This window comes from Macrosteles quadrilineatus, unplaced genomic scaffold (assembly GCF_028750875.1).
Source record: "Macrosteles quadrilineatus isolate MER2022 unplaced genomic scaffold, UCM_ALF_1.0 Scaffold_6__1_contigs__length_79288215, whole genome shotgun sequence".
In the NCBI taxonomy this organism is placed as follows: Eukaryota; Metazoa; Arthropoda; class Insecta; order Hemiptera; family Cicadellidae; genus Macrosteles; species Macrosteles quadrilineatus.
In genome coordinates, this window is record NW_026542599.1 from 17,685,293 (window position 1) to 17,751,415 (window position 66,123).

At 30.6% G+C, this 66,123-nt stretch overlaps 2 protein-coding genes and 1 long non-coding RNA gene across 4 annotated transcripts; all 3 read right to left on the reverse strand.

Annotated features, from left to right (window-relative positions):
- Positions 1 to 6,884: 6,884 nt before the first annotated feature.
- On the reverse strand, positions 6,885 to 20,985 carry LOC128997362 (death-associated inhibitor of apoptosis 1-like). The gene is made up of 2 exons (XM_054422999.1): positions 20,982 to 20,985; positions 6,885 to 7,768 (listed from the first exon to the last, which is right to left on the reverse strand). The coding sequence occupies exons 1-2, from the start codon at positions 20,983 to 20,985 to the stop codon at positions 6,885 to 6,887; spliced, it is 888 nt and encodes a 295-aa protein (XP_054278974.1).
- A 6,744-nt stretch (positions 20,986 to 27,729) lies between these two features.
- Positions 27,730 to 39,318, reverse strand: LOC128997324 (uncharacterized). The gene is made up of 2 exons (XR_008491120.1): positions 39,180 to 39,318; positions 27,730 to 27,891 (listed from the first exon to the last, which is right to left on the reverse strand). It is a non-coding gene; the product is annotated as an uncharacterized LOC128997324 (long non-coding RNA).
- Positions 39,319 to 39,883: 565 nt separating this feature from the next.
- On the reverse strand, positions 39,884 to 60,363 carry LOC128997323 (uncharacterized). 2 transcript variants are annotated; one of them, XM_054422957.1, is made up of 7 exons: positions 60,238 to 60,363; positions 56,204 to 56,369; positions 47,558 to 47,626; positions 45,933 to 46,003; positions 44,756 to 44,891; positions 43,222 to 43,386; positions 39,884 to 40,283 (listed from the first exon to the last, which is right to left on the reverse strand). In XM_054422957.1, the coding sequence occupies exons 1-5, from the start codon at positions 60,266 to 60,268 to the stop codon at positions 44,794 to 44,796; spliced, it is 435 nt and encodes a 144-aa protein (XP_054278932.1). In that variant the 5' UTR covers positions 60,269 to 60,363; the 3' UTR covers positions 39,884 to 40,283; positions 43,222 to 43,386; positions 44,756 to 44,793. The 2 variants fall into 2 exon arrangements, 1 of the variants encoding a protein (XP_054278932.1); XR_008491119.1 differs by lacking the exons at positions 39,884 to 40,283; positions 43,222 to 43,386; positions 47,558 to 47,626 and adding exons at positions 57,811 to 57,894; positions 58,188 to 58,318 and having other exon boundaries at positions 44,765 to 44,898.
- Positions 60,364 to 66,123: the final 5,760 nt, after the last annotated feature.

A 66,123-nucleotide genomic window follows, 5' to 3' on the forward strand; every position in this document is an offset into this window, starting at 1 on the left:
GGGTGATTTACCTGCTCATCGGGTCAATCCTACTCGTCCATTCTCATCTACAGGCGTAGATTACGCCGGACCATTTAGTGTTCGCGTTTGCAGTCTCAAAGCTCTTAGACAGATTAAGGTCTATTTGTGTATTTTTATCTGCATGGCTACCAAAGCTATTCATATAGAGGTAGTCACCGATCTTACCACCTCAGGCTTCATTGCCGCTCTCACACGTTTTGTGTCGAGACGCGGACTCTGTTCCGATCTGTATTCTGACTGCGGAACCAACTTTGTTGGTGCAAACTCGGAATTACGCAAGGTAATCCGTGAAACCATCCTTACACCTGATTCGCAGGACAAAATTGTTCATTTCACCACCCCCAAAGGAATTAACTTCCATTTCAACCCCCCCTCTGCACCTCATCAAGGTGGCTTATGGGAAAGTGCCGTTAAAAGTGCAAAATACCATCTGAAACGGGTAATTGGTGAAACCATTTTAACTTTAACCCAATTTCAAACTTTGTCCATTCAAGTAGAGGCAATGCTAAACTCGCGCCCTCTTACAGCTCTTAGTTCAGACCCTTCCGAAATTTCTGTGCTGACCCCTGGACATTTCCTCATCGGAGCTCCATTAGTTGCCCTGCCGGAACCTCACCTGTCTGAAGTGCCCTTCAATCGTCTTCGTCAGTGGCAGCTTGTCCAGGCTTTTCACCAGCGTATCTGGAGGCGTTGGCAGCTTGAATATCTCCACTCCCTCCAGCAGCGATCCAAGTGGACCACCCCTCATGAGAATTTGAAGACCGGAGACTTGGTGCTCATTCACTCCAATTCACCTCCACTCACCTGGCCTCTTGGCCGCATCGTCTCCACTCACCCTGGCGCTGATGGAACAGTTCGAGTCGTCACAGTGAAGACAGCTTCTGGGACTTTCACACGGCCTGTTCACAAGGTCTTCCCTCTGCCATGCAATGAAGACTAAGTCCAAGAAACCTACTCTATGTACATATTAGATTTAAGTGTGGTTTACGTTTGCTCTTGTGTTTTTTAATTAATTGTCTGTTGAAGCTGTAATGCTTCAAGGGGGCCGGAATGTTCGGTATTCATATTTTTAGAGTATTTAGAAATTAATCATTATGTTAATTAAGTCACTGGTTAATTAATCATGCTAATGTGTATATAAATCACCACATTTATTGTAATATTATTTAGTCTCAGTAACAATTTATTGTAAATAGACTCCCGCTTTCAATATTCAAATGAGATTGCTAAGCCTGCTCGAATTTCCCGCCACAGTAAGGCCTATTTTCCTGTACTACATACCCATGAATCACCTGACGCCGCGTTTGCTTCAATCGCATTTCCTATTGGCCATCGAATTCCTAGACCCCTCTAAACCGCAATTGCATTTTTCAAAGTGTGAAGCCGGCGATCGGCGTCTGTCTGTCCACGGTCGGCGTCCATAACTCACGGTGTATTCCGTTTCTCGTATCTCGGGACATTGATTGCCCATTTTACCTCTCTTAAGCGTATTTTTAGGCTATAGATTAATTATATCTGGCCTCCCTCTCCTCTATAGTACATTTAACTATATATACATTTTAATTTCCCCCTTTTGTTTGTGATTAAATTACTTAAATTGTGATCTAGTGATTTCAGACTCTTCAAACCTCAAGACAGTGTGTGCGCGTCCGTGTATTACTTCTAGACTTTCCGTACGTTTTCACCGCGACTTCCGCGTATTAGTGAGCTCTTTGTGATTATGAACTTGGGTGCGTTGCGTTCTCCAAAATTCTACAAAACAGAAGCACTCGGTCTAAGGACTCCGCCATCCGCCATCGCTCCACCATAGACGACGCCGCTGCCATACTCTCCACCTTTGGATAATTGGACTCAAGGTACAACTTTAAAGTTTTGTGTGTGTTTTAATTAGACTCTAAAACTAATCTCATTTGCCCCTCACAAGACATTTTATTCCATCTCGGGACCTCAGTGCCCTTCAAATTGCAGATTCGCCATTTTCTTTAAAATAATTATTTTTCTCTTGAACTATTAATTAGTTCTGGTCCTTCGAGTTATTAATTATTTTCATTTTCACCCATTACGCCCCCAACAGTTACCATTTTGTCTCCTAATTTATTAAAACTTAAAATTAAATATTCAAGTAAATAATCTTTAATTTAAATGATTGAACATTGTATGGTTATAACTATATTTTTAATTAATAAGATTACAGAATACATCAAATATTTGTAAAAAATAATCTTCTCTATAGAGTTTTTTCCTTAGTAGTTGTAGCTTTTCCCTTTTACAATTTGTTAAATTTATTTTTATGTCCAATTCTTTTAAATTGTTAGGGTGAACACTACTTAAAATTATAAACTTGAGTCTATGAAGTTGTTTTAAACAGTTTGAAACACAATCATAGGAGTTTCATCCAAGGCACAAAATAGGAATTGGAGATTCAAAATTATTTGAATTACTTTGAAGAATAATTTTCAGAATATGAAGTAAAACTGGATTGAATGCACTAATTAAAGATCTTCTTTGAGTTTGATTATGCTTGGTAAAAATCATCGGTGTTCTAAAAAATAAAATATTCTCATTGCTCTGGAGTGATGTAACTTTATCAATCATCTCAAGTTTGCTTATAGATCTATCATTTTTTCCTCTATTTCCTGTAGAAAGGAGTAGATTTTTTGTAATTATTGTAGAATTTCTTATTATACCAATAACAATCCCTCATACATTCCTTGGAGATGTTTTGAAGATTTCATATTCAAATTCTCTTCTTACATCTTCATAGAAATTGTTACATTGGATTCCAGTTATTTCTTTAACTCGTTCAAGATATTTGTTAAACGCTTCCATTATTATAGTCACAATGTTATCTACACACTGTTTTGTAGTAAACTAACCTCTTGTAAAAACTAATCCTACTTTTATAGCACATTTTAATTAATAAATTTAATCTTTTCAAGAAAATATTTCATCCTAATATTTTAACAATTAATTGTTCTACTATTTAATTTTAATTATTTAATTATTATTTTACTCATTCAGATTAAACATAAAGTAGAATCTATTTTGATCATTTTAATTCAATATAAAAAAATAAGAAGAAAAATTGCTTAAACCATATCAATAAAAAATATTTTCTATGTCAAATTTAATTCAAATATCTTAATTTATTTTTAATAAATAATTTAAATGATTGGACATGTGATTTGACATAATAAAGATAAATAGTCTAAATATATCTAAAAGTAAAATTATTAGATGTAATCAAATTTACCAATACTAACCAAAATCCAAATAGTAAGGATAGTCCAAAAAACACTGACTGGTCCCCTAGTAAGATGTTGATTTTATATTCAAGGTAACTAAGGTATATAGAATTATAAGGGGAACATTGTTTCTATAGAGTGGCTAAAAAAGGGGGGGTTTACAAAATTATTGGAAATAGAATATTATTTCTACAGAGGGGGCATGTACTATGGACTTCTAACCATTCTTTTATACATATTTTACAGAATATGTGGTAACATTGTAAGACCACATTTTTATCAGTTACTGTCAAACAAATTGGACAATCCATAGATATATTTGATTCTGTATATGACTTAGGGATATTTTGCTTGACAAATTCACTTATTAGAATTCCCCTTTTAAGATGTATTTTAAAATCAATCAATTTATAAAATTTAATCACATCAAGGTCAATTATGTTTTGATATAATGAAATTGTTGGCCAATGTAATCTATTTTTAAATTTGTCCAAAAGAAAAGAGTCCAACTGTTGATATCTGCTTATAAGATGTCCAAATTGATTTTTATAATACTCTTCTCCTGAATCTAATCTTGAGTATATCAATATCATTTGCTCTTTTGATAATTCCTGGAATTGTAATAAATTTTGCCATATTTGTTGTTGGTTTGTTTTATCATTTATTAAAATCCAAGTTATAAAATCTTTGGATAACTTTTTGTTTCTAAACAATAAATTGAGATTTATTTTGTAATAATGTTTCCATAAATAGCATTCAGGCACATCTTGATACCAAATTAGAATATTCCAATCAATTTTATCTTTGAGATGTGTTAGAATTACATTAGATAGGTTTTGGTGTTTTACCAAAAGACGAAATTCAAACTTATTAAAAAATTCAATAATACTACCAGTATTTAAAGTTTGATGTTTTACAACTTCATTGAAGTTAATTTTGTTTATAAATGTTTTCATAAACTTTTTAGAAAAACATTCATTTTTGTATAGTTTTTTCCAATCATTTTCAGACATTTCTAATAACCTCTGTTTGACAATGTTGAATTTTTGTTGTAATAGTTTTTGAAATTTCTTATCACACATTTCCCTTTCTAAGGTATTATACAAATCATATATATCTTTTGGACTTTTTAAATGACTAACAAAACTAATTACACCCTCCACTGTTATTAAATTATTTATAATTTTCCAAATAATTAATCTTCTACTAATCTGTGGAGTAAATTCTAATCCTAAATTTGTTGCATATTTTTTTAAATTGTTTAAAGTAAATCTTTCCATATTAACAATAAAATAGACAAGAGATTAAAAAACAATAACCGTCACTTGTTTAATTTTATAAAGTACACTGCTACAATTAATTTGTTCAAAACTTCTTCCAGCTGACAAATATTTAAACTTATTTGGACTGATGATGTCTAATCTACACTGCTATTTTTTCCTTCCTCCAACTGAATAAGGTCAGGTTGTTTATTCAGACTAATATGTTTGTGAAGAATCTGCTTTATTATATTTCTTTAAGGTTAAGATTTTTTTGAAATGGATAGGAATTTACAAACCTTTCCTCAGGGACCACCACCTTCTAAACATCACATCACAATCAGAAATCACTATTCACTTGCATTCATAGATATCATAAATATTAGTTTAAACAATTTTTATAATTAAATATGATAAAAGATAAATATTAAAATATATAGAAAGAGTATTAGGTATGTTGTTTATATTCACCTGAGACTGTCTTCTTATTTTGTGTGTATTGTATTTTTTTTATTTTCTTATTAATTTCATCTTTTTATTTGCTTTTTCATCTTTAAGTAGTGTAATAAAATTTCTTTTGGGATATTATACCTTTGTCTGATAATGTAAAAATCTAATAAGTGTACAAATTTCTTTAAAAATGTGTTTTTAATGTGGTGGTGTTTTGAAACTAGCTTCCAGTTCATCTTATAGGAAAAATCTTCTAAAAATACATCAGATGTGTATTTTAGTTTACTTATTAAGGTCCAAATATTAATTTTATATTTTAACAACTGTTCCTTTAGATGTGCCTTTGGATATTGGGATTTAATTTTTATGTAAATATAAAGAACTTGAAACCATTTAAGATTTTTTATCATATCCCTCTGAATGAAATTCAATTGTGGAGACTCAAAAAATAAAAGGATATTTGTTATGTTATCCATATTTGAATCTCCAGTAGAACTCTTAAAGGTTATTTTCTACTAAAGAGGTAATAACTAAAAGTTTGATAAGCTAATACATCTTGGAGAATACTCACAAAACACTGAAGTGGGATCTTAAATGGGGTGGTTGATATCCCAGATCAAAGCCCCCTTACTGTATTCTTGAAATCTTAAAAGTAAATGTAATTAGTGATAAATTTTGACTTAATTTAAGAAGGATTGTGAGGAGGTTTAGTAACTTAAACACAGTATAGTTATAAATATATTTTTAATTAATAAGTTATAAATACATTTTTAATTAATAATAAGTTATTAATACATTTTTAATTAATAAGATTACAGAATACATCAAATATTTGTAAAAAATAATCTTCTCTATAGAGTTTCTTCCTTAGTAGTTGTAGCTTTTCCCTTTTACAATTTGTCAGATTTATTTTAATGTCCAATTCTTTTAAATTATTAGGGTGAACACTGCTTAAAATTATAAACTTGGGTCTATGAAGTTGTTTTAAACAGTTTGAAACACAATCATAGGAATTTCGTCCAAGACACAAAATAGGAATCGGAGATTCAAAATTATTTGAATTACTTCGAAGAATAATTTTTAGAATATGAAGTAAAACTGGATTGAATGCACTAATTAAAGATCTTCTTTGAGTTTGATTATGCTTGGTAAAAATCATTGGTGTTCTAAAAAATAAAATATTCTCATTGCTCTGGAGTGATGTAACTTTATCAATCATCTCAAGTTTGCTTATAGATCTATCATTTTTTTCTCTATTTCCTGTAGAAAGGAGTAGATTTTTTGTAATTATTGAAGAATTTCTTATTATACCAATAACAATCCCTCGTACATTCCTTGGAGATGTTTTAAAGATTTCATATTCAAATTCTCTTCTTACATCTTCATAGAAATTGTTACATTGGATTCCAGTTATTTCTTTAACTTGTTCAAGATATTTGTCAAATGCTTCCATTATTATAGTCACAATGTTATCCACACACTGTTTTGTAGTAAAGTAACCTCTTGTAAAAACTAACCCTACTTTTATAGCACATTTTTTATTAATAAATAGAATCTATTCAAGAAAGTATTTTAACAATTATTCTCCTTCTTTAATATTTAATAGTTTTATTATTTATACAAGAATAATATGATCTTTTATAGAAACTTGTATAGTTATAGATTTTTTAAATTGTACTTTTTATAACAACTGAGTTTTATATTATTAAATTACCACATTCAATGTTCAAAGAATAATTTTGTTTGTTCACTAAAATTAAAATCTTATTCAACAATAGCATCAAATATTTTCATATGAGATATCATAAGTTTATTCATCTGATATATTATAACAAACATCAAATAATGTTAGAATATTAAAACTTGTATAATCCTTAATAATATTTATAAATATAATATATTTATATTTTTATGAAAAAAACACACGGATGGTTGCAGTAATAGTTTGACGGCAAATGGCACATTTAATTAGTGACAAAGCACACTTTACACAGGCCACAGCATGACCACAGGGTAAGAATACAATAGCAACTTCTTCCATATAACATATTTTGCATTCATTACTTCCTGAAGTTTTATTTTGTAAATTGGTGCTTAGTACTGTTTTATTATCCTCCTCTTGTTTTGGTTTACATTCATTTGAAGTATCTTGTTTTAATTTTTTTGTTAAAGATTGTTTACAGATTTTACTAACAAAATCTTTCCCCTTAGTTGTTAATAAAAAATAACATTTTGAGAACCATCTAGCATGTTCAACCCAGGGTTCATCCGACTCCTCATTCCAATTATTTAAACCCCCACCACAGTAATAGCATATAATACCATCTCCCTTCTTTGTATAAAAAAATCCAGCCTCACTAAACATTTCAGGTGTAAACTTTAATGTTTTTGGCCAATTTTTAAAAGATTTAAGTCTTGCATCTAATAATGTGTAATTGGGAAAGGATGGAAATTTAATTTGATTAATTCCTAAGTTTTGAAATGAAAGTAATAACTCATCTTTAGAGTTATTTTTTATGGGAACATTTCCACATGGTATATTTTGTAAAAGTTTGCATGATGGTGACCATTGTTTATGATCTGATGCAGGATCATCACCTTCAACCCAAGATCCAATTTCTACACCACAAAATGCACACCGAACAAAATCTTCTCTCTGAAAATAATAGAATCCACCATTTGCCATTAAATTTGGACTTAAGAATGTAACTGGCCAATTCACAAAACTATTTAATCTTTCTATTTCATAATAAAATCTTTGAATATTATCTGACATATTCAAATTTTCCAACACTAACCAAAACACAACCAATAAGGATAATCCATATAACACTGAACCAAAATCTAAACAGTAATAGTTTTCCATACAACACTGACTGGTCTCTTAGTAAGATGCTGGTTTTGTATATGAGAAATTTTAGAAACTATTTGACTAAGGTGGGGTTTTTTCATTTACTAGTATGTGGTAGGGATTATTTTAACTTATAAATCATAATTGCAGGTTTAACTACCACATAAATTTAAGTAAAATTGGCAAAATAAACATGACAAATTCTAATTATACCCCTTTAAAATGAATAATTGCATTGGATAATATTCAATAACAAGTTTATAAGTGAATAAATAAATTTATTTACATTCAAATTGAATACAGTTTAGAATTTGTGACATAATATTTACAATTTATAGTGATTTTCATATTTATAGATCTTAAAAGGAAAGTTGTTCATCTTCAAATTTTATATCTTCCAGGAATACTGTTTGAAAATCTTCTATATATTTCATTTCTGTTTCATCCAGTTGGCATTGGTTATTTTCATCAAAGTTGTTGAAATCTTCTGTACATTTCATTTTTGTTTCATCCAGTTGACATTGGTTATTTACATTTAAGTTGCTAATTATTCCAAAAACTTCTGTACATCCTATTTTTTCTTCAGTATCTTCCATGAATACTGTTTGAAAGTCTATATATTTTATTTCATTGTTGGTTATGTTAAAATCTTTAAATTCCATTTTTTCTTCAGTCAGTTGACACTGGTTAGTTTTGTAATAATTCTTATTATACTTTTCTATTTGGTTTAGCATTTCTATTTCTTCTTCTGTTAGATGAGGTGTTTCAAGTATAATTTTTTTCTTTTCAACTGAGCTGTTACTTTCTACTTTGATTTTATCAAGATTGAGTTCATCTTCTGAATATTCATTATAATCTTCATTTTTTATAGTTATATTTAAGTTAGGGGTTTGTTCTAAATGTCCTTCAACAGGTTCTTCATCTTGTGAAATTATATTATATTCTTCATTTTCTGTAGTTTTATTGGAGTTAGATGTTTGTTCCCAAATAATTTGAGGGGTTTCACCATCTTCCATTTGTACATTTGTTCTATATTTGTTTGTTTTACTTCTTCTAGTTTTCTTAATGTAAGGTCTTTTTTTAGAGACTTTTTGCCATACCAAGTCAATTTCCTTTGGTGGAAAATTACCAATCAGAAATGAAATCAGGGTATCAACTTGTGATGTTATTATTGGATTTAATTTGGAAAAGTTTGATTTTAGAACTAAAAATCTTAATATGTTTTCAACAATTTTTTTTTCTTCTTTGGATTTCAATGTTGCTTCAAATTTCAATGTTGATTCCAATTTCAATGTTGGTTCCATCCTTACGTCTAAGTGTTAAACACTCATATGTTTCAATACTATAGTAAACACTTCCGTGTTATTCCAACACTGTAACCATCCAAGAGCTGCAGTTAGTTATATCCTGGTTTCCTTGGGGGGGAGGGTGATTGTAGAGTGGGGATTTTGATTATTGTAGTATTGGAGGGGGTTTAGTTATATCTTGGTTTTCTTGGGGGGGGGGGTGATGGTAGAGTAGGGACTTTGATTACTGTAGTATTGAAGGGGGTTATTTTAATTATATGATTGGTAATGGGATAATATTTCGGCAGAAGGGGCATGTATTGTGACATTTCATCCATTCTGTTATACATATTCTACAAAATATATGTTTGCATTGTAAAATAATATTATCTTGTGTTTGATTCAAACATATTGGGCAATCTGATTGAACAGTTGATTCAGTATAGGGTTTGGGGATATGATGTTTGACATGGTCACTTAGTGGTATACCTCTTGACAGGTAAATTTTAAAATCAATCACTGCTTTAAACTTGATCAAATCATCATCAGATATATTCTGATATCTTGAGATTGTTGGCCAGTGCAATATGTTTGGAAAGAAATCTAAAAGGAAAGAGTCCAGCTGTTGATACCTACTAATCAAATGTCCAAACTGTTTTGTATAATACTCTTCTCCATTTTTTAACAGTAAATGTATTAACAGTATTTGCTCTCTAGTTAAGTCTTGGTATTGAGCTAAATTTGGCCATATCTGTTGAAAACTCATTTGATCATTTATCAGTATCCATGTTATGAACTCTCTTGATAATTTCTTGGCTCTTAATAAAACATTTAGAGAAAGTTTATTGTAATTTTTCAATATATACTCCTCAGGCACATCTTGATAGTAGATCAATATATCCCAATTGATTTGATTTTGAAGTTGGGTAAGGACAATGCTAGAGAAGTTTTGGTTTTCAACTAAAACCACAAAGTTAAACTTGTTGAAAAATTTGATGATAATTCTAGAATTGAGATTTTGATACTTTACAACTTCATTAAAATCAATTTTACTCTCAAATGTTGTCATAAAATTCTCTGAAAAAGATTCATTTTTATATAGTTTTTTCCATGCTACTTGATTCATTCGTAATAGTTTCTGTTTAACAATGTAGAATTTTGTTTGTAGTCTACTCTGTAAACTCCCCTCAAATACTTCTTCTTCCAATGTATTATACAAATCATATAAATCTTTTGGATCATTCAAACGATCAATAAAATATTGTACATTTTCTACTTCTACCAATTCGTTCATGATCTTCCAAATAATCCTTCTTCGACTAGTATTTGGAATAACATCAACACCAACATTTCTTGCAATATTTTTCAAATTTTGTACTGTATACCTTTCCATATTTATAAAAACAACAAAGAGTTGGGTAAATATTATTTCAACTTACATATATCTGAACCCACTAAATATATTTATCACTTAGAACACTTCAACATGTTTGTTACTCAACTAACTTATGTCAAGTACCATTTCAGACTGAGTTGTTCATGGAATGGTTGGTTCTTTATGTATGTTTGTTGGGCATGTGAAATAGAGAGGGGGAATTTGTAAAATTCCCCACTCTAAATAGACAATTAAAACCCCCACCACTACAACCATTTAAATTTCACTTAAACAGTGAGGGGGTTAATTTTGCAAAACTCCCCACTCTAGATAGACAATTGGAACCCCCATCACTATAACCATTTAAATTTCACTTAAACAGGTTAAAGGTTAATTTTCAAAACTTCCCACTCTAAACAGATGGACAATTAGAACCCCTACCTCTATATTTAATTAAATATTTAAGTCATTTAGAAGGGTTTCAAAGTCATCCTGAATATATAAGTAACTAGAAGTAACAAGAGAGTTTCAAGGTCATCCTGAGTGATAATATGTAAGTTACTAGAAGTGACAAGAGGGTTTCAAGGTCATCCTGAGTGATAATATGTAAGTTACTAGAAGTAACAAAGAGAGTTTCAAGGTCATCCTGAGTGGTAATATATAAGTTACTAGAAGTGACAAGAGGGTTTCAAGGTCATCCTGAGTGATAATATGTAAGCTACTAGAAGTGACAAGATGGTTCAAGGTCATCCTGATATTTATAAAGTGGGAAGGGGAGTTCCAAAGTTATTTATGATATATGAAAAAATCTGTAATAGGGGTCTGGTTGGATGTTTAGGTTATCCTGAGTAGAATTAGTAGGGAAGATTTTTGATTGGGTGTGAGTATTGTACAAGAGAAGTTGAATGATCCAAACTTATATATTGTAGAATTAGTAGGGAAGATTTTTGATTGGGTGTGAGTATCAAGAGAAGTTGAATGATCCAAACTTATATATTGTATTATATGAGATAATTACAAGAGAAGTTGAATGATCCAAACTTATATATTGTAGAATTAGTAGGGAAGATTTTTGATTGGGTGTGAGTATCAAGAGAAGTTGAATGATCCAAACTTATATATTGTATTATATGAGATAATTTTACCAAGGATTTTAAGTTAATTTTCATACTTTTAATCCTTTTGAACCTTAAGTGTCTAATATTAAGCCCAACTAAGCCTTATAGTAAAGAGGGGTATATGGACTTAAAATATGAGAGATATAGACATACTTTATTTACATAAAACATTCCTTACATTAAATAATATTTAGAATAGGTACATTGTTAAAATTAAATCCCTAAATTAAATATTTCATATTTAAACTTCTGATTAATAAACATAGCAGCATGAAATACAAAATTTATATTAGTGCTCTATAGATATTTGCAAAATTAATTTGTATTTTTATCAGAGATGATTCTTTTCTTGAAAGATATAGAAATATTCTTGGTGGTTTTAAAATTGGAAAACTAAAGGAGTTTTATAAATATAATATTTGATCAAAAAGAAGGAGTTTTATAAATATAATATTTGATCAGAAAGACCTAACTTAGTGTTTTACATGTAATAGCAACTAAACATTATGTTTTTAATGACTGTTTTTATGTTAAAGAGTGATTAGTATCAAAGTTTCTTTGATTAATTGAAAAAGCTATAAATCTCTGTTTTAAATTTTTTAAGTCTGTAACATTTTTAGTATGCACTGCTAAGATTAAAGTGCTACAGATATTTCTTTGTTTAGAAGTATTAATAATACACTAAAGATTTTATAAATGTACCTACAACTTTAAGTTTAAAAGTAGTCCTACTAATTTTCTAAGTGTTTAAGTCTATTACACCTTTAGTTAACACTGCAAGGTTTCCAGTGTTATAGACTGTTTTCTAGATTTAAAAGTAGTAGGAAAATTTTTTTCAAGTTTTATGAAAAACTAACCTACAACCCTACTAATTTTCTAAATGTTTAAGTCTATTACACCTTTAGTTAACACCGCAAGGTTTCCAGTGTTATAGACTGTTTTCTAGATTTAAAAGTAGTAAGGAAAAAATTTCTAAGTTTATGAAAAAAAATAAACCTACAACCCTACTAATTTTCTAAGTGTTTAAGTCTATTACACCTTTAGTTAACACCGCAAGGTTTCCAGTGTTATAGACTGTTTTCTAGATTTAAAAGTAGTAAGGAAAATTTTTTTCAAGTTTTATGAAAAACTAACCTACAACCCTACTAATTTTCTAAATGTTTAAGTCTATTACACCTTCAGTTAACACTGCAAGGTTTCCAGTGTTATAGACTGTTTTCTAGATTTAAAAGTAGTAGGAAAATTTTTTTCAAGTTTTATGAAAAACTAACCTACAACCCTACTAATTTTCTAAATGTTTAAGTCTATTACACCTTTAGTTAACACCGCAAGGTTTCCAGTGTTATAGACTGTTTTCTAGATTTAAAAGTAGTAAGGAAAAAATTTCTAAGTTTATGAAAAAAAATAAACCTACAACCCTACTAATTTTCTAAGTGTTTAAGTCTATTACACCTTTAGTTAACACCGCAAGGTTTCCAGTGTTATAGACTGTTTTCTAGATTTAAAAGTAGTAAGGAAAATTTTTTTCAAGTTTTATGAAAAACTAACCTACAACCCTACTAATTTTCTAAATGTTTAAGTCTATTACACCTTCAGTTAACACCGCAAGGTTTCCAGTGTTATAGACTGTTTTCTAGATTTAAAAGTAGTAGGAAAATTTTTTTCAAGTTTTATGAAAAACTAACCTACAACCCTACTAATTTTCTAAATGTTTAAGTCTATTACGCCTTTAGTTAACACCGCAAGGTTTCCAGTGTTATAGACTGTTTTCTAGATTTAAAAGTAGTAAGGAAAAAATTTCTAAGTTTATGAAAAAAAATAAACCTACAACCCTACTAATTTTCTAAGTGTTTAAGTCTATTACACCTTTAGTTAACACCGCAAGGTTTCCAGTGTTATAGACTGTTTTCTAGATTTAAAAGTAGTAAGGAAAATTTTTTTCAAGTTTTATGAAAAACTAACCTACAACCCTACTAATTTTCTAAATGTTTAAGTCTATTACACCTTCAGTTAACACCGCAAGGTTTCCAGTGTTATAGACTGTTTTCTAGATTTAAAAGTAGTAGGAAAATTTTTTTCAAGTTTTATGAAAAACTAACCTACAACCCTACTAATTTTCTAAATGTTTAAGTCTATTACGCCTTTAGTTAACACCGCAAGGTTTCCAGTGTTATAGACTGTTTTCTAGATTTAAAAGTAGTAAGGAAAAAATTTCTAAGTTTATGAAAAACTAACCTACAACCCTACTTTTTTTCTAAGTGTTTAAGTCTATTACACCTTTAGTTAACACCGCAAGGTTTCCAGTGTTATAGACTGTTTTCTAGATTTAAAAGTAGTAAGGAAAATTTTTTTCAAGTTTTATGAAAAACTAACCTACAACCCTACTAATTTTCTAAATGTTTAAGTCTATTACACCTTCAGTTAACACCGCAAGGTTTCCAGTGTTATAGACTGTTTTCTAGATTTAAAAGTAGTAGGAAAATTTTTTTCAAGTTTTATGAAAAACTAACCTACAACCCTACTAATTTTCTAAATGTTTAAGTCTATTACACCTTTAGTTAACACCGCAAGGTTTCCAGTGTTATAGACTGTTTTCTAGATTTAAGGAAAAAATTTCTAAGTTTATGAAAAACTAACCTACAACCCTACTAATTTTCTAAGTGTTTAAGTCTATTACACCTTCAGTTAACACCGCAAGGTTTCCAGTGTTATAGACTGTTTTCTAGATTTAAAAGTAGTAAGGAAAAAATTTCTAAGTTTATGAAAAACTAACCTACAACCCTACTAATTTTCTAAATGTTTAAGTCTATTACACCTTTAGTTAACACCGCAAGGTTTCCAGTGTTATAGACTGTTTTCTAGATTTAAAAGTAGTAAGGAAAAAATTTCTAAGTTTATGAAAAACTAACCTACAACCCTACTAATTTTCTAAGTGTTTAAGTCTATTACACCTTTAGTTAACACTGCAAGGTTTCCAGTGTTATAGACTGTTTTCTAGATTTAAAAGTAGTAAGGAAAAAATTTCTAAGTTTATGAAAAAAAATAAACCTACAACCCTACTAATTTTCTAAGTGTTTAAGTCTATTACACCTTTAGTTAACACCGCAAGGTTTCCAGTGTTATAGACTGTTTTCTAGATTTAAAAGTAGTAAGGAAAATTTTTTTCAAGTTTTATGAAAAACTAACCTACAACCCTACTAATTTTCTAAATGTTTAAGTCTATTACACCTTCAGTTAACACCGCAAGGTTTCCAGTGTTATAGACTGTTTTCTAGATTTAAAAGTAGTAGGAAAATTTTTTTCAAGTTTTATGAAAAACTAACCTACAACCCTACTAATTTTCTAAATGTTTAAGTCTATTACACCTTTAGTTAACACCGCAAGGTTTCCAGTGTTATAGACTGTTTTCTAGATTTAAAAGTAGTAAGGAAAAAATTTCTAAGTTTATGAAAAACTAACCTACAACCCTACTTTTTTTCTAAATGTTTACAAAGATTCATTTTTTCCACAGTAAGAAACATAAGAAAACATTCATGAAGCTCTCTAAAGTAGTTTTAATGTACTGGATATATCTTGGATCCCAATTAAAACTTTGACAAGAGAATGGTAGGGAGAATTATAATTTTAAGAATCAATTAAATAATATTTGTAAACCTCCCTCCTATGAATTATGGGAATGGATAGAACACATTTAGATTTTGAAATTATTAAAATTCAATTTTTAAATTCAAATTTATTTGTTTAAAGTTAAAATAGTGTTAAATAAAATTATATTTCTTATATTCAATTTATTTTAAAAAGCATAAATAATGTTAAATAAAATTATATTTCTAAAATTCAAGTTTATTTTGAAAAGTATAAAGTAAACTTTTTGTAGATCACTGATGCTATGTTGGTCAAGGAAGTAATATTCCTAAGTTTATTGTAAAAACTTGTTAAAATCTGTGCTGTATATCTGGCACATGGATACATCTAAGTGTTGTTACTATGGTAACTATTTGAAAATATTTTAAGTCTGAAAATGGACTTATTCAATTTTAATTGAAGGAACCTATATATCAGTTAATTGAATATGATTAAGTATTCATGTCATTGTGACTTTTGAAAAATATTCTGTCTTAAAAAGACTTAAATATTTTTAAAGGAAAGAACCTAGCTATAACCACTTGAATACAACTAAGTTTCTAGCATATGTGAGTGTATTGAAGACTTATGCAGGAAACAACTAAACATGTGTACGGCCGATTATAGACTGAGTAACAACTACCCCTCACATTTTACATTGTCACCTTAAGAGTAGTTCTAAATGTACTAGTATAAATCTTGGGTTCCTATTGAAAAGGGTAGGGAGAATTGCAATTTTGAGAATCCATAATAATATTTGTTAATCACCTTTTACTAATTGTGTAAATAGGCATAGTATATTTACATTTTAAAATTAACAAAATTGTATTTTCAAATTAAAAGTTGTTTGGATTGGTATAAAGTAAACTGGCAGATCACTGAGGTCCAGATTTGTTTAGAGTATAATCATATTGAATGTAAATAAGTATTGCTGACATGGGGAATGTTTAAAACTGTTTAAGGTTTGTAATAATTTTAAATAAGGGAACTCACCTAAGTCTAAAGAAAAAAACTTGTAAAATTTGTTCAGATTATCAGTTGCTTGTATTTGGCTAAGTTTCACTGACATTTAAACTGAAAATTTTCTAAGTTTATTAAAAGACTTGTTATAATTTTGAACGAGTAAACTCACCTAAGTCTAAAGAAAAAAACTTATAAAATTTATTCAGATAATCAGTTGCTTGTATTTGGCTAAGTTTCACTGACATTTAGAATGAAAATTTTCTAAGTTTATTAAAGGACTTGTTATAATTTTAAACAAGGGAACTCACCTAAGTCTAAAGAAAAAAACTTGTGAAATTTGTTTAGATTATCAGTTGCTTGTATTTGGCTAAGTTTCACTGACATTTAAACTGAAAATTTTCTAAGTTTATTAAAGTACTTGTTATAATTTTGAATGAGTAAACTCACCAAAGACTAAAGAAAAAAACTTATAAAATTTGTTCAGATTATCAGTTGTTTGTATTTGGCTAAGTTTCACTGACATTTAGAATGAAAATTTTCTAAGTTTATTAAAGGATGTTATAATTTTAAACAAGGGAACTCACCTAAGTCTAAAGAAAACAACTTGTGAAATTTCTTCAGATTATCAGTTGCTTGTATTTGGCTAAGTTTCACTGACATTTAGATTGGCTAAGTTTCACTGACATTTAGAATGAAAATTTTCTAAGTTTATTAAAGGACTTGTTATAATTTTAAACAAGGGAACTCACCTAAGTCTAAAGAAAAAAAACTTGTGAAATTTGTTCAGATTATCAGTTACTTGTATTTGGCTAAGTTTCACTGACATTTAAACTGAAAATTTTCTAAGTTTATTAAAGGATTTGTTATAATTTTGAACGAGTAAACTCACCTAAGTCTAAAGAAAAAAACTTGTGAAATTTGTTCAGATTATCAGTTGCTTGTATTTGGCTAAGTTTCACTGACATTTAAACTGAAACATTTCTAAGTTTATTAAAGGACTTGTTATAATTTTGAATGAGTAAACTCACCAAAGACTAAAGAAAAAAACTTATAAAATTTGTTCAGATTATCAGTTGCTTGTACTAAGTCTAAAGAAAAAAACTTATAAAATTTGTTCAGATTATCAGTTGCTTGTATTTGGCTAAGTTTCACTGACATTTAGAATGAAAATTTTCTAAGTTTATTAAAGGACTTGTTATTTGCTTGTATTTGGCTAAGTTTCACTGACATTTAGATTGGCTAAGTTTCACTGACATTTAGAATGAAAATTTTCTAAGTTTATTAAAGGACCTGTTATAATTTTAAACAAGGGAACTCACCTAAGTCTAAAAAAAAACTTGTGAAATTTGTTCAGATTATCAGTTACTTGTATTTGGCTAAGTTTCACTGACATTTAAACTGAAAATTTTCTAAGTTTATTAAAGGATTTGTTATAATTTTGAACGAGTAAACTCACCTAAGTCTAAAGAAAAAAACTTGTGAAATTTGTTCAGATTATCAGTTGTTTGTATTTGACTAAGTTTCACTGACATTTAAACTGAAACATTTCTAAGTTTATTAAAGGACTTGTTATAATTTTGAATGAGTAAACTCACCAAAGACTAAAGAAAAAAACTTAAAGGACTTGTTATAATTTTGAATGAGTAAACTCACCAAAGACTAAAGAAAAAAACTTGTGAAATTTGTTCAGATTATCAGTTGCTTGTACTAAGTCTAAAGAAAAAAACTTATAAAATTTGTTCAGATTATCAGTTGCTTGTATTTGGCTAAGTTTCACTGACATTTAGAATGAAAATTTTCTAAGTTTATTAAAGGACTTGTTATAATTTTAAACAAGGGAACTCCCCTAAGTCTAAAGAAAAAAACTTATGAAATTTGTTCAGATTATCAGTTGCTTGTATTTGGCTAAGTTTCACTGATATTTAGACTTAAAATGTTCTAAGTTTATTTTCACTGACATTTAGAATGAAAATTTTCTAAGTTTATTAAAAGACTTGTTATAATTTTGAACGAGGAAACTTAACTAGCTATACTTTGACTAAGTCTCTAGCCTATGTGTGTGTTGAGAACTTACCCAGGAGATGACTAAACACTTGTGCTGCCGATGAGAGACTGAAGGAACAGCTCCTCCTATTTTGCCAATTCAGACATACCCACACACACAGGGTTAACATTTTAGAAATACATGACCAATGAGACTCCCCCCCTCTTATCCCCTCTTCTCCCTTCTCCCCCTTGTCATATTTCTTCTCCTACTTCTCCTTTTCTCCCCCTCCTTCCCCTCCTCCTACCTAGAATATTTGGCACAATGCCTTATTTGACACCAACTCTTTAGGACCATTTCTATAATTAATTCATCCAATAGTTTGGCACCACATCTGGGTGTCTGAGCAAGTCTTGGTGGATCTGATAGATACTTGTTATACTACTTAGAATCATAATAAGATTATTCTATTAAATACATCAATGAGAGAAACTGTCCCAAAATTAGTCCTACTGTAGTATATCAATAAAAATAAAGATGGTACTTTGTATAGATTTTAATATAAATATGAGTAAAAGTTGAGTGGCATGATCTTTTATTATTGATGGTGATTAAGGCTAAGGCTCAAATAAAAAACAAATCACACTGCAGTGTAGGCAACAAAACACTACATTACAGTGGTGGATAGTTGTACCTAACTCTTAAGATTAAAATCTGACAAACAACCAACTTATTTACTTAAAAAATATGGGATAGGGCAACAAACTTATTAATTAATCTATCCACTATTATGATGTCATGAATCTTACAGCATGGCATGTTTTTCTAGTGGAGCTATATTAAGACTGACACATTTCTTAGACATAGCTATTAATTAATAGCCCATATAGCTAATGTCAATCAAATAAAATAGAGGAGGTGCCAAATTATTTTAGCTTCAGTGTTAATCTATGGGAATCTATTGAAATGAACTAATATAAATAAGATTACTAATCTCTTGTCAATCTATCCTATTTTTACTAGTAAATGACAAGTTTAAGGGTTTAATCTCCTTACAAAATTATTCTTCTTCTTGTCAATTATTATAAATCATTGAGTAGTTACCATTATCAAGTTTAAGGATATTTTCAATAAAACAATCATATATGAAAAAACATTTATTTTATATTATTCTAATACAAGAACTATAGACTACATTAATTTCAGTTTGACTTATTTTTAATTAAAATAACATAGGGAGTTTTAAACTTCCATTTATGTGCATTTTATTTATAACTAATAACAATACAAAAACACTTTGATATACTAAATTATTTATTTTTAAAACTCTCCAAAATCATCTGTAGAGAAATGCCAAAATTCCCCTAAAAACTCTTTCTCTTAGTCCAATTATGCTAGTTTGTAACCTTGTTCAAATAAATGTTAATTTGTGGTTGCATAATGTTGTACAAATACCCCTAGATAATTATTTCCATTTCAAGGGATTAATATTATGTAACATGGTTTGATTTTAGATGGAAATTTTGGAAAGTAAAAATTAGTTTTACATTTATAATTGTTAAAAGTAACCTGCAGTAACAAGATGTATTTATAATAACAAAGCTCTGGAAATTACCTCATCACTTGGTCCAGTACAAGTCCTGGGTGGAGTAGGGGTAGAAGGTTCCAAGTTGTTTTTATAGGGGTTTATTTCGTCAAGAGTATATATGTACAGTTTCAAGACCAGTGTTGAATATCTGTGATGAATTTCTTTAGGAAAAAACAAAATAATACTTATAAAATTTGTTTGGATTATTAGTTGCTTGAATATGGCTAAGTATTACTGACATAGAGACTGTTTGGCTATATTCTAAGTTTTTAAAAGGATGTGTAATAATTTTAAATAAAGGAAACTAGCAATATTCCTAAGAGGATTGTAAAACTTGTTAAAATGTATGCTGTTAGTCTTATTCTTAAAATATATGCTGTTAGTCTTATTCAAGTAATTGATCCTCTTATAGATCTAAACAAATTCTTACTTTAAACTTTGAAATGATTTTAGGATCATTCTATTAAATTGTAACAAGTCCTTTTCTAGACTTAGAATATTTTTTAATAGTTACTATAGCAGCAACAATTGGATATATGTACCAGATTAGTAGGATATACAGCATAGATTTTAACATGTTTTTACAATCAACTTAGGAATATTGTTAGTTTCCTTTATTTAAAATTATTACAAGTCCTTTTAAAAACTTACAACATTTTCAGTCTATGTCAGCAAAACTTAGCCAAATACAAGCAACTGATAATATGAACAAATTTCACAAGTTCCTTCTTTAAACATAGGTGAATTTCCTCATTCAAAATTATTATAAGTCCTTTAAAAACTTAGAACATTTCTAATTGTAACAAAGATGACTATTGGAATATATTCTAAGTTTGAACCTAACTATAGTCATTTAAATATGACTAAGTTTCTAACATATGTGAGTGTGTTGAAGACTGAAAATTTTCTAAGTTTGAACCTAGCTATAGTCACTTGAATATGACTAAGTTTCTAACATATGTGAATGTATTGAAGACTGAAAATTTTCTAAGTTTGAACCTAGCTATAGTCACTTTTGGCTAAGTTTTGCTGACATAGAGACTGAAAATTTGTCTAAGTCTTTTAAAAGGACTTGTAATAATTTTTAACAAGTGAAGCTAGCTAACTATACTTTGACTAAGTCTCTAGCCTATGTGTGTGTTGAGGTTTACCTAGGAGACAACCAAACGCTTCTGCTACTGATTAAAGACTGAGGAACCAACTACCCCCACACTCACCCATGTCAACATTCCTATTCTCATTGTGACAATTGAGAATAGGAATGTTGACGTCATTCAGCCAATTCCAGAACAACTGTCTTAATTGACTTGACCATGACTCCATAGTTTGATTTTGATAGATGTGTGACAGATCTAGGTGTCTGAGTAAGTTTAACTCTTATCAATGTTATAAAATAAAATTGAGATGGTTGTAAACTATTTTTTACTATTATAGAGATAGGCATAGGCCTACATTATTTGGGCACTGATGTTATATAAATAACCACTGAAATAGTAGGTAAACAATCTTATATTAAGTTTGTCTATGGAATTACAAACTAAACCCTTTATCCTGTTTGACTTCATAAATATTAATAAAAATATTGATTGGTCAAGTTAAGCTGAAATAGGATAAAAATATTGATTGTTCAAGTTAAGCTGAAATAGGTATAACAGAATACTATATAGCAATTAATTATTACATCTGATTTTAATAAGGTAATAGATTGAAAGAATAACAAACAAATACACCTAAGATATTTTAAACTGGATGATTTTGTGCAAATTGTCTTATCATGACAAATATTTTAAGTATATGGGGAATGTACAGTCAGATTTTTTTTAACTATAAGCAGTTGAGGTGAACCTATTTAGTGGATCATGTGTTTATTTGTGTCAAATTTTGAGGTTAAAAAATCAAAACAAACAAACTGGCATGTTGGCAATCAATAATTAAGCATTTAGGGGCCGTGTTGTATTACTTATAAAAGAATGCCCATTTAAAATAAAATGAAATTATTTAGTTAGAAAAATCCGTATTTAAACTACTACATTTTATAAACCAAACTTGAATCTTGTTTCCTTGGCCTATTATATAATGTTATATTATCCTGTTTGTACAACTGTATGAGGGCAACTTATCTCATTAGTAATTGCATTAATGAATTATCAGCAATACAATTAGATGTTAATTATAATACAGGGTGACACAAAGGAACCGGACGTTTTTTAAACAGCTGTTCCATTGTTGTTGCACGTGGTAGGAAGATTGAAGTTATGTCATTACCTTCAGGGAGGCTTGGCATTTTTGTTGAAATGGCTCAGTGGACCCTAGACCATCGCGTTTTTGCATACGATACTTTGATCCGAAATGGCGAATCCGTTGTCAAATCCAGCGGGAATTCAGTCGGCATTTTAATATTGAACGCCATAAAACGGTTCCAAGCCGAAATTCGCCATTAGGATGGGTTTCAGGGTTTCGAACTACTGGGAATATAACAAGAAAGAAACCACCAGGCCTTGTTAGAACTACGAGAACACCCAAAAACATCGCCAGAGGGAGAGTAGTATTGAATAAATGTTTCCTAACAAGGTGATTTCTCGCTTTGGTGACATGCCGTGGCCACCAAAATTATCTGGCTTGTCCACTAGTGATTATATGTGATTATATCCTTAGGGGGTTTCTTAAGGAGCGTGTTCATGCTCATAAACCACGCACTCTAGAGGATTTGAAGTTTGCAATCACAGAAGATATCAATGGCATTGAACTTCCTGACCCGAGTTTCAGCGGATTTTCAGAACAGAATGAACATTTGTAGATAAGTACCTGGCCGCCGTATGCATGACGTCATTTTCAAAAAATGACGGTTTTGTAACAAATGGCAAATGTTTACCTCACTATGTACAGTATTAAAACCAGTTTATTCCTTTTAACTACTGTGTACTACTTATTTTAAAAACGTCCGGTTCCTTTGTGTCACCCTGTATAAATGGGTCAAAAACTTAGTCTATAAAGATTTATCTCGTCATCTTAAGATTATTTAAGTCTGGTCCCTAACTTGGATCCCAAAATGTGGGTCTATTGAGATGAGATGATAAGAGATCTCAAAACTAAACATAAATCATCATTACTGTATATCTCAACAGTTATTTTATGCAAGTTAACTTATGCAACAAGATTCAATATTTTAATATTTAGGGCCTACTCATATAATTTACTATATAATTAACTGTTTTCAAAGTAATTATCACCTATAATTTGAAACAATAATTAAGTATGGTAACAACTTATTCATTAGTTGATTTGGAATTAGAAATCATGTCTCTAACAGTAAATTATATCTAAATTGCTAGGTATTTTTATAAAAACATATTAGGCTGGAGTAAGTTTAAAGTATATTTAACTTGTCAATTCCAAGAATATATGCCAGTTTGTTTATTTTGATTTTTTAACCTCAAAATTTGACACAAATAAACACATCCGTTTCAATCGCAGATTACTCTTCTCATAATGCACATGTGCAAGTAAACTATTCTGTAGTTCTGTGATATCAGATTTGAGATTTATCTGTTACAACGTTTACAATGAATTGAATATAGCGTGATATAGCACACAGGACAGGTTGTTACTTTTACCAATTAGTATGTGCTTTGTTTTTATTTAGTCTACTTCCTGGTTCTTGCTCATCTGTTGGTTTGGTTTTATTTGTTGTGGATATCTCTCAATATCTAATGTGCAAGTCCTCCCCCCACATCACAACTAAAAACTAGGGCTCCACAGATGGTGTTTTTGTTAATATGCCGATACACATAACAAAGTCTTTTTTATGCATAATACAATGATATATTGTTATTGTACTTAGGCAGAACAAGTAGGTGAGTTGCCCAAAGCATTATTACTTGTTTTGCTTATTTTAACCTATATCTATCTATGCACCCTTCTAACTTCCCTCCTCTAAAATCTCAATAATTTTAACCCTCCTCTAAAATCTCAATAATTTTAATATTGACTTACTATCCTTAGTTGCTGCCTTGGTTTGAAAGAATCTACTGTACTTTGAACTCGCCATGTTCTGAGTCAGCTATATTACAATTCAAAATTATGGATCTAGTGAGGTCTCAATAAAAACTTTACAGTAATGTATTTGAAAGCTAGACATAGATTACAAATTAAACTTGGAACTTTAATGGATTAATTGGTGTAAACTAATCTAGTCTAGGCTTATCTCAAAATATGGAAACGAATATTATATAAGTTATACCATGCCAGTTAAGTATTATTTACAAATCAATTGATACTTATTTTTTAGTTTGTGCTGAAACTAAGCCCTTTGCTTCACATTGTTTGGGTCTTTAGGCCTGAATAAAGTAAATAACACTCTTGTTTATAAAGTAGTGATTAGGGCCGGTACTGTATGAAGCTTTTTGAATAATAAAAAGGAATGTGAGAAATTAGGTTCCTTGTAACACAGAGATGAAGTTGGCCTGACCTAATAGGTGGTTTCAGTCTAGCTGTTAATTTCAGAATATTAGTTACCTATGTTTACTCCGTTTTGACTTGCCAACTAAGGCTCTGCTAAGAACAAGGAGGAGGAAGCCAAGCCTAGGAGGGTAGTGGTGGTGGTAAAGTAGAATCAGACAAAGAGTTAGTGAGTGAGTTGACTTTGGAGAACAAAGAGAAGTTAACCGAAACCGGTTCTGTTCTATCCATCCAACGCTTGTCACAGCTCCCATGGAACAGTTTGTTTGCACATGCGCATTGGAAAGGAGTAATCCGCAATTGAAACGGATGTAAATAAACACATGATCCACTACAGCCAAATAGGTTCACCTCAACTGCTTATAGCTAAAAAAATTCAACTGTACATTAATTTTTTAAAAGTTCATGGGTATTTTTGAATGTATCTATGCATGTTAAATTTGGGTCTTGTGTTATAAATGTTTACATTTGTTATTTTAAGCAAATGGATTTAATCAAAAGCTAGTTTAGAATTCTAACATAAGCTGCTAGACTTTTTGAAAATTAAAGCTTAACCCTCCAACTTGTAGTGCAACTATAATAGTCACATTTTGTAAGGTTTTGGTTATAAAATAATCTGTATACCTTTAGAAAGATTATATTCTAAACTTACACTTTGATGCACCATGACTAAAGGTGTGAAGAGAGTAAAATAATTATAGTCAGACATATCACCTTCTTGGTATGGGTCCAGTGACAACACCACAGCTACAGGACGTTGAAAACCAAGGTGCAACTCATCAGGGGTGCAAGAAAGTGCTAAAGTTTTGTGATAATTATAACTTAACAGTTTTAAATGGCTACACACCCTCTGATATTAGTGGTAAATTAACATTTATAAAATAAAATGGTTTATTGGTAATAGATTTAGCATTAACCTCACTAGAGTGTCTAAATTTAGTTAATGACTTTCATGTATTAGATTTTATAGGTCCTAACTATTTTTCAATTGAAAGGTGTGAAAACATTTTAATTAGCACAGAATATATCCCTTTGTTGTTAAAGATCAGTTCAACAGAGGAAGACAGTAAATTTTACAATACATTGTGAGACTATAAAGTAAATGTTCATGTTTTCTGAATAGTTAAAAAAACCAATATAAGATTTATTCCTCCAACTTATTTCATATGAATTAAATTAATATTTACCAATATTTTATATTGAATATGGCAAAAAAATTTGAGAAGAAGAAATTAAAAGTTTTAGTTAACATTAACTTTGATAATTATGTTGATATCTAGTCATGTATGACATTGGGGACCAACATTTTTGTTTATAAACTGTTTGAATTCTCTTTACTATATAATTGTGTAGCTGGAGAGAAATAGTGATGGAGAACTCAGGGTGGTTAATATGATGGTTATGAGATGCAATGGGGTAATAGTGGGATATTGGTGGGAATTCAGGAGGGAATAAACAGGAAATACAAATTTACATAAAATGGCACAAGCCTTCCTAACCCAGATAGCACAGAATGTCTGATGGATCTATTTTATTTATGTTATTATTTTATTTATTTTAATATTTATGTTTATTTATATCCAAAGATATCTGTAGAGTTCTTTAAATATTTATAAGACATTAATCTAAACATTTATAAAATATTTGAAATTATATGTCTGATCAACATCTAAAAAGGTATACATTTGTCTAAAGATCATTTTAGAGGTGTATTTATGTCCTATGGATATCTAATTAAATATTGATTAAGAATATCTTTCAGATGTCTATTAATATACACCCATATAACATGAAAATCTCATTCATTCATTTAATTAAGACTGCTTTTATGAGGTAACTTTTGATTTAAAACTAGATTGGGCACTTTCTTGTTAAAAAGAACATTCATTATTATTGATGATTTCTTTTTGAATATTAATATTTTATTTTTCTATCCAATAAATTGATAATAACAAATTGAAACATAGCCTATCAGCTGGCAACTACAATAAGGATAAAAAATAATTATTGTTCAGTATCAAACAATTAAAAAAATATAAAGGCCTATTTAAATGAAACTATTAAGTAGGCTATACCTTTTACCTAGGTCATCTTCTCCATAGTTGTTGAGACCAGAAAATCACAACTTTTTCCTCAAGTGACTGTCGAATAGGGCAAAATATACTATTCTGGCTGTATTTTTATCAGTCAGTTATAAACTGTATAAACTACAAGTTAACTTTACCAATCAAACTTGCTATAACATTTCAAAATTCCAAAACTACAAGTTAACTTTACCAACCAAACTTACTATAACATTTCAAAATTCCAGTTGATAGCCATTTTTCCGATTTATCTTTTCTGTTATCAAACAGAATTTTGAAACACTAACATAGCTTCTAGAGCCAGTTTAGTTGTTTTATGTTAAGTTAGTTTAGAATAGACTAGTTTCATTTTCTAATTCAGTATAAGTTTTTATTTTTTCAAAAACAAGGTTATCTAAGTCCTTAATTTGTAATTTAAATGTGTTTGGAGATTTTAAAACAGAAAGATATGGATTGTGTAGCAAACAAATATATTGAAAAAAAAATTGATAACAATGAATGTTCCTTTTAACAAGAAAGTAACTAATATGTGTTATACTGTTTTGTTTTAAACCTATTTTAAGTTGTTCATTGAAATTATATTTTAGTAAACTGCATCACAGAGATTAGCAAATGACTAAAAAAGTTCTTAGGGATGACCAATAGTGTGACAAAAGACAGAAAAATTAGACAAGAATAAATCAGATACAAATGAATGGTTAATAAATATACTATTAGGAAAATAATTTATTTAACAGGACATAGAACATATAACACTGACTCTACACTGGTTACAAGGTGTTGATTTTAATTAAAAAGTAATCTGGCCATTAAACAAACAAAAAACACCTTGTGTTTGGCTAAGTGCCTTTTAATTTAACAAAGATTGGGTTGTAGGTTTTTAATACCATACCTGAGACCTTACACCCACTAAATATTTTAGACCAGTTAATTAATGCTTCTTGTTAAGCTTAATTTTAAATTTTAATTCACAACACTGTTCACTAGGGAGACTGCTGCTTAGGCCTGCTAGATGGGAAGATCTCCTATAACTTAAAATTAGAACAAAACATATAGAGTCTATTTGTCACACTAATGGTAAATAGTTACCCTATATTTTACTGAATTTACACTTCCCTACCATTTGGAACAGCAAGTTTTATAATGTAGTAAAGAATAGATAAAACTAATAATGCAAAAATTTAAGAAGAAAATACCATTGATTGAACAGGAAATACATGATATCATAAATGGAAAATATTTTAAATTGGTCCATTGCATTATGAAAGAACAGAAAATAAATAAACATTAACAGGTAATACTCAAATAACTTATAATCTTTTAAATAAAATGGAATACTCTACACCAGACTCATCTTTATGTGTGTTTGTTTAAAGTTCAATCACACATAAACTGCTGGATGGATTTAAAATTGGGGGAAAAAAACACAAAAAATATAAAATTTATTTCAAATAAGTATAAACACTAGGGTAAAGTTATACAATTACTAGATTATACTAATTTTTGTAAATACATTAATCTTCACATTTACTCCCATGTGTCTGGAGACTCTAAACCCAGATATAACAGCAGGCTGGTACTGAACCTGTTAAAATAATATAAGATAAAATAAAACAGAATAATACTTGTTTCTATTGTATACATACTTTGGCTTTATACTACATAAATAAATTTAAATTAAATAAATTAACTGCCACTATTATATTATGTCAAGTTTACATATTAGGGATAGGTTGAAAGTGACAAATTATTAAGAATTTATATATTGATGTATTGATGAATATAATTATAATTGGTTTAGAGAAGTGGTATTTTTATAATACTTTGCCCAAAGTAAAGGTTTCTTTATTTTTCTCACTCTATATAAAGGATTAATATTTTTGTTAATGCATTAGTTTGTAATCAACATTGGTTGGTTATTATTGTTTAGTATTTAAAACAATCTAGTAAGTATTTATATTATTTGTTCATCTTATATTTAGATATGGAAAGGTTAACATTAAATAATTTAAAAGATTTTGCAAGGAATTTAAGAGTAGAATTTAATTCACTTATTAATAGAAAAAAAATTATTTGGAAAATGGTTAATGAAATAAAAACAGAGAAAGGTGTTATTGATTTTGTTAGTAGTTTGAATGACCCAACAGATATATATCATTTATATAATACCTTGAAAAATGAGGTTTCTGATGGAAGTTTCCAAATCATAGTACAAGAAAAGTTTAACATTGTTAAACAGAGACTTTTACAAATGTCTCAACAAGATTGGAAAAAATTATATAAAAATGAATGTTTTTCTGAAAGGTTTATAACAACATTTGAAAACAAGATAGACTTTAATGAATTAATCAAATTTCAAAATGTTCCTACAACAATTATTATAAAATATTTTAACAAGTTTGATTTTATTCTTTTGGTTAAAAACCAAAACCTAACTCCTATGGTTCTTAACCAGCTTCAAGATGAAATTGATTGGAATGTTTTAATTTGTTATCAAGAGGTGCCTGAACCCTACCTTTTAAAAAATTATAATAAACTTAATGTAAATATATTATTGAAAAATAAAAAGTTATCAACTGAGTTTAATACATGGATATTGATGAATGATAAAACAAATTTTATCTGGCAAAATCTATTGGAATATCAAAATTTAACACGTGGCCAAATGATGTTAATATATTCAAGATTGGAATCTGGTCCAGAATGTTATAGAAAGAATTTTGGTTTTTTTATAAGTGGTTACCAGAAACTTGACTCTTTTCTTTTAGAAATATTTAAAAATATATTACATTGGCCTACAATTTCAAAATGTCAAATTCTAACTGAAAGTGATTTGATTAAGTTTTATAGATTAATTGATTTTAAAATATATATTTCAAGGGGGATTTCAATAAGTAAAAATGTTCAAAATAAAATCTGCCTAACTTATATTAGTTTATTTACCAGAATTGACTGCCCAATATGTTTGGTAGTAACAGAAGAAAATATTATTTTAGAATGTAAACATACATTTTGTAAAACATGTATAGCTGAATGGCTGGAAAGCCATAATACTTGTCCTATATGTAGGTTTAAATTAAATTTTCAATTATTTATTTATAATTATGCACATTGAAATTATTATTTTTAGTTTATTTATTTAACTATGTGCACAATAAGTATATTCCTAGTTTAATAATATTTAATTTTTGACTTACAATTTTATTTGATTCAGAAAAAATATATTTTGTTTATGCAATCAATTATTTTAGTGCATTTATATTTTCATATTTAGTTGAAATATGATTCAATATTTAATACTAACAACATAAGTTATAACAATTTAAATATTAATCAATTTGATATATCAATGGTACATTGATTGTTTTATTTTACAAATTAAATCCAGATATAAGAGTTACTACGCATTTTAGATCACTTTAGTTGCAATAGAGGTAATTAAAATAGAGCTTTTTTAGAGCTCTAATATAAACATGGAGTCAACATTAAAATCTAAAGAGGAAAAGAAAATTATTGAAAATATTTTAAAATTTTTTATTGTAAGGTCAAAGTTTTCAAACTTAAATCCAATTTATGTATTACAAATTGAAAACTTTATTTCATTTTTAATTAATAATTTTCCACAACAAGAAATAGATTTAGTTTGGAAAAGAGTTTCAAAAAAGAGAAAATATATTAGGAAAAACAAAGTTAGTATAACTAAAAATAATGAATCAACTCTTCAAAAAAAACATATATGTATAATTGGAAGATTTGATGATAAAGATGAATACATTATTCCTGATATATATCTTCCAGAAAATAAGTCTTTACAAGATTAAATGTAAGTACAAAGAAATGATAATGAAGACACTAGATTTTAATAAAATATTTAGTCCAATAGCTAAAATGGGGACAGTGAGATAAATGTTAAACATTGTAGCAAACAAAAACATGTTTTAAAACAATTCTATGTCCTAACTGTATTTCTTTATGATGATTTAGAAGAAGAAATTTACATACAAGCAGAGGGTTTTGAGGATGAGCCTAGTTAATACTATAAGTTGAAGGAAAGTTTATATGACTTGAAATACAAGTGTCATGTTAAATGGAATGACAAATTTAGCAACTGTCTAAAAGAAAGTGGTTTTAATACCCTTTTCAATAGGAGTTAAGAAAAGTTATAGTTATTTTATATGTTATCAAATTATAGATAAGGAATTCAAGATCAAAACTATGAATGTTTCACACTACTTGGGACTTGAAATTTTGAAGGAACAAGTTTAGTCAATTACTTAGTCAAGCATGCTACATAAAGAAACAAAGAAATTCAACATGAATGATTATAACTGTGGAAGAACTTCAATTGGTTTAGAAAACTTATAGATAGAAAAGGAAGTTAAAACAAAGACAGAGACAAAAAAGGTTCCTTATAGACAAGTTTTTGGAGCATTAATATGTTTATGTTGTGGAAATAGATCAAATATATAATTTACTATTTCATTTGTTTTAAAATCCTGTGTTATAAGATTGAAAAAAGAGGTAATATTGAAGTCTGTAAACCAATAAAAAGTTTTGATGTAAATGATGATGGTATATTGTTTTTATAATGTTTGTTTACTTTTGTAATATATTCAGTTTATAATTTCTCGGTAAAAATACAAGGAATTATTTTTGTTCAAAACAGTTATATTTAAAGAGATGTAGTTTACAAGAACCAAGGACCATATACCTAGGTTTGTTGTTATAGATAAGGTAATAAATTATATTTTTTAATAAATATTAATAGCTTAATTGAAAGGAAGTAGATTTGCCATGTTTGATTAAAATTTATATGGACTGAAATTGTATCCACCTAGAATAATACCCCCTCATTTGACTCAGGAGCTTGTCTATTGTAATTACCAAATAAAATCAAAACCAGAGATGTAGGAATTGGCTAACTCTGGAACTGGCTAACCGTCTCAGTCAGGAATTGGCTAACTCCAGAACCCGCTAACTGGATTTTGTCTTGGCGGAATTTGCTAACTCTGGAAGTTGCTTACCCGGCTGCACCCACTGCACAGAGCATTGTTAACCTTGTACGACAAAATAATCATACACTGCTGTATTTCAAAATGTCGGTAACAATGAAGATACAGTAAAGGTTATTGTTTTTTGTTATCAATTCCACTTTTAACAGATAACTAGTCCAAAGTAATTCAAAGACAATAAAAAAATCTTGAAAAAGTGTTTTTTTGTTTAACTGTACAACAGCCATCAATGTTTATGATTTTAATCTTAAATATAAATGCTATCAGTATAAAAGAAAATAATAGAATATGAAAAAAATATTGAAAATTCAGTTTAATTGGTACTAAATAATTAAACCTCTATGAAATTAAGCTAAAATACATGCAAGTTCTCAAATACAGAAAACAGATTTAATCGTAATGTTGTAATAAACCAAAATCATTAATTAATACAGTCATCAACCATCGTAACTTTCATAACTAATTTATATATTTAAAATGAAATGTTTGTCATTGAACCGTCCAACTTACGTGTACAAATATGATAACATAGACTAAGTTGTTATCTAGGCCTAATAGTTTGAACCAAAACATTGTAGGCCTACTAGTAAATAGTTGCCTAATTCTAAAATGTGTTAAATTTTTTAGCAATAATGTTACATGTTTTAAAACCATTTTTAGATTGTACACCTAAGCAATGATGTAGTTTTTGGTTATTTTTACATTTTATACCCTAAAAAGCCAAAACAAGTTTATCTCAATTTTTGTCTGTCTGTTTGTTTGTTTGTCTGTCCATTCTGTCTGTGACACCAAAATATAATTTTCTGCAGCCTATTCCTAGAAAACTAGAGTACTAATCAAGGTTCAAATCATTTTTCTATATTTACTGGATTAGTGAGAGTGTTTTTGGCTATAAAAACTTGGCCTCCCTTCTTTGAAATTGAAAATAAAATAACAAACTATTAAAAACCCAATTTTGTTTAATTTTTATAAAATTTTTTGCCAATATTTTTATTAATACATCCAAGCCAAGTGAGATAAAAATTGTGTGCCTTACTTAACCGGTTTAATTAATCGCAAGTGAAACTATTGTTCTTGAGTTTTGATAACTGGGGAAAATATAGTGAATCAGAGTTATAAAAGTAACTGGATTAGGAATGTAATATGGCACTATTTAGAACAGATGTGTGCAGTAGTGGTGTATGTCTGACATATGAATAGCCTCTGCTGATTAGAAATAGTTGTGGCATTTGTAAATATATCAGTGACAACTAGAATAAATAATCTTAATTTAACAGCTGTTTGTTATTTAATATTTTTGTAGGTAATTTTATGATAAACATTGGGAGAAAACTTGACAAAATTCATATAAATTTGAGTTTTTAAATCAAGGTAGGATTCTGTGTACACAAGTAAGTGTAGATTTAATCTAAAACAAAGCTTTGGGGTAATCAAGCACTGTAAATGTTTATTGTTTAGTTTTACTGTATGTTGAAGACGTCATGTTACATTAATCAATTATTATTTTCAAATTTAAATAGAAATTACTTATGGACGTTTGGTGATTAACTAAGCTATTTACAGTAGACCCCCTCTTAACCGACCTCGTATTAACCGATAATCGGATTATCCGCCTTCGATCGTAAAATAATACAGTTTGTTTTAACCGACCTTGCTTTGAGAGCAGCTCGGTTTAACCGCCGCTTTCTAGGAATCTCGGCATTTCCACTCCCACGCTGGGCGATGAGAACTGAACCATACGCTTATCTCCACAGGATATGACTAAGAATAAATTATTTTGTATTGATCACAAAAATTATAGCATAGCCTATTGTCAGTTTGTCATCATCGTTCTTAGCGTGAGCACATCTGATCTGATTTGTTATCTTTATGGACAATTTATAACATCATAAAGTGCGTTACCTGATTATCTTATCACTGGAGTAAACAAACAGAAACAACACAACTTGTAGGGAGGGCAGGGAAAGGGGGTTTAAAACTCTAAGGTCAAAATAGTTTTTGTGCCTGGAGCCTCCATTGAGAGGTTATAAACATCCTGTCTTGTAACAATATGGTTGCTTGCATCTTTAATTTCGACAAAAGGTTCTGTACTGTATCAATTGATACATTACAGTACTAAAATTATTGAAATATTTTTATTGATACATTTTTATTGACTCTTGCCTAGTATTATAATATATTCCACTGAAAGTAGGCCTATTTGACTTAACCGTGTTTTGTGTTTATTTGTGACTTTTCTGTCAATACGAAAAAGGAGATAAGAGTAGTTTATTTTATAAATGATGCAAGTATGACTTCAAAATAATGATTATATAATTCCAAATGAATAGCACTTCATTATATTATGATTTTAGGGATTGCCCGTTTTAACCGACCTTTTGAGTTATCCGACCTAGGTCCGGTCCCATTAGGGTCGGTTAAGAGGGGGTCTACTGTATTAGGGTTTAATTATTTAATTATTATTAATTATTAGGGTATGTTTTACTTTGGTGTTAAACAAGTACAAGAACAAAACTTTTGTATACTTTTGTATACTTTCTAAGTGGCTATAATAATAACTAGAAAACCATATGTTAAACATTGTCAGTATTGTTGTATATATAATCTGAGCCAATAAAATTCTAAATGTTACTTTGGTGTTAAACAAGTACAAGAACAAAACTTTTGTATACTTTCCAAGTGGCTATAATAATAACTAGAAAACCGTATGTTAAACATTGTCAGTATTGTTGTATATATAATCTGAGCCAATAAAATTCTAAATGATTAATAATTTATGAACACGTTAGAATCCTGGATTATCTCATTGTAGGCTAGACTAATTTTGTGTGATATAATACTATCATCTAGGTCTACTAGTTCATTGTGTGTTTAAGAATTTGACAATTTAGTTAATTTTAAATCACATATTAATTTATAATTTTTAGTTGCTAGAAAGTGTCTTAGTATTTCTACTTTCTTTGATTCAAATAGTTAACTCTAGAACTCACTAACCCCATATTAAATGCTCTATCTTTAAATTTGGTTGATGAGAACTTGTTCAGTTTTGGAATTAGCTAACTCCAGAACCCACTAACCCACTCTAGAGCTAGGTTAGTGAATTCTATCCTCAATAGAAACTGCTAACTCAGTATCTCAGTGAAACTCACTAACTCCTAATTAGAAGCCTCATGCACCATCCAATAGGAGCTAAGCATGAAAATTTTTGGCCAGTGTTGTCAAAAGTGTAGTACCTATGATTGTATCAGTATCATAATGCTGTATCCTATAAATAATTAGGAGTAAGAGTAACATAGTCAATAAAATAAATATATTTAGAAGTATATTTAATATTATTTTTATAATTAGGATGGAAAATGTATTACAGTTTTACCATAGACTAACCAACACAAGTAAACTTTACATCCCATTGTAAAATTTGAAGCTTGTTTTTCTTGTCTAGGTTATGTCTAGTGACACTGATTACTAGTGCTGATGAAATTATGTTTCTATTATTTTATAGTTAACTTCATGATTTGTTCTTTATTTTTTGATTATATAACTAGGGGATGTGTTATTAGTTATAATTAGAATGTTTTATTTAGTTAAATGGTGTTTTAACACATTTGCTATGGCACGTCAAATGGCGGGTATATCCCCAGTGCAGCGCTGCCCTCAGTGTAGAACAAGCCCGATTGCCGCATAGAATTGGCTTTTTAATTTTGGTCTGATGAATTGCAAATAACATGTGGTGATGTCCTGCTTTACAATGAGAGTTGACATAGTTTGCTAAATACCCACAGATAGCAGCACTGCTTGGAACATAGTTAGTCCCATTGGAATTGTATTGTCAAATGGAGGGAAAAAGATGGGACAAAAAGTAGATTTTTGAGATTGCCAGATGGGGATTTTACGAGGAAATTTATAACCAACCTAAAAAACAATTTACACATTTACAAAATTTAATCTAAAAAACAAACATTTAAATACATAAAAAGTCTAAACATGACTAAATACAAGTGCAAACCTAATATAAAGGCAAGTGTGAACTTAAAAATCTGCAAAAAATCTGAGTGCACCCAAACTAAAGAGCGGTTGCAAAAACAGATTTCTATTGTATTTACAGACCATGCTCAGCAAGTAATAATGTTCTCCGTCAAACACTAGACTCATAACTGGCTGCTTTTGTTTAACAAGGTTGGATGGCTTGGACCCGGGACTATACATAACATAGACAGTGAAACGTAGTCTATGTTATATTTTTACATGTAAGTTGGATGATTCAACGTTAAACTTTTAATTTTAAATCTATGAATTAGTTATGAAAGTTAAGATAGTTGATGACTGTATTAATTAATAGTTTTGGTTTATTACAACATTATGATTACATTTGTTTTCCATGTTTGAGAACTTGTGTGTATTTTAGCTTAATTTCATAGAAGTTTAATTATTTGGTACTAATTAAGCTCAATGTTCAATATTTTTCATATTCTATTATTTTCCTATAATACTGATGGAATTTATACTAAAAATCAAAATCATAAATATTTAATTGGCCGTTGTACAGTTAAATAAAAAATACATTTCATTATTTCATCATACAAGGTTGGCAATGCTCCATGCAGTGGGCATGGCCAGGTTAGCAGCTTCCAGAGTTAGTGAATTCCATTACAAGACAAAATTGAGTTAGCAGGTTCTGGATTTAGCCAATTCTTGACTGAGATGGTTAGCCAGTTCCAGAGTTAGAAAGTTCCTGAGTTAGCTAATTTCTACGTTTCAATATATCAGTGTTTAAACATCCATATGCATATGTAAGGCAATTCTTTACATTAAAATTGTGGCAATTATAGAATAATAGGTAAGTGTTTAAGTTAAGGGTTTCTATCCTATGATGACTAGACAAATAGTAAAATCTTAAAAAAATTATAGTATAATTAGATGTAAGGTAAACTGTACACCATATATATAACTAATATGTGGTTTTTGTTGATAATTTTTTCAGATAAGATTACTATGCTTATTTAATATTTTACTTTTGGACTTAATGAACCTCATCTGGAAACTTTCTCAAGATAAATTAATGATTAAAAGCTTAATAATCTCAGCAAACCTGTTGTCTAATTTTGAATAGTTTCTTTAATCTTGAAAATAATTTATTTCAACTTTAAGGGGTGGTTTAAGAGCTTGGTATTAGTGCTAGTCTGTGACTAAATCCAGATATTTCTGGCATTTTAGGCTGCTGCCTTGAAAACAGGTTTGTAAGCTCAATTTCAGTTAGACATGCACCTAACTTGTACAAGGATAATCATGTGCCTAAATATTGTTGATTTGGGAGTCAAGTAGACTTAGGTGCTAGTCTAAGAGATAGTCTCGGTGGGTTTGGGAGACCAATTTCAGAACTAAGAGATATGTTTTCGTTATAAAAATCAGTGAGATTAGTCCCCAACTTTAGTCCTACCAGGGGGTAGGTTTAAGTTAATATCATGCTGGTATTACCTCATTAACAAGTTAGTTGTTTACATATTAAGTAAAAGAATGTTATATTGGAATTTGTTATTAAATTCTGAATAATTTCATTACCCTTAAAGTATATTTGATAAAAGTTTTTTTTTAGGTTTCTCTTGTTCAAAATAAAAGAAAATCTTGCATGAAGTAATTTAATGAAATATTATTTTGTTTTTGTTTTTACTGTTAACTTCAATAAAAATATAGAGCCTGAATAGAATTTATTTCAAATGAGATTTGGTTATAAGCATCCATACCTTAATTATAAATATTTTATTAGCTAGGAAAAAATTAGCAACCACACATACCCCCCCCCCACTCATCCCTTACAAAAGATTGAAGAGATAATAAACAAAATATAAAAAACTGCAAATAGCTTACAGTCATAATAATTTACTTTTAATTGTGTTGTGATTGAGCTCAGTTCAGTGTCATTGACAAGTACTAGTTACATCAAAATGTAGTACCTAGATTATTTGAAGTATAAAAAAATATATACTGGTACAGTAAATCAATATTCCCACCACAGAAAACCTAAAGATTAAGTGAATATCCAATAACCTAATAAGACTTTCAATTAAATTTATTTAAATAGCTTTAGGTTTAACAAGTAACTAAAACTACCTATGTGTAGGTATACTACTACAGGGAGGGCAATAAAGTGTTTTTTACCAAAATATTAACAGTTTTATATAAAATAAATAAATTTGCCAAGATTCATCAAAATATATCCATAAACTACAAAACTACAACAGTTAACTTATTCTCCATGAGAATCACATGGGAATTTTATATTAAAAATTTTTTGAATAGTCTTTGTAGCCAATAACCATACAAAACATTTTAAGATACAGTAGAACCTCTTTAATCCAAACCCCTGTAATCTGAACATCCACTAATCCGAATGCTTCATTGCTGTACTCTATACACAGTACAGTAGTTTTTTATTGTATGTATACTGTATTTATTGATATATGCACTGTAGTTATTTAAATTGTAATTTATAGTAGGCCTACTGTTTATTCCTTATGTTTAATACTGTATTAAATAACCACTGTATTTTACTTTATAAAGCAATTTTCACTTTTCCCTAGCTTTGCTATGTAAACAACAATATGTTCTGTAATCCAAACTATTCAATATTTGTTTTTTATACTCTTTAAAATATTTTAAAGATAAAGATTTATGTTTTAGGGGTTAAAATTGAGAAAAAAACTATTTTCATCCCATAAAACCCCGGGTTTCCATGATCTGATCATGCTGGTTTGTGAAATTATTAGGGTTTATCATGCCTAACACTTTCATGCCAAATTTTATCAAAATCAGACAAAAATTACTCAATTTGTCACATTTATGTACGTGTATATGATATATAGGCTATACATATATAAACACTTGAACAAATAGGGATGAATGAATAGGAAATGTTTTTGGCCTCTAGGGACATCAAAATGGAAAAGTATATTGGTCCCGGAACTAAGTGCTGCCTATGGTAATAGCTACTTCACTATAGGGAAGTTAAATAAAAGAGTGTCATGTTAAATTTTTTTTTAATTTACAACAATTCTTTTGTAAGTATTAACAGATATACATTTGCTTCATATTATCATAACCTCCGCAATTACAAAATATTTTTTATTTTATTTCTGTCAATACCTATATATTATACAGGGAAATTGCTGTTTAATTTTAAAACTTTTTATTGCATGAAACCGAGTTTCAGATGTTACTGTTCCACACACTGAGTAATCTTTGTTAAATGATTAGGCTACCTAATGTTTTTGATCTCTGAAAGAAATCATATTGATTTTCAGAAGCCTATGCTACTCTGTACATATTTATAAGGTGTAGTACCAGAGATAAAACATAGCCATCATTGAGATGTAAATCAATGATCTTACAAAACTAAATTTTTGCAATGGTATAATGCAGAAACTTAAACCATAGTCTACTAATTAGCCACCGTTGATATACCAAGATAAAATTGTATCCATCTTCAATTGTTCATCATTTGTTGTTGTCAACAGTAATATGCTCTGCAGTGGCCATTACCAACATCAAAACCTAAATTCCCCACGATTCCCTGTCCATCTAGCTGCGCTGTAACTTAGTCATGACTATGATCTATGACCATTTCAACTTAGACATGAGCTCCCAAGCCTGGTTTCTTGTCCGGGGACTAAAGTTAGGTATGTTTAACACTAGGCACATATTAGCTAGGCTTGAGCTCCCAAACCGCCCCTAACATAACTAAAAAGTCTAACATTATCCCTAATCAAGTACTATAATTGATTAATGCTGCAGTTTTACTGTATGTTGAAGATGTCATGTTATATTAATCAATTACTATTTTTAAATTTGAATAAAAATTACTTACAGATGAATCTGGTGAGTTGACAGGTTGTAGATGTCTATCACAGACTCTGTACATCATGCTGCCTAGGTAAGAATTGAAGTGTTCTCCATATTCAATGAAGAAATGTATAGAAATTGCACCCAGATCTATAAACACACAAGGTAAAGATAAATCATTATTTTCAAGGTTTAATTGTAAACAACTTAATGAACTCCTATATAAAGAATGTAGTCATTGACATTAAAATTATTGCATTTAACATTTAATATTATTTGGTTGATGAGTTAAAAACTCAGTTTGCAGTGTAATGGACAATGAAAACATAATAGTAATATCTTTAAGTAGGCCTAATACAGAAAATAAATATGTAATTTTGCTGGGTCTATGTAATCAATTCCGTTTGTCATTAACAGTGATTCTCAGAGTATAGCAAAAGACACAGGCGTGTACTAACACACTTTAAAGTCTTCCCACTGCATGTACTGGCCATTTAGGCGGTCCAACATCAAGGTACTGACTTTTTTTTTGTGTATTTTCCACTGGGACCCTGGTCTTCTAGGCATGTACTAACTCAAAATATAGTTTCCCAATAATTGGTACTTCACTATAAGTTTAAGTTGTACATGACACTAGGCATCTGTCTGAGAATCACTGTAAATGACAAACGGCATTGATATGATAGACCAAGCACTGGATCTCAAGTGTTTAATTACTGTTATTTTCAATGATTGTAACTTAAATTTGTGCATTTGTTGTTGTTTTGTGTAGCTATGATTTGTTTATTTATTGTTTATTTTTTCTTTTAAATGTCTCCGATGATAACAAAATATAGAGAAGACATGTAATCGTGATAATGACAGTGGCATGAAATAAGTTTACTGTAGTTAACACCTGACCCTGGACAATCTCAACTATAATTTTATATTTTAGTTCAAGGATTAATCTATATCAGACAGTAGGCTATATATATTCTGTGATTAAAACAATAAATTCCTAATAATATCTACTCAATATAAAAATTTTCATCACATGATTGTAATACTTATCTATTTAGTAATCTCTATCAGTAGAACTACGATGTTCAGCCAACGTTCAGCCATAGTAACTCACTGACTCGAAAGTTTCCTGTAATAACATCACAAGTAAATGATTAGGTGGGATAATAAAAAAGAGTGAGTGAAATACAGTAGTAGTGGAAATTGTCTATCATCAAATAAGAAAAGACAAAAATGGTATGTTGAGATAAACTTAGTTCTTGATTAAAACTTTTAAATCCCCCCTACCCAGTTTATTGTAATTTTTTTTAATAAAATAAGTAAATTTATAAAAAAGTATAAAATCAAAACAAAGAAGATTTTTATTTAATTTTGAATCATTTCTTTAATCTTGAAAATAACATATTTCAACTTTAACATAACTAAAAAATCTAACATTATCCCTAATCAAGTACTATAAATGATTAATGCTGCAGTTTTACTGTATACAGAGGATACACATCCAGTAACAGGACGTGGATTAGGTGTCCAGCAGTTACTGTCATAACCTAACCTAACCAACCAAACTTGCTGATAATGAAAAAAATCAAATGAAGGTTCAATTCTCTTCATAACATAAAATTATAAATGCCAAAAATTCTAACAAAAGATGTACAGTTCAGAAGAAATTACATTTGAAATAAAATCTGTGACAAAAAGTTAAAGTAACCAATGTGTTTCGAACCAGGGACCTCTTGGATATCAGCCAATCACTCTATCCACTACACCACAAACAAAGCTGGCCAATCATCATATCATTGTGGTAATGGCATTTTGGGACCCCACAACCCGGTGATATCAATACTGGACACCTAATCCACATCTGGTTACTAGAGTAGACACATATCCTCTGTGTTTACTGTATGCAGTAGTGATGTGTGATACAGGTCAATGTATCAATATGCAGTATTGATACATATCAGAATGTGGTGTATTGATATGTGTATCATATAATATCCTCATGTATTGATTTTTATCTGTATCAAACAAAATATCATATTGTTTATTTTTATTTTTTTTTATTTATATATCTTAAATATACAAGCTGCATAGACAAATATTATGTTACTTACAAGCTTGTAAAAAGGGTTAGTGTTTGTAATCTTACCTTAGAAAAGCCATTTCCTTCCTGTGTCTTTTTATTTATATCAAACATACATATATAACCTTCAAATTCCAGTAAACACTTAAAATTGGAAATCATTTTGTTATTGTTTTTCTAGTTTTTATGCAGGGATAATTAATTGAACAAAAAAGTACTAATAATGATGGTGGGTACAGGGATGTATTTAAATATCTGCTGCCTCTAGGCAACAAAGTTTGCCGCCGCCCCTCCCGCTCCCACTTTTAAACGCACTCCCCGACCTCACTAATATCACCCCAATGGCCAATACATGCCCTGTCAGCTGGTTTTGTGGTAAAATAATCGGTAATATTGCATGCGGCATCAACAAATTTAATGACTTTTCACCACACTATGATGTTTTTAGCTGTTTTATATGTGTTAATTGGTGGCTGAAAGTTATATTTTGCTGGCCATGCCAGCTGTCATCATCATTTGGGGACCGAGCCGGTTCTTACATCCCTAGGGCCACAAAATCAGCTGATCACTTACTTTTTTAAACATGAATGCATATTAAATACACAATCAGTATCCATAGCATTGCAATAGAATTGTTTTATTGTCACCGCTGCCTAGCAACTATTTATTTTAATTTTTGTTGATTCCTCAAATTATTTCTTCACATAACCTTTAAAGTTCTAGTTGTGTTGACTATCAGTGTGCATCATTATTGTGGTGAATTAAGCTCGTGCTATTAAGGTATAGTGTGGAAAATGGTGTTCATACCATGGACCGAAATGGTTTTGCAGCTCTTGATCGTTTTAGGTTGACTTCGTCTCAAACCTAAAAACTATCTCAAGCCAGCGAAACCTCATTTTCAGCCCTAGGTATGAAATATACTATTTCAACCCCTTTTAACGGATGTTTTTTGTGCCGATTTTTTGCAAAACATTCTGACTTGGATAGGCCTACATAGAAGGCACCATTTTTTTTTATCTAATCAGTATTTTTACAATCCCATTTTACAGCTTTAAACGGCACACAAAATCATCTGTATACAATGGTTCTTATTATGCTTTTCATTGAACACTATTAGTCAGATCCACTTGAGAGACGTGCTATTGGCTTTGATTTGAAATGAAAGAAATATGTATTCTTAAACTATTTTTTTCTTACAAAAAACACATGAATCGCAAAGAAAAATTACGTACTTTTACTGAAAGAATATTAAATAATTTTAAGTTAGTTAAGTTTGGTACAGTGGTAAGTATTTAGTTCACACTTTCCTTCTTGATTTTAACCTAGCAAAAGAATCTTTCAGCTATAGTGCTGCCGCTGCGTAGTGGTGTATGAAGTAAGTCAAAATCTTATATTATTTAGTCGAACAGAAGGGAGTGTTTTCTACGTTTATCACTACATAGTGGCCGGCATGGCAACCTGCTCCCACGGCAAGCATGTCCACCAGACCAATAGGGCAGCACGGACAACTCTACACAGCTGTGTGATAAACTAAATAAATATTTGAAATGGCTATTTTGCTGTTCCCAAGATTATTTGCTAAATTTTTTTTAAGATTAAAACTTTGTTTTTTTATTTTTTTACCCTCAAAGTTTTGCCGTCCCTAAAATTTGCTGCCCTAGGCAGGCGCTTAGTCCGCCTATTTGGAAATATGTCCCTGGGTGGGTATGCTACTTACACATTAAATAGTATAATATGGATAATGAGGGTCCCCACTTCCATTAATGGTGGTCCTAGTTTTGAGGTTATTTGCAAAACATAGTTGAAAATACATGTCCCACATATTGATACAAAATAATGATATTTTGCGGTCCTTGTATTGATATTTGTATCAAATGTATTTTAATGTATTGAATGTATTCAATATCTGTATTCTGATGTTGTATGTAGAAGATATCATGTTATATTAATCAATTACTATTACCAAATTTAAATAGAAATTACTTACGGATGAATCTGGTTAGTCGACAGGATGTTGAGGTCTGTCATAGACTCTGTACACCATCAAAACCTCAGGTAACCTGTACGAGCTGTATCTTCTCTATGCTGCCTAGGTAAGAATTGAAGTGTTCCTCCTTGTCGATGAAAAAGTGTATAGAAATTACACCCAGATCTACAAACATACAAGGTAAAGATAAGTCAAGATAAAATAAACAAAGATAAGTCATTGTTATTTAAGGCTTAATTGTATACAACTTAATGAACTCCTATATAAAGAATGTAGTCATTGACATTGAAATTGTTGCATTTAAAACTTACTACAGTAATCCCATATTATTTAAACAATAATTAAAAGCTAAAACTTCAATTTATTTTTAAAATCCAATTACATTGCAGAATTTACTGGCAAATGAGTAATCCAAATGTAATATTATAAGACAGAAGATATTTCCTGAAACTATAGTCATCTAAGAAAGACTAAGAATTATTTATAGTGTTAGAATCTATATAATTAATACGCTACATGAAATTTTGTCGGTTAAACTCCTCCGCCATTACTTAACCGATTTTATCTGTTGACGTCTCATTGGAAAGAGCATGTTGCGTAGATTTGCAAACTGGCCTTACATTTTTGAAAAAGTCCCTTGGACTCTGCCCAAGTGGCTTTGAAAGTTCCCATGTTATCTTTATAAAGAACATAATTGTTTACATTTTGATCAGCTGTATAATTTAATTGTTGTTCATTTATTTTTCAATTCAATATTTATTATTTGAGTTTGTATAAACATAACCCCCAAGACGGATCGTGTTAGTATGGTTGTATCTTAAATTTGTATATTTATTGTCGTTTTGTGCCGCTACGACGGGTCGTGTTAGCACGATTGTAACTTAAATTTCTGAATTTATCGTTATTTTGTGTAGCTATAATTTGTTTATTTGTTGTTTTTTTTTTCTTTTAAATGCCTCTGACGCGACAACAACGAAACGTAGACAGGAGGCATAATCGTGATAACGACTGCAGCTACAGAACAGTGGCGCGTAATAGGCTTAACTCATCACAGTCAGCACCTGACTACAAATCTCAACTATTAGGTTACAAATGAACCCTAACACTAATCCAAAACGACTTTTCGTTTTCAATTGGGCATCTATCAATGACCTGTGTTGCCTGTACATCAAGGCATTTTGAGAAGAAGAAATCCAGCCGGAATTCTTTAGGTTTATCAATAACGAAGATAATCGTGTTCTGAGTTACATGCCAGTAATCTTTGAGTTGACTCTTTTAAACTCATTGTAAATATGACTGTTATTCGTTTTGAAATAACTCCTGTAATACTTTGCAATTGCTCGAATTCGAGCAACATGTACACTAGTTATCTATAATTCTGTACAATTAAAAGAAGTTGAACTTAAAAAAAGATTAGCAGTTTAACTTATCAAAGGAGTCTGGCTTTAATTAAAGATTTATATGTATAAAAATTTTTAGGTTTATTTAAAAAATATAAACTATACATTATAAAATATCTAGGTCTAAAACTTACCATCTGGTTTGGAGTTTTCTAGTGGACTGATGATGTGATCAGAGGTGAGTAACTCCGGAACGAACTACTCCGAAAGAACTACTCTGACTCTGGAACGACAAGTCCAACTCCAGCTCTTGCATCGGAGTTAGTTCCTCTAGGAACTAAAGATAGTCAAGAGACCGTCATTGGTTAAGATACATTATGTAATAAATTAGAGATTGTTGTAGTAAATAAATATTTGAAATTAAAAAAAAAATCTGTTTAAAATGAATGTAGGCTAAAATATACAGTAATCGACTAATGAGAGGTGAGAGGGGAGCAGCAGAACACCAAGCATCACAAGAATACGACTGGAACGACTCACTCACTGCCCTACTGTTTCGTCATTCCTCACTCCACTAACTATGGTCCTATCATCCTAGCCTAGCTTAATCATTATTTATTTATTCCTTGTTTAATAACGATTACTGGAATGGAACCAGGAACTATCATCCAGAGGTGATGCGAAGAGGAACGATGGACTGGAACTATCTAGTTCTGAACCAAAATGGATGGTGAGTGAGTGGAAGCGCTCCTCACTCCGAAAGTCCAGTGTTCAGCGTTCTTCTAAACGGAGTTGGAACTACTCCGCGGAACTAGTTCCGATAGCTCAATAACTCCGGAGTGAACGACTCCACCAAGTGAACGATAATTCCCATCTCTAAGTGATGCTTCAATTGACCACATGATGCTTCAATTGTAGACAATTGATGACGTTAGGCTTCAACTAACTTGAGTCATATGTTAGTTAGGTCAACTGTTCTGTTTAAGGACAGAGACCCAGTCTGACCAATTACAGTTAACTGTTTTCAAGGTTAAAATAATAGAACTCAAGAACTGTCTCACTAAATTCATCTTCATATAAAGTTCAATCTATTTCCATGAAATGATTATCATGTAATATAGCTTTTTTTAATTGAACTAGCAAGACTTCAATAAATTATTTTTTTTAATTATTCAGTGTATGTAGAGAATTAGATAAGTGTCAGAAATTATATATTTATTTACAATTCTAAGGTCCTAAATGATATGATATTTACCTGAAGGTTTCTTAAGTAATAAGAGAGTACTCTATGAACTTACAGATAGTTTTTGATTATCCTATACTTTAATACAAGCAATGTTTACTTATATGTATGTATACTTGCTTACTTACTTGCTTGTACCAAGATCTTGAAAATGACTCCAATGATTTTCTTTAAATGTTGAATATAGTTTATTCCTGGCCTAAAAACAAGTTTACTATAGTTAAAAACTGCCAACAAAAATCTAATTATGTAAAAAAATGAAACTGAAAGTCATATTTGTTAATATTAGTCTTATGAGTTGCTAAGCTACCATCTTGGCTGAATAAATAACAAGGCAATAGTAAACAAAAAACTTGTAAGTTGTCTATTCACAGTAACTAGCAAATTAAAAATACAGTACAAAAGGAAAAACATCAGTTGTTACTATTGAGTAAAGATTATACTGAAGATTACTCTATACAGTGTAGTTAAGGGTAGCAGTGTAGAGTGTGGGATCTGTTTATGATGATTAGATTATGGTATCTGCAATCCTTAAATGCTATAGGAAGGGAAGGAAACAGGTCTGTGACGTAGGAAGTGATGAAGGAAATAGTAAAGGCGAGCAGTCCATAGTGTGGGAACTATTTATGAGGATTAGATTAAGGTATCTATAATCTAAAAATGTTATGGGAAGGGAGTAAAACAGGTCTATGACAAAGGAAATGACAAAGCAAGTAGTAAGGCTAGCAGTGCAGAGTGTGGGAATTGTCTTTGGCAATTATATTAATGTATCTGCAATCCTAAAATGCTATGGGAAACAGAGAGAACTAGAGGGAAACAGGTCCAAGACGTAGGGGGTGGTGAAGGAAGTAGTAAAGGTGAACAGTATTGAGTGTGGGAATGGATTAATGTATCTGTAATCCTAAAATGCTATAGAATAAGAGGGAAACAGGTCTGTGACTTAGGAAGGGGTGAAGGAAGTAGAAAAGGTGAGCAGTCCAGAGTGTGGGAACTGGAAACAGTTTGTAGTAGTTAGAATAAGTATCTACAATACTGAAATTCTATGAGAAGGGATGGAAACATGTCCACAACACAGGAAATTGTGAAAGAATTAGTAAAGGCTAGCAGTGTGGAGTGTAGGAAATAGATCCATGTATCTGCAATACAAAGACTGTTTTCAGAGTAAACTAATGATTTTTCCCGAGTAAAGCTCAGTCCCCAGGTACTCTTATTGATCTAACCATGCAATATTTATGTCATCACGGGGAGAATAGTACATTTATTTAACCTGCACAATATCTAATTTAGGCTGAATGACATAAGAGATAACGGTAGTCTGACCAGGAACCTTGATAAAAAGTCTATTTTTTTCTAATTTCTTGTTTTGTTCATTTTTAAGTTCTTCAATTGAAACTATTAAGTTTGTTGCTTTGTGTTGTATTCTGGACTTTTAACAGTCTAAAAAAGTTTTATATACTTGGGACTAATTGATGTAAAGAGTTTAAACCTAGTATAACGTCTACAGTTAGACTTTTAATTATGCTAACTACACACTGTATTGACCTGCCATAGTATGTAATGTTTATAGTACAGCCATAATATTATAGAACAGGTATAAACATTAATTAAGCGATACAACATGTTTTACTAATCTTAGGTTTGTTGTAGAAGCGATACAAGAATGATATAACATCTTGAAATCAGCAAAAAATTGTTAAGTAGATATTATAAATCTTTTTTGCTCTATATTAAAGCAGCTATTATAATGTCTCACCCGGTCCATAAAATGTGTATGCTCAGGGTGGTTTTCCATGACCAAACTGCATAAAGGTTCAGGTAGGTGCTGCAAAGATAGTACAGTAGTTGAACTTTACCCCCATTGCTGCACATGCCCTGTGTTTCTTCTTTCCATTTTAAGGCCTCGCAGTACTTAGGCCTACATTATTTGAACGTCATGGTAGCTATCACCACCAAGCTATTTCCTTCATATTCTATTTTCGGATTATATGTCATTATTGATAGATGTTTCACCATCCATTGAATCTTTGGAAAATATATTTCAGGATGAGTTAATTTATAATACCTTTTGTTTATGTTCTTCACCTGGTTTTTCCTTTGTTTGTCTGTGCACTTGCTATGTCGTTTACGCCTTATTGTATTTTGTTAAGATTCTGGAATCGACTAACGATTGGGAGAAACAGGCTTTTTTGTGGCTCTAAAATGTTGAAGTGCCTGCTAGACAGGAATTGTGTCAATTTGAGTCTTTTCATGTTCATCAACATGTTCATCACTAAACTTGGCATATAATTTACACTATTCCGATAAACCTCGAAAACAAATTTGAATAGTTGTGAAGCTACAACCTATTAAAGGCAAACGGCTTCGACATTTAATAGAAGTATTCCCTGGAATTGAGGTAATTATTCCCGTCACTGTCATATAGAATAAGATTAAGAAGTAGTCCCAGTTCCTCAAAAGGGAGAGTGAAGTAAATAAAAACACTTCATCTCCTCTGATCACTAAAAGTATTAACTTACAAATATTAACTGTAAACTTTCGTTTCCCAGACATTATTTTTTGGGAAATAAACCATACAAACAAAAATTGATTTTTATAAAGATTTGAGAAAAAGAAAGTCAATAAGATATGCACTTAAAAATTAAAACTCCTTATTCACACTCTATCAAAAATTATTTATCAAACAAACTTCCTATTTTATTATAGCTAATGATGTTAAAAATTTAGACAATCAATAGTGTTGCATCCTGTTGGTACATTTTATAACCTTTTAATGTTATTGATCATCACAGAATCAAATTTTTTAGTTGAAACAGCTGTTAAGATTCTTTAATTCCATTTAAATATGAGTGCTCATAAGGTTAACATGGGAAACTCCAGAGCCACTGAGGCGGAGCCCTTTTGATGGATCTGCACCAAACATCACACAAACCATCCTTGAATAATGCTTAATAATGCCTGAAAGTTTCATTACAATCTGTCAAGCGGTTTTGGAGTTCATAACGTTCAAACATATATATACAAACTTCCTCTTTTATAAATATATAAAATATAACTTGTTTAGATAAATGTAGGTAAATATGTTTATGACAAACTTCATCAAAATTTGATAAATTTTAATTGAGATATTATAAGATAAAAACTTTTTAACAGAATAATTGAATACATCAGAGGTTGGTAAGGCATGCATTGTTATTAAGAGAGGGGGAAGCAATTCAATTTTAAATGAGTGGGAGAATACTATTTAAAGCCCCTATGTCTTGAGGATAGCAATATTTAACTAGTGGTTGTTATATAGTGAGTTTCTACATATTGAGTGCCTATTGTTATTGTGCCATATTGTTGTGTCTAGTTATCCCTAGTGTCTGTGCCATACATCAATATTGAAGGTACGTTTTATAATAATTTATATTATTAATTTTAATATAGGATTAGGATAGTTTGTGTGAGCTAGTGAGCTTGGTACAAATCTGTCAAAAGGGCTCTATCTTTAAAGTTTTTAAGTGGGCTAATGTTTACAAATAATTATAACTAGCTGTTACCCAGCAATTATTTCGAAAGTTTAAATTCTTAACAACATTTAAATTAAGTTATACAATGTTAAATGTATAAACATAAAAACCTTTATCAAATTATTATTTACAATAATAATATACCCCTGCTATAGCAAATCTACAGACTAAGCGAATTTCCATTTGCCTGATTTGATTTTTAATTCAATCTATTTAAACAACATTAGGTTTAACAAGTACCTAGGTTTACTACCTAAAGGGAGGGTAAAAAGTGTGGTTTTAATAAAACATTAATAGCTTAGTACAAAGTAAATAAATTTACCAAGTTTAATCCATATATATCTATAAATAAACAAAGTACAACAGTTTATTCATTCTTCATATGAATAACATTATAATTTTTAATTTACAATTTTTTCCATAACTAAAAATCATACAGAAAATATACTAAATTATTTATTTTCTTTTTAGCTCTTTAAAATAGTCTAGAGAAAATTTGAGAAAATTTAAGTTTTGAGGGTCAAAAACAAGAAAAACAATTTTTACCTTATAAATAAATCCTTGTTTCCATGGTTAGATTATGCTGGTTCATGGACTTGTTCAAATAAATGTATGTTTACACCAAATTTCATCAAAATTGGATAATTTTTGTTTGAGTTATTGTGCTAATGGACATATATGTATGAATTTAAATGGATGATGTTTTTACACTAGGGTAATCCCTGACTATCATTATTATGGACAGTTATATTTTTTATGTTCATATGATACCACAATAATATTTGTGGGGGACTTTTTTAGGGGATTTTTGGGGGGATATATTTTTGCTAGCTGTCATAATTAATGTATAATTTTTTATAAGCAGCCTGAACAAGTGTTTCTAAGTAGCTCACTATCAACACCAACAACATTATGTGGTTTGTAATTAAGATTGTTTCTAAGAATGGTAAAAATGCACCTTGTCAGACAATCCTTAATATACCAGTGTTGAATTTTACTTGCTACATATGTTTTGGCAGTTCTTTAACTCCACCATTGTTAGGATTTATAGTACAAAAGATCCACTTCTGGAGGTGTCATCAGAATATGTTACAAACATTTAACACAAAAACACGTAATGATTACAGATAAGTCTATCAATTCACATGTGTATATTATAGGACTGGAAGTAAACTGAATCAGATAATAAAGGAAAGACATGGTCTCTGGATTGTTGTCTGTGTTTTTAACAGCTGATATTGGACTATTGTAGTGACTGAGAAGAGTGTTGAAAATATAATGGGATTCATAATTAATTGAGTGTTTCACTTAAAAATTTTGTGCTGTCCTTAATTTTGTGTATTTATATATTTTAAACTCCTCAAAGTATTTAATATATTTTCTTTCATTTTGAGACCATCATTTATATCCAGCATATAAATTGGTTATTATTGTCAATAATTTTGAATGGAAAACTTAATTATAAATCCCATTATATTTTCAATACACTCCTCTGTCACTACAATTAGTCCAATATCAACTTTTGATAACACAGATGACAATTCAGAGACCATGTCTTTCCTTTATTATCTGATTTAGTTTACTTCCTACTGCAATATACACGAGTGAATTGATAAGCCTATCTGTTATCATGTAAGGTACCAAATTTTAAGGGGGATAAAAACGTACTGCGAATAAATGAACACCAGAACTTACCCAATTTTTATCCACAATAGCCTACTCCTAGGCCTATGTGTTGGCCATAGCTTGGGCTATGGGCCAAAGAATGTAGGCCTATTTTTAATCACAGTGAAGTACAAACACACGTTCACCATACATATTTATCCATATTAGCACTCCACTTTACCAAATGAAGTTGAACCGACTGACTTTAAGAGTATTTAACGCTGACGACGACATAACCCCCAAACTGGTGTTTTGTTGACAGATGACAGACGAAACTAGACCAGCTTAACAAGTGAATTCAATCAGCTGTTATCTAGTAGTACTAAAGTTCGCCGCTTGAGCGCGTAAGCCTCGAGCAGGCAGGAACGAAGGATTTTACTAAAAGACAGGATTATTCGTTCATATGCCGTCTTCAAAATAAGACAGGATTATTCGTTCAAATGCCGTCTTCGAAATAACTTCGTCGTTACATCTACGCTTGCATGATAATCGACACGACTGTATAACTTTGTTACGAAAGTTAGCTAGCATACTTAATTAGGACCTTTTCATGTTTTATGTTATTTTAATTTAATGCATTTTAATCTATTATACCTTTTTGCTTTCTTTACATCCTGATTCGAATTTTCAGGAATTTTCGAATTTTCTGTGCCAAGAAAAGTACTAACAAACAAATTGGTGATTTAAAGGAGAAACTAAATAACTTTAAAGAAGAAGAGGATATAGAGACATCACTAAGTCTAGCAGCAGAAGCAGGGAATATATTGTTAGCTGAAAATTACATTCTAAAACAAACTATTCATGACTTAAGGAATTCAAAAAGCCAGCGTGAATGGGAGCTTGAAGACAAGATAAATAAACTACAACAAGAAATTTTGAGCTTAACTGAACAGAATAATATTAAGAAAATTGAAGTGACAAAGCTCATAAGCTCTATTGAAAGCAAGACGCAGAAAGACAACAGTTTTAAAGACAACCTAATACTTCAACTAGAAAAAGATAAATTGGAAGGATTGTCTAAGATTGACCTATTAACTAAGGACAAATTGGCTCTTGAGAATGATGTCAAGATGCTTAAAAGAAAACTAAATGATCTAGAATCGACCATAGAAGACTATAACGGAACTTACAGTAGAGTAAATGCAGGTGACAGAACCGACATAACAGCTTTGTGGTATATGTTGGGAGATGAAGAGATAAAATCATGGTTTGACAGTCAACCTCACCCAGGGAATGTTTTTCTTCTACCGCCGTCCGTTAGTCAACTTATGAAGGTGGAAGATGACTCAATTACAATTCACCAAGTTTGCAGCAATCTTAACCTACACAATTATGACTACATCATATCAGTGGTAAACAATGATGGGAAACAACACAGTGGAGGTAGTCACTGGTCACTTCTGGTGTACTGCAGTTCTACAGCCAATTTTTACCACTATGATTCTGTAACTGGAGTCAACCATAATCATGCTATCCAACTCGCCTCCAAGCTTTCCCAGGGCCTCAAACTGCTCGACAATTGTCATGTTATAGAAGCGAAGTGTCTACAACAGAAGGGAGGTGTCGAGTGTGGTGTTTTTGTTATACATAACACTGAGATTGTGTGCAATATGGTTGAAAATAAGTTGTTTAAATTTAATCACAGAATGTTTAATGAAGATTTTTCCGTTAATTCATACTACAACACTATAAAAGCTTTGTTGAGGCAACAAAAGCAACACTCTACTGAGAATAACTTACCAACGAGTACTAATGATGCACATAGAACATTAAATAGCAATTTTTGTACATCCAAAAATGTCAATCAGTGGAGGGAAGTATCAAGGAAAAACAAAGTAAATACAAATGCAAAACAAACCAACACTACTGCCACGCAGGATAAACCTTTTACAACATCAAATATGTTTGATTTGCTAAGCAGTGAAGAATGTAGTTCTATGCCGGTTTCCAAACAAACAGGAGAGGATAAGATGAGTTCTACACCATCTTCATGTGTGAGACATGCTAAGGATGCAAAAGACAAAAAAACTGACAAAAGCACCAAAGTAAGTAAAACTAAGCAACAGAAGAATTCTTCATTAAAACATGTTGTACAGAATATTCAGAATGCCGAAGAAGTAAGGGTTTGTATATATGCTGACAGTCATGGGAAGAACCTACATCAAATTCTTATAAATAGTTTACCATCAAACAACAACGTACATGTTACCACATCCCCAGGGGCGCCGCTTGGATATGTGTTAAAAAATACTGAAAAGTATGTTAAAGATTTGAAGAATGAAGATGTGCTTATCATTATCGCAGGCTCAAATAGTGTAGAACAAATGCTTAATGAAAATGTCGACCCAGCTGAAAGGATGCCAAGTGTTTTTCAAGAATATACGGCTTTAAATGACCACACCAACATTGCAATAGTTCCTCTGTTCCCCAGGTTTGACCTTCCGCCTCAACATATAATAAACAAGTCAGTTCGAAGAGTAAATTTCAATCTGAATACCAAAGAAGTCAACTTAGTAAACTGCAAAAGGTTTAAAAGGTTCCACTTTACCCAGCACGGTCAACACCTTAATAAACAAGGCAAACAAGTTCTCTGTGAAGAAATTTATAAAACAATTAAAAAAATTCAGGAGACCCATCCTAGTCATGCTTAACAGTCCCCAAAAGAAATTAAGGTTATTGAGGCAAATATGAAACAAGTTTTTGATGATTTTAGCCACTGTGAAGAAATAGGTTTTTCCCACTGTATATCAGGAGATCTAGATTGTAGCTGAAGCATGACTGCAGGAGTGGCAATGAAATTTAAGGAAAGATTTGGAAAGCCATCCTACAAAGACTATTGTAGTAAATGTCTGACATTTCAAAAGCCAAACAAAGGACCCTCGGTGTACAGTCTAGTTACTAAGCCTTTTTATAATTGTAAACCTACAAAGGAAGAATACAATGCTGCATTTGAAGAACTTGCAGAGGATTTTAGCAAGAGATCACTAAAAAGACTGATATGTTCCCCCATGGGCTGTGTGAGAGACAAAATATCCCTAGATCTCTTTGCTTTAAATATAGTTAAATTTCAGAAGAAAACTAAAGCTTTTGTCACAATAGTTGCCTACTATCAACAATCACGAAGAACTCTTTTTAATGGACTTTCTTACAGTAGTTTTCTACAGGATTTGAGAGCTGCAATAGCTAAAGAATATGAAAAGCAAACAAGTATGACTTTGACAACTTCATCAAGCATGCAAAATATAAATACTTCAGCCTCACCTCCACCAGCCAAAGCCATGCTAAGCACAGCCACCTCAACCCCCATGTCATCCTCAACTACATTAACCACTACCACTACTCCACCAGCTGCAAGTTTGTTGGTAGAGATGCTTAATAGTGACACAACACTACAAGAGCTGCATAGAGAGAACCAGTCCAATGGTGTGACCATCACAGACACAGCGCAAAAAGAGATGTTTCAGCCTCAACCAACAACCGCATCCACCAAGAGTATGAGTGTGAGTGCCGTGTCCTCAACACGTAGCAGACCTCAACCCCAGCCGATAACTCCCAACAACCCTACCATCAGCACCAGCAGCCCACCAACAGTTCCAGGTCATCTTTTATTTAGTGAAGTGATCAAGATACCGGAAGGTGTTTTAAAAAAGCAGAGCAGTGAAAGTTTAAATAATAATGTAATAGAAAGTAGCAATAGTGATAAGGACAATTATGTAATAAATCCACTTGATTCTTCTTTAAACTTACTGGACAAGACACCACAAATAAAAAGATAGGACTAATTAAAAATTCAAAATTCAAAATTTTCCACCAAAACATACAACATTTAGAATCAAGAATTGAGTAACTAGAAATAACCATAGATGAATTAAATCCAGATGTAATAATACTAACTGAGCATGATTTGAAACCAGATGAAATCACTAGGGTTAACATAAAAAATTATCAAATTAATGTATCGTTTTCAAGAAAAAATTCCTCTAAATGAAAATTTGGTTAAGGATAAGTATTTTGAATGTTGTATGATTGAGGTGAGAGTTAATGATTTCATATTTTTATTGGTTGGTTTGTATAGAACTCCAGGGTCTGTATACGAAAATATTTTTCTTGAAAAATTAGATAGTTTGTTAGGCCTTATTTTTGATAAATATGAAAGAGTAATTGTGGCTGGAGACATTAATATTAACGTTCTTAAGTTTTCCAAGGACTATCAGATATTCAATAATATTTTAAATGAATATAATATGCATTATTTGATATTTGATAGACTTTCCTACTAGAATAACATTAGAGGGTGAAAGTGGTATTGATAATATATTTACTACAATTCCTAAAAACAATCTTTTAGTATCAGGCCTGATCACTGAGCTCTCTGATCATGACACTCAATTTTTGGAAATTCGGGACATCTCTTCTAAACAAAAGTTTAACAAACCTACTATTAAATCTAGTAGAAAATTCCTTCCTGAAAATATAAACAAATTCAAAAATTATCTTGCACAGGAAACATGGACTGATTTATATTTAGCGACTGTAGAGGAAAAATATGATGTATTTTTTAATATCCTTATGTTTTATTTTGATAGTTGCTTTCCTAAGTTAAAGTCTCATGCCTGTTCAAAATCAAAAAATTGGATAACTCCGGAACTTAAGTTAGCTAAAGATGAAATAATACTATTAAGCTGAGAAATTAGGGTAAATAAGGATAAGTTTTTAATAAAAAAGCTAAAAGACCTGAAAAAAAGCTACGCAGCCCAATTGAAAGCAATATAAGAAAAACCAGTAATGTCTCAAAAACTACTTGGAAGATTATTAATAGGGAACTAAACAGAAACCGAGTACGTGAAAATGAAATCCAATTAAAAATTGGCAACTTTGAATACACTGAACCCGATGATATATGTGAAATATTTAATGATCATTTTGTAAGTTTGGTGGATAGGATTGGGGACTTGTCTTCGGGAGCTCTTGGTGCAATCTCAAATCCTGCAAATTCAGTAAAATTTTATTTAAAGCCAGTTGATGAAGCTGAAGTAGACAAGATTCTTTATTCTTTTGAAAACAAGTTTACCTGTGGTTTTGATGAAATTCCTATGCCTGTTTTAAAAAGTACTAAAGATGTTTTAGCTAAACCATTGGCTCATTTAATCAACTCTTCTTTCATTTCAGGAATATTTCCAAGTAAATTAAAAATATGTTTTTAAAATGACTAAAATAAAACTTACGGTAATAAAGTTGGCATAATCATTATCCTTCCTGGTGGTAGGCGATGGTGGCTTAGTGGTCCCTGGAAAAGCTGGGTCGTTGGCAGCCCAAGGAGGCAGAAGATGGAGTGTCCCTTCGGGTGATCCTCTCTGAGGATAGTAGTTGTTAAAGCCTCACATTTGGAACCTTTTAAACAAGTTCCAGATCTAACTAGCAATAATTTATAACTTAGACATCATTTGAATGTAATATTAGGCCTACCCAGTTTTTCAAGCAATAAATTAAAAAAAAAATTTCCACACCACTCATACAATGAACAAAAATATTGAAAAACAATTTTATTAAAATTATTTTTCTTTTAAATAGGTTTTCCATTTTTTTAAACAGTTTTTAAATGTTATAATAAGAAAATGATTGAAATAAATTAATTCAGTTGAATAAAGCTTTAAAGACATAACAATAAATAAACTCTTGAAACTTACAAATTTTAACAACGCATTCTGGCAAACATTTTCATGAAAAATTTAAGTTGACATAAAAATATATGAATTATCTGGTCCAGAAGGATAAAATACATTAATTAAACATAAAACAAATACATAAATATTACAATAAATTCTTCAAAAATCAAAAAACTCATTACTACTAAAATTCTTTGGCTGGAGGTACAATATCAGGTAAAATTAATAATAACTCGGGTTATTAGCAACCAAATTTGTTGAAATTGCTTTTAAAAGCTGTGGTATAAGTGCCCACATCTTTTAAAAGACAAAACCATGCCTAAAAAAAAACCTGAATCCAAGTAGGGAGTTGACTACCTAAAATCACTCAGTTTTCAAAAATGCGCTACATAACTAAAAACATTTAAATAACTCAACTATAATAAACTAAATTTTGAGAAACTGGCAGGGGACATGTAAAAACACTAATACTAAATAATTATGACCAAGTTTGGCCCTCAGAAGGTGCCATTACTTAACTATAAAAGAATTAGGCTGAGTAACATGGCCTACAACAATAAATAGGTAATAAAAAACACAATTATTAAATAGGTCAGAGGGACAAAATTTACATTAAACAAGTTGTAGGCCTCAATAACAACACAAAAATGAGCAAAAACTAGGCCTTAGGCTTAATAATAAGTTAACAGGGACCAAAAACAAATGGACCATAGCCCACACAAAAGTGAGTTTCAAAAGGCAGTTTTTTGGGTAATATCTGGCCTAACCAGAAAAATTTGTGGTGTGACTACACAAAAGCTTTGCCAAAGATCCAACTAAACTCTAAACAAATCCAGCCTCAGAAATGGGTCTAGTGCCTTGAAAAAAATTGGTGAAAAAAAGTAATACCAATGCACAGAAGGTACTTAATACTTGTTTTTTTGTCAGCCAAAGTCTATTCAAAGCCTGCACAACATGTAGCTGAAGGCCAAAACTACAACAGAAAAACTTTAACCTAAACAAACAAATAATCAAACAACTTAAAACTTACTCATTTTATATTCTTGGCATACAAAACTACATGTTGACTTTTGAAAATAAAAGAATACAAAATTGATGTTAAGATTTAAACTAGGATAGATGTTTAGAGAGAAATCATCCAACTAAAATTTTTAACTTAAACTTACCTCAGATTCCAAAGCATAGTTATACTCATCTTGACATATCTCGAGCTCATTCAAAGTTTCCATTTTCAGCAGTTGAGTCGTTGTCTGGAGGAAAAAAATGTCTCACTCATGTGTAAATAAATTACTATCTATATTAATTTATTTAAGTTTTAAATGTTTTTTTTCAAGTTTTAATCTTAAATGACAAAATAAATTATAGTAGGGCCTATGTAATAAAATTAAAAAAAAACTGATGTGCATTTAAAAAATATTAACCCTGACAACATTTTTACTATATGCTCTAACAATACACTTCTCTGTGAAGTGAGGTTAAGTTATGACATACAGCTATACTTGGTATGGTGGTATTGTAAATCTGGGTTTAAAGTAATACCTACCTAAAGTTTGAATAGAGAGTCTAAGTCATAGATTTTGCTGAAACCTTCTACATTAGTTTTAATGAGGGAAATTACTCTGTCAATATTTGGATCTTCTTTTGGTTCCTTACTGGGACCACCTCCTAAAACAACTAGAAAAATATATATTACTTAAAATATAACAGGCTAATATAAATAAATATTATCTTTCTACTTCTATTTCCATTAACTTGATACCCAACAAGAATACATTGGAAGGGTAAACTTCATTATTAGTCTTCTACTGTTGCAATGAATGTTTAAAATTGACTCAGTAACAATCATCAATGGCTAGATGTATTACCGGTACATACTTATTATATTTATAGGCTATAGACAACTGTACCTTGACCTAACTATTCAATTTTGGTAGATATACTTAACAGTATACTGCTGTATCTGTTGTCAATAACAACTGAATGAAAATATTGATCAATATATTGTTCGGTTAGTTAGGTTAGGTTAACCTAGTTAACCACATGATATATCGGGGTACAGTTTTTTAACTGGGCTATGCTAATATCGATTGAAACTATTGAATCGAAAATATTGATTAATAATAGATATTTATAAATAGCCTAGGCCTATATCTATTTATAATTTATAGGTCTACAAATATTTTAAAATAGCCACTTTGTTCAGAATTTTATGAGGATTCCAAAAATATAATAAAGGAGGTAGGTTTGTAAATAAATAAGTTATGGGCAAAAAACAGATTTCGGTACATAGTGTTTAGCTAAGAATATATAGCCTAACCATAGCTAGGAATCTGGCTGATAATTTACATCAATATCACTACCTACTTCTTCAGGATCATCAACCATCCCTTCAAAATCACTTAAATCTTTTTATAATGCACCACGTATATCACTATTTTTGATTTTTAACACTAAAACAATGATAAATGTAATAAAACACATCAGTCATCGGTGTAAGGTTAACTAAGCGTTTACAAATACACACGACAGCTGTCTGTTACAATATTTTTGGAACTAAAATGAAAAGCGTCTAGAAAAAGACATCATGAGAAAGCTTAGAATCTGCCGAAAACAATAATACCAATCTCGATCCAGTTCAATATGATTCCGCCAGTCCCAGAGCCTTCACCGTAAACTATGTTTGTGTGTCGCAAAAGCAACGCATAACACCACAGTGGGTTGTTGTGCGTCGATTATGCGACGCTTAACACTCGGAGGGTTAAACTATCATAACCTAACCTAACCAACCAAACTTACAAATGGTAAAAAAATTACATGAAGGTTTACTAATCAAATCAATTGCCTAGTTTTGATTACTGTACCTTGTTATAACAATCGAATAAAAATAGATTGATAATCTCGATCCAGTTCAATATGATTCCGCCAGTCCCAGAGCCTTCACCGTAAACTATGTTTGTGTGTCGCAAAAGCAACGCATAACACCACAGTGGGTTGTTGTGCGTCGATTATGCGACGCTTAACACTCAGAGGGTTAAACTATCATAACCTAACCTAACCAACCAAACTTACTAATGGTAAAAAAATTACATGAAGGTTTACTAATCAAATCAATTGCCTAGTTTCGATTAATATAACATCTAGCCTAGTTAAGAAACTGTACCTTGTTGAAACAATCGAATAAAAATAGATTGATATTTTCAGTAGGTTGTTTTGACAATAAATATGGAAGTTTACCCATGTTTAACCTAACCAGTTGTACCAACATTTTATACATGAGATAGGCTTAAGCATAACTTACCTCCTGTAGCATAGGCCTATCTAGGATGGTATAGTTTGGACATAGATAAAACTTGTGTTGGTTAGTCTATGGTTTGGATATGTTTTTAAAAGTTTACAGCTGTTGTTAAAGTACTAGGGGTTGTGTATAAGTTATATGTACACAAAATATGAGTAAAAATCAGTACTCAGTAAGATAGCTCAAGTATTTCCTGAAAAAAGAAAACATAGCCTACATGTGGAAAATTGGAACTTTCAGGAAATCGTAAATAAAGTTAGGCCTATTAATAACATGCCAAAGACATTGAAAAACTTACCTTTAGAACATTCTAACAGTGGCGTCCCCATATAATTGATAATTGATTGATAGTGTTGCCAACCAATCTCCTACTATATTGGCCTACTATAAAAAACAAAATTGACAAAAATGGTACAATCGTGAAGACAGCTATCGCCAGCTGTCGACCCTACATTATTTCCCCTCCCACAACGACTTCCCTTCTTCTCCTTCTCAACCAATCAGATACCGCCTAGCTTAGAGTAGTACAGTCGATGCAAAAAAAAAAAGACCTCGCAAATGAAATTTACCTACTACCATAGCTACTATGGATAATTTACAGGTTTCCAAATCAAAAATAATTCACTATACTTGTTTGTTATGTAGTATACTTAAATAATATATATATAAAGACAAAGTATACATTTAGTGGAAAACTGTATAGTTATTTACTTTTATTGCAATACACTATACATATATATTACCTAAATAATGTATAGAATCATTTCTATATAAAGCTACTGTTTAAAATATAAAAGTAACCATAAAAACTCAGCATAAATAAATGTTTATTTCAATGTTTAAATATACCCTATATTATTATATATTATTGAAATTAGTTGAGGTAGGTCTATATGTTAGCTTAAATTGTAAATATGTTATAAGAAAACTATCATTTTCCATACCGCGTACGCTGAAAAAACCAGATAACTTTAGACGGAATATAAAATTATGTTCCTTATCAATTCCAAAACTTTTTATTGCTGAAATGAGTTGAGGTACATGTCGCCTTAAAGTGTACATATGTTATAAGAAAATAAAAGTGGTGGAAAATAGTTTAAAGTTCCCCTAATCCTTTACATACCGCTCACTCTGAAATAACTAGATAACTTTCGACGGATAATAAAACTAAGAAATAAGAAAATAAAAGTGGTGGAAAATTGCTTAAAGTTCCCCTAATCGTTTCCATACCATGTACGCTGAAAAGTCCAGATAACTTTCGACGGATAAAAGAATTATGTTCCTTATCAATTCCCAAATATTTTATTTCTGAAATAAGTTAAGGTATATGTAAACTAAAAGTGTACATATGTTATAAGAAAATAAAAGTGGTAGAAATAGGTTAAAGTTCCCCTAATCGTTCCCCTAAAAAACTACATAAACCACATATACTACAGTGTACATAAACTAAAAGTGGTGAGAAATGATCAAAATTCACCTTAAACATCGAAATACCAGTCACCCAGTACAGACCAGTCACCTTTCTACATAAAATAAAATTATGTCAGTAAGGACCAGACAATTTTCGACAGGGTGGGGACCGTGATCTGTTGTTAAAATAATCAACACAACAGAACCCTGCATTACAGCCCAAATACAATTATCAATTATAAAAATGGTATATATTATATTGAATATTCACTTATTATGATGTTAGTGTATATATTTAAACAAAATTTTAACTGGTTTTAAATTCCGACAAATAAAATAACCTTTCTAGTGCTAGAAAGTAAATTGTACAAACAACTATATGTGGGCTGCCCTCTGCATTAGACACAAAAGGAAATTATTTACAACGAAAATTACAGTTTCTTACTATGTAATTAGTAGTTAAGGTGCACATGCTACTTGACTTCACTACACTCTGGCGGTATACGCCACAACTTACACTAACCAAACCGCAGCACAGCTGTCGGTCTATAGGATACTGAATTTCATTCTATTCGTCCTAAACCAAACTGTCCAATAGATATCGGCCAACCATTTCCATCCCTCTGCCATTCCAATGAATCATGTCTGGTCATCGGCGATGTCCAGATCCCATTACTCTACAAAATAAATTAGAAAGTAAAGTAAAGTAAACTAATATTGTAGATAATAAGAGTATTGCTACATATGTTCAAATTTGGATTAACTATTACTATACATTGTTATGTTACCTACTTTTTTTTTAATTCTCTATATTGTTTAGCTATTTATATACTATTATTATAATTTCTTAGAATGGGGGTTGAAAAGTGTTATGACTCCTTCCGGGTTGAGGTTTTGCTTGTGAAATAAGTACAGAAAATAAATAAATGAAAGAATCATGAGCTGTTCATAAACAAGTTTAGTGTTTATAATCATATTTTACGCATTGCAATCAATGCTCAGTCAGCCAAATATGAACTGCTGTTTTGTTGTCTTTTTATCATGTTATTATTAGCCTTTTTTATTATCATTGTGTTATATAAGTTTTTCTACCATGAAGTAGAGCTAAGTAGTTTATATAAATTAAAGATGGTTTATGTCGAATGTGTTTAGAAAAATACTCCCCATCACGAATCACTTTATATGCTTTGAAAGTTTCGTGATGATAGTTACTAGTAAGTGATGTCGTTTTGACTAAAGCACTTCTTGAATTTGTACTAAGCAAATCAAAACTTTTGGCTAATTGCACTGCACTTAACCCCAATCTACAATGTAAATTGATTTTTTACCGTAGTTAAAATAGTAAAAAGCCTATACAAACATTTCTATAACACTACGTTCACATAATTTGTCAAATTGTATATATATTACAACCTACCTTTCAAACCAATCCATTGCTATACTGCCATTTGGTCTGATGAATAGATGGTCCATGTCCAGAACTTTTATTTTATCTATTAACAGTACAATTTATCTTATATATGCATAAAACTTAAATAAGCTGGAATTTATTGCCTAGAAAGGTTTCTATCACATTTTCATTTATTTATTTCTTTATTGCTTTGTGTTTTGTCATGCAAAAGTCTTCCATGACGATACAGACTGGCTTAAATAAATTGACAAAGTAAAAATTGTGATTCATGTAATGTGCAGCAAAATAAATCACTACTCACTGTTTGCCAACGACAGGATGTGTTGGTTCAACCTTAACTGACAGTTCCTATAACGTTGTTGGTTGACTTCGCCAATCTCCAACCTGGGTATTGGTGGAATTGTACAAATAACTGTAGTCTCAGTTTTTCTTGACAGTATGTTTGCGATTTTAGTCAAATTGTGCTTGACTTTACCAACTTCCCTGTACTGAAAAAATATATTGTCAAATTGAACTTAAAGCAAATTGAACTTAACTTATTGCCAATTTGTACTGTGGACAACTAAAGGAATTAAAAGTGAGAAAATCGAACGAGATGATGATTTCGGGCAAAAACACATGGTCTATTAATGCCCAAGAAAAGCAAAAATCATCTAAGAAGATAAACAAAAGTGCAAGTTCAGCAATAAAAAATTTGGGAATTGATAAGTAACATAATTTTATTATCCGTTGAAAGTTGAATGAGTTCTACATTATGATAATTAAATGCCAGAAACTGAGTATCTAAATCCCGTAAACTGATGCCTAAATATTGTGGTGGGGCACATGGGAGGGACTAAGGCTAACATATCTTGTAGTGTCAGTGTTTGCCACTAGAACCACTAAGTTGAAAAAACTTAAATTTATTTTTTTTTTGTTATGAAATTAACTTTTTAATTATAAAATAATTTTTTTTAATTTTAAAATAAATTTAAAATTTTTAAAATTAAACTGTCATAACATAACCTAACCAACCAGACTTGCTGATAATATAAAAGCTATATGATAAAAATCTAATTAATGATTACTTATAATTTTTAATTAATTTTAAAATTTAGTATTATAAAATTAAACTAACCTAACCTAACCTAACTGCTGATACTATAAAAAAGATATAAGATAAAAATCAAATAAAGGTTCAATATTAAAAAAAAAGTTCTGTTCATAAATAAAATTATAAATGCATCAAATTCTAACAAAAGATGTACAGTTAAGAAGTATTTGCATTCCAAGCAAAAATCGTTGACAAAAAGTTAATGTCCCCGGCTGGTTTCAAACCCAGGACCTCCTAAACACCAATCTGAAATGATATTAACTATACCACGTTGAAATCAAATCGTCTCGTTACGGTAATCGTGTTGCCTCAAGAGAAGACATTAGCCACTAGAGATATGACATCACTACACCTTTAGCCTTAGTCCCTCCCGTGTGCCCATTCCCTAAACATCGTACATACACCAGGTGGCCTGCTGCCAGTCACGGGAGACATTTTTGTTTACAAATATAAATCTGTTTAAAAAACACATTTATTTGTGTTATAAATCTGTAATATTGGTGTTATTTCTTGTGTCACGGCAAACACAATGGTATTTTGAACGGAATTTTTAGCGTCTCATTAACGATATTAGCTTACATTTTAAAAATTAACAGCAGCATAAAAACTATTGCAAGTAAAAATTTAAAAATGTATGGAAATGTTAACAATAAACCTACCAATAAGTCATAAAAATTTCAGAAAGATTGGCTCATTGGTTTGTTTACAATTAAATTTTAAACTTCAGTGTTAGTGCAGAGTTTCTTAAAAACCGGTACTTTTTAGGATCTTTGAGCCGTGACTAATTCCACCGGGCGAATGTCACGACTCATGATCAATGGTCAATGTGTTTTTTGTATAGTAGGCTAGTTTAGTGTGTTTTTTTGTTACGTCCACGACCCCGGACAAGGCTGTGAGTTTTGTTCTTATTACTCCGACCGCGAAGTGTCAGAGGTTGCGAGACGTCGGATTTGAGTACTTCACTGAAGATTTTTATCCTTTTAAATCTTCCTTTTTGGATAATAAATGTGCCTTTTAAGTTTTATTCTTGGCCGTTTGTGAGAACTTTCTTTATGGAGTAACTTTAGTACGCCCCGCGCGCCTTTTGGGGCCCGTGAGGAGGAAAATGACTGACCATCTTCAGCGGAGAGGAATGTTGCGACTAGGCTGGCGCTGCATATTGGCCCCCTCTCCGCCCTGCCTCTTCTCTCCTCCGGTGCTGTCCGCCCAGCTTCATGGCCCTCCGGTGTCACACCCTTGAAGACTGTTACCGCAAGTTACCGACTAATTGTTATTTATCTAATTGTTATATATATTGCTGTTGCCGAATGGACTTTAAGATTTTTAACATTTGTTGACTATTTATAAGCACAGCAGCCTATTGTTATTTATTTCAAATTTTATTCTACTGTTGCCTAATCATCCGATTTTAAAATCTCTCCACTGTATTTAATTTTTGGGGCCCCTAGTTAATTGTTAACTTTTCAGATATTTATTAAAAGAGTCATCATATTTTATTATTGTTATAGTTTGTTAATTTTGGTAATTTCCTTTTATTAAATGTTAAATTTTTACTAAATCCTTCTGATTTTCTGAATGATTAAAATAAATTATTGTAAGTCAGCAGCTTAAACGGGTACCTAAATTTATTTAAGGTTTATTGAGAGTATTTAATTCATGTATTGTTGTTGATTATTGTTGTTGTGTTTTCTTTTAAATGGTTAATTACAGCTCGTTTCTCTCAAATGGCGTGTTGTTCTTGAACCTCCATCCATGGTTCTCATTTTGTTAAGTAAAGTTTTGTGAGCCGCTCCTCGGGCCTGCGCATGGATCACGCTTCCATTTCGTTAGTCTGGGTGCAGGCACGAGGGCATGGTTCATCTGGTAGCAGAGCGTGGTTGGTGGGTTGCGTCCTGGGTGCCTTGCCGTGAAACTTGGTTTCACGACTCGGATACTTAGAGATGCGATCACTGTCCACGTTCTGTTTTTTTGGTTTGTTTTGAAGAGCCGTGGATGGATTGGTTTCTTGGGAATGTTCTGGCCTGGCAGTTTTGGAAAAAGGTCTTGTTGTTGTTGTGGTGGGGCGTAAACACATTTTATTAGGAGCTCGCCCTTTGGCCGAGGCACCGGGTGGAATCGGTGGTAATGACTTGCATCCTTCGGGAGCAAGAGTGTCAAAAGCATGGTCATGTGTAAAAAAAAAAAAAAAAAAAAAAAAAAAAAGGTTTGTGTGTACACCCCATCACACAAGTGTTAGGTGTTGTCTAGTGTATGTATCGGTGTATGTTTGT

Excerpts from the sequence above, each read along its gene's own strand:
- LOC128997323 (XM_054422957.1), bottom strand. The coding sequence starts at position 60,268 with ATGGGGACGCCACTGTTAGAATGTTCTAAAG. Across the intron at positions 56,370-60,237 it reads ACTGTTAGAATGTTCTAAAG|GTTCCAAATGTGAGGCTTTA; the intron begins GTAAGTTTTTCA and ends CTTGTTTAAAAG. Across the intron at positions 46,004-47,557 it reads ATACACATTTTATGGACCGG|GCCAGGAATAAACTATATTC; the intron begins GTGAGACATTAT and ends ACTTGTTTTTAG.